The 72,089-nt window shown below is 43.8% G+C and overlaps 1 long non-coding RNA gene across 1 annotated transcript; it reads right to left on the reverse strand.

The window, feature by feature from the left end:
* Positions 1 to 29,864: 29,864 nt before the first annotated feature.
* LOC128324527 (uncharacterized) lies at positions 29,865 to 56,097 on the reverse strand. Its single transcript, XR_008306913.1, has 2 exons — positions 56,003 to 56,097; positions 29,865 to 30,932 (listed from the first exon to the last, which is right to left on the reverse strand). It is a non-coding gene; the product is annotated as an uncharacterized LOC128324527 (long non-coding RNA).
* Between the last annotated feature and the right edge of the window lie 15,992 nt (positions 56,098 to 72,089).

Below are 72,089 nucleotides of genomic sequence, written 5' to 3' on the forward strand. Positions count from 1 at the left end.
CAGGGTTTGAAATTTAGTAATATTAGCAGGTTAAGTAGATTAAAATCAAGTTTGGTAAGATATAGGATATATGTTTTGAATTATTATAGCAAGGGTTAATTGTATAGTTAGTGATTCGTGCTGATTGGTGAACTGGAAGTCAATTTTTGTTTAATTTGATGTAATGAGATGTTCAAGGTATTGTTAAAATCAATAAATATTTAAAGCAAAAAAAAAAAAAAGATTCTGTATTACCGGTTCTATGTGTATGCTGAGAAACCTTAAACTGACTCACACCTATTTGAACTTCACTTAATTTTGCTACACTCGATATTTCTCCATTGAATCTGTGAATTGACTCCACTGGAAAAACATTGTGGTCTGAACTGAAGTGAGGTGATAATAAAATGTTTGGTCTGAGGTGTCGGATTTGTGATGGCCCATTCCATCACATCTGGTCTTGTGCACAGCTTGTCCCTTTAGCTAAGCAAGGTCTGCCCTGGTTGCATATGAATGGGAGACTAGAAGTGTGAGCACTGTAAGATCTTCCCCTCAGGGGATGGAGCCACTCTGGGAAGAGCAGGTTTCAAGTTCCCTCCCTGGATTCTCCAAGATAGGGCTGAGAAAGATTCCTGTCTGCAACCTTGAAGAAGCTGCTGCCAGTCTGTGAAGACAGTACTGAACTAGATAGACCAATGGTCTGACTCAGTATATGGCAGCTTCCTATGTAGATATGCAAGCCGTAACTTGCTGCATGTTCGAGCCAGCCACAGGAGGAGCCACCAGCAGGATTTTGACTTTATTCTGTATAGCCTGCAATAGCTGATACAAGTGAAATTCCTTTATGTTGCATTCTCCACTGTGGGCAGCCTGTCAGCCAACCCAGAAATGGTGAGACCCACCTTTTATCCATCACCTTTTTGGATTAAATCAAAGGATCCAATTCTACCACATCAGCAATTAATGATTCAGGAGGAACAAACAGCTTACAAGAACATTTCACAGTAAAGTCACTCACTGAAGAACCTTCAAAGTGCTGTTCCTGGTTTCTTCAAAGGGGCAGGCATGTGCTGAGGAAATGGAGGGAACATTGCAAGACAAGGGAATCCTGTTCTCTCCCCCACCCCCACCCCCCACATGTCCATGCTATATTATAAGCCTAATATCAGCATGGAGCCTGCTGGTGGGGAGGTTCATACAGATACAGGAGAAAAATCCTCACTAATCTCAAGGCATAATGCAGAGAAGTCCTGAACTGGTTTTGGGAGGGTTAGTGCCATGGCATAGAGTGGGAACCATAAAGTCTCTGGTTCCAATTTCACCTTGGCCATGAACTCATGAACTTGGCCGTGAACTTCATGCCCTTAACTCCTGCCTGTAGGCTTCCAGTGGCATCTGGTGGGCCACTGTGTGAAACAGGATGCTGGACTAGATGGGCCTTGGGCCTGATCCAGCAGGGCTGTTTTTATGTTCTTAACTCAAGAGGTAGTCATAAGTAAGCCCCTGCCCCCCCCCTGCAATGTGGGTATAACAATACTGACCTACTTTCTGCACCTTTGCTGAGATCATGTGTATGAAGCACCTCCACACTCCCTAAAGTTCTACATGCTATGTGTTATTCTGTCTTCTGATATGCTTCCTAGTCAACTGTGCTCAGTCTTTTATCAAGGGGGCAGACCAGTAACTGATTGCTACAGAGCATTCTGAGATAACTCTTTTCCTGCATTTGTTCCCCAGAGGCCACATTTGGCAAGACACTTAATATGCAAGACACTCATTTATTAGTTATGGCATTTTCTTAAATTAGGTCTTTAGCTGAAACTTCCCTCCCTAAGATTTTAAAACCCCACTGTGTTTTGTAGAGCCTAAGCCTATTAAGCACCTTTTATTTAATACTAAATTGCAATATATTCAGAAATGAGTTCAAACATGTTTTTGAAATTAGGTGCGGGGAGGGGGAGCCACTGTAATAATTGGTCACATGTATAAAAATAGCTCAGTAAAAGTTTTTAGTAATATCTTTCCATTTCCTAAGGCCAACTGTATCTGCTGGTATCAGTCAGGAGGAGGAATAAATAGCCATTGCTATGTTAATTGCGAGATTAAAAATCTATCCCAAACCCCATGTTTATTGTGAAGCATCCCATTGATTTAACTGGAATGTAATTGTAACTGTAGAATTGGGTTTGAGATTTGCTGCACAGTGCTGATTTGGTTACAGCAGATGCCTGTACTGAGCAGGAAGTCAGATTAGAAGACCACCAAGGTCCCTTTCAACTTCAACATTCTGTGATGAGAAGAAGCAGTCCAACACTAGGGACCGGGTCTCACGATCCATGAGACCCAGTTTTGGGAAGTGAGCAGGAAGAGCGGGCTAAGCCCACTCTCCCCACTCACGAGCGGGGAGGGAGCCCTGGGCTGCCAGATTGGCCGCCCACATGATGCCTGGCTCTGAGACGGAGACAGAGCCGGTGGGGGCTGGGGAGCTCGGGGGCCATGCAGCCCCTGGAAGCCCCAGTATGCCCTGCGCGAGTGCGCAGGTCATACTGGGGAGACCCCTGAGCCGGGAGGCCGCTTTTAAGCCTCCCGGCCGGGGGTCCACTCATGAGTAGCCGTGGCGTGGAGCCGCGCCACGGCTACTCACGAGCAGATAGCCCAGGTTTGCAGAGTGCTCGCTCCACAAACCCGGGCTAAGGGGTGGGCTACAGGAGCGGGTTAGCCACTCCAGAACCACCGGGCTCGGCTGCGAGCCCCATGGTTCTTACGATCACAAAAATCAGGCTAGGATTTTCCTAGCCCGATTTTTGTGATCGTAAGAATAGCCCTTAGGACTACTTACCCCAGGACTACTAAACACTTACTACAATCCAATTGAAATGGAAATATGTGCAGTACATCACCCCCTCCGGAAAATGGTTGGCATAAACAACTGCATCCTCAATGCACTGAACTGGGTTGATTTTTTAATATATATATGGATGAAGTCACTAGTTATTAATTAATACTTCTGCTTGCTTCTACAATGAATAATTACACTACACTACAATGAATATTTATAAACCGCTTTGAGATTGTTTTTAATGAAAGGCGGTATATAAATTCAACAATAAATAAAAATAAATAAATAAATACCGCTTTTCAATAAAAGTTCCCAAAGCAATTTACATAGACATAAATAATAAAATACTTCAAACAGTGCAGGCAGATCTTGTTATACATGGAACTGCTATTTGCGGTTTTGCATTTCCGTGGGTGTCAGATAGACACCTGACCTCTTTATCCACAGATATGAAAGGGTTAAAACCCACATATCTGTGATTCCTAGAAATGACTGTGGAGGTCATTTGCAGTCACCGCGTGGTCTGCAGGAGCCATTTTGTGGCTCATTTCATCAAAAAATATAAAAATTTGGAAAAAATCCACAACTTTTGGGGACTTTTGGAGACCATTTGGGACTTTTGGGGGGTGTTTGGGGGGCATTTCTGGATGCCAGGAGACCCATGGAGTATGGTTGGGCTCATTTCCCCTTAAAAAAAAACCATTTTAACACATTTATTAAGAGTCGAGAAACCTAACCCCTGCTATCCCATAGTCTCAACACTTCATTATCCATGGTTTCAGTACCCATGGTAATCTACAGGAATGGAACCCCCGTGGAAAATGAGGTCCATATGTATTGGCTTTATACTTGGTGCAGTGCTCAAAGGATGAGTATGTAATGAGATACTTGATCAAAGTATAAAAACAGAAATTTCTTTCACAAAGGATTATTTAGCAGTAATATATCTGGGGATTAGCCCATGAATAGGATATGGCAGTACTCTAGAATAGTGAGCACATTCTTGGTGATGCACCATCACAATATTACCACTAGAATACTGTAAAGGGAACTTGGATACCTACCTTGATTAAATAGGACACTTAGTGGATCCAGGCAATCGGTTTGACCCTACCAAGTGCTGACTTGTGCTGTCAACCAAGTCATGGGAATCAAGTGAAACTAAGTTGTCTGAGGGAATATAGAAAGCAATTGGATCCATAGTCACCACAGTAAATTATAGAATTTTTTTATGTACATTATCTAAGTGGTGGTACTCATTTGCAAAAAGTCAACATTTGTTGATAGAAAGGTTTGTCTGAATACTACTCATGCTTTCTGATGCAGTAAATCTATCCACCCATCCATTCTGAGCATCTTTCACATCATTTAACCAAAGGCCTATATTTAGATCTCCACAGAAGATAACAATCACACCCTAATGAATTCACAAAATATTTTGCGAGAACACTTCAACCACTTCCCATTTAGGACCGAGTATGACATCCTGAAATGGTTGTGTCTGTACACATAAATGGAAAACCCTGTACAGATCAAAAGCATACAGAAGATTCTTTTTGCCTCATTTTATCCTGTTGGATAAGCTCCAGGGTATCAAATATCTCATCCCACAGCTTGCCCTATATGCCCTTGAGAGGCTTCATCTCGACTTTCTTTTAGGAATTTAACATCTTTGCTTTAAATAAACCCTTTCCCAGAGTAGCATACAGTTAAAGAATCTCACAAATCCCTTTATTTCCTTTTGACTGTAGTGTTAAATTAGAATTTGGTTTAAACAAAAAAAAACCAAAAACACCCCACTGAAATACGGCATTTAATGAATCTGACTGCAGTAATGATTCTCAACAGATTATAAAATATTCTCTTCAAACATCCTAGTAAAACATGACCTTATACCAGTTTGCATACTAAGTAACTAAAATCAGTGGGGATATATCCATATGAAACTGATGTAAGAGTTATGACAGTTTTAGGCTCAAACTACCTGTGGTGATAACAAAGCTATTTGTTTAAACCCAATTCTGTCCCAATCATATACAAAGTATGGGGATAATTGTGTCCTGAATAAGGAATGAAGAGATGAGATACAGAACCAGGTTAAGCAAGGACCTTGCAACTTTTAAAACCATTTACAACCCTCAGGATAGGAACTGTGGAACAAATCCTTCTCTCACTTTATACCCCAATTCCATATTAGTTATACCCTGGCTCTGAGCCTGGAAGCAACTGCCATAAGGTAATAACAGATGTGTTGAGGAATGGCTGTCACCACCCCTGGAGGGCCAATTGTTTTGTGTGGGTAAGGCATACATGCCCCAATGGGTCTTAGTCCCATAGCTCTGAGAGGCTGCTCTAGATGAACCTACAGTAGATCAGCCTACAATCAAGGGTGTAGCAAGGTTGAAGTGGGCCTTAGGCAAGAAGTGAAGATGGATTCCTAGGCCCCCTGCCACCTTCTTCTCCCCCACTTTGTGCTGTTGCTGCCAAATAACTATATGGAAATGGTGAAAAATAAAACATTCCCAGCATGCACTTTCTCTTTTTCCTGTGCAAATAATATCACATATTCCCCACAATCTGATCAGGAAACAGCAGCTTACCAATGAGTGAGGGAGGTGGGAGGAGAGAATGAAGAATGGGCTGTTTCCGAGCCAGTGGGCCCAGCTCATGGGCCTAGGAACAGTTGTCCCCTCATTTTGTTCAATTATAGTTTCATCCCTGCCTCCAATTCTTCTCTTTTCTGTTCTCTTCTTACCCACACTTACCTTGCAAGCTGTGATCTAAAAACGGTGACTTCCCTAATTATCAAGTCATATGCCACATGGCTGAGGCAATGTTCATCAGGACCATAGTACACAGTAGGCAAAAAAAGGTCCTCTAGCCCAGGGATTCTCAATGTTGGGTACCCAGATGTTATTGGACTTCAACTCCCATAATCCCCAACCAAAGGCCACTGGGGCTAGGGATTATGCGAGTTGAAGTCCAATAACAGCTGGGAACCCAACATTAAGAATCCTTGCTCTAGCCAATACAGGTTGAGCCGGGGGGGCGGGATTCCTACTCAGCAGGAAGTAACCAGCTAATTTTGTACTGCCACCAAGGGAGGTGGGTAGTTGACGAGCTGCCTAAAAACAGATGCTGGTAAATTGGCCTTTTGGCCTTTTGTAGCCTGCTAGATGCACATACAATTCATGAGGCCCAGAGGCTGTGCATTGGCCTATTAGAATCCTGTGCATAGAGGTTTCATAGGAACATAGGAAGCCACCATATATGGAGTCAGACTATAGGTCTATCTAGCTCAGTATTGTCTACACAGACCGGCAGCAGCTTCTCCAAGGTTGCAGGCAGAGATATCTGCCTCGAAGGTTGCAGGCAGGAAATGCCAGGGAGGGAACTTAGAACCTTCTGCTCTTCCCAGAGTGGCTCCATCTCCTAAGGGGAATATCTTACAGTGCTCCCACATCAAGTCTCCCATTCATATACAACCAGGGTAGACCCTGCTTAGCTTAGGGGAAAAGTCATGCTTGCTACCACAACTGCTCTGTCTTCCTTGTTAGAAGACTTCTTATGTTTCATTCGCTGAGGCACTTCACACGAGCAGTGTGAAGCGTCTCATGGTAGTTTGCAGGGAGAGTGGGCTTAGCCCTCTCTCCCAACAGACCATCAAGCATGTAGCCCTGAGCGGCTGGATTGGCTGCCCACATGACTACCAACTCCGTCACGGAGAAGGTGGGAGCTGCGGGGATCGGGGGTTTCCCAGCTCCTGAAAGTCCCAGGATGCCCCCCACGAGTATGTGGGTCATTCTGGGGGGATCCCTGGAACCGAGAGGCTGCTCTTAGGCTCCCAGCCAGGGGTCTATTTTTGTATCTCTGCACGCCACTGCAACACATGAGCAAATAAATGAGGTTAATGGAGTGCTCGCTCCTCGTTCAAGGGGAGGGGGATTTCGGTGGGCTAGCCACCTTGGAACCACCAGGCTCACCTGTGAACCCGATGGTTCAGATGAGCACCAGAAGGTGGGCTAGGCTCCCTTAGCCCGCTTTCTGGTGATTGTCAGAATAGACTCTTTGTGTTTCATTTTTGAGGATGATGTCACCAGTACCACCCACCTTTTAGATTACTTTGTTACCCAATACTGATGTTACATTACTTTCTAAATAAGTAAAATGTCATTATCCCAAATGAACAGTTCAGGTCAGTGTTTAGACATATTGGCTTACATACCCTACGGACATGTAAAAACAGCTGCAATGAGGCTGTGCTTCAGGTTAGCAGTGCTTGGTGGTAAGGTCTCTGTCAGGATGTATTGACTGTGAGGTGTTGTGTGTACAGCTTTAAATGCGAAGTGCAAGGCACTGTGTTACAGCAGGCGGTTAACTGGCAACATGTGAAGCCTGTTAACAAGTAATAAGGCCCTGAGTAATGGCCTGTGGTGATTGGTCACTACTAGTATAAGAGTAAAGCTCAAACCAGAGCAACTTGTCCACTGTGGTCCACCTGGCTGCTGTAGTATATGTGCCTTATGTTGTGTAGCTGGACTTACTGAGACAATACATCATGTAAGTGTCCTCAACTTCAATACCTGTAGGCCAAATCCCTGACAGGGATCCTGTGTTGTACTTCCTCTTTTCGGTCCTAAATCTCCTGGCCCTCAGTTTCATGCAGTGACACCTGGTTCTAGTGTTGTGAGAGAGGGAGAAGAATTTCTCTCTGTCCACACTCTCCACTCCATGCATAATTTTATACACCTCAATCATTATGTCTCCCCTTAGTTGTCTCTTTTCTAAGGTAAAAAGCCCCAGATGTTGTAGCCTAGCCTCATAAGGAAGTTGCTCCAGGCCCCTGATCATCTTGGTTGCCTTCTTCTGCACCTTTTCCAGTTCTACGATATCCTTCTTTATTAGTCCCAGTACCAATCCCTGGGGGACACCACTTCCTACCTCCATCCATTATGAAAACTGTCCATTTATTTCTACTCTCTGTTTCCTGTCCTTCAACCAGTTACCCATCCACACATGAACCTGTCCCCTTATCCCATGACAGCTAAGTTTATTCAAGAACCTTTGGTGGGGAACTTTATTCAAGGAACCTTTGGGGCAGCTATTGCTGTAGTGGTGGGGAATAGAAGAATTGGCTCTGGCAGAACAGCTGGCCATTACAGGGGAAGAGAAATTAGTAATTTAGTAACTATTTCTACTTCCAACTGTTCTGTCAACTCTCAGGCCTTGGGGAGCAGCACCAACTACCCACAGAGCCTGACCTTGCTCCTTTGTAATGCCAGGTCAGTTCAAAACAAGACCGAAATTGTTCATGATTTGATCATGGATGAGGGAGCTGACCTGGCATGTATAACTGAGACCTGGTTGGGGGAAGCAAGTGGCCCAGTATGGGCTCAGCATCTCCCTCCAGGTTACTCTGTTGTGAAGCAGGTTAGGGGAAGTGGGCGGGGGGGTGGGTGGAGTGGCTGTGGTCCATAAAAATACTATCTCTCTTACCAGGGCCCCTGTGAGACAGTTGACCTATACTGAGTGTGTATTTTTGAGGCTGGGAACTAGGGATAGATTGGGGATTTTGTTGGTGTACCGTTCACCCCGCTGCCCAACTGACTCCCTAACTGAGCTGATGGAGCTGGTCGCGGAGTTGGTGTTGGAGTCCCCCAGGCTTTTGGTGCTGGGGGACTTCAATATCCACTTTGGGTCTGGCTTGTCTGGTGCGGCTCAGGAGTTCATAGCGGCCATGACAACTATGGGCCTATCCCAATTAATTTCTGAACCAACTCATGTTGCTGGCCACACACTGGATTTGGTCTTCAGGGGGGTGTTCTGTGGGTGGGGAATCCGGTGGTTACCCCATTGTCATGGACGGATCACTACCTGGTTAAGGTTGGTATCACGGTCACAATCCACCCCTGCAGGGGTGATGGACCTATTAGGATGGTCCGCCCAAAAAGGCTGCTGGACCCAGCAGGTTTCCAAAAGGCCTTGGAGGGTTTTGATGTTGGTGCGGCCGGTGATTCTGTCGATGCCCTGGTGGGAACATGGAATAGAGAACTCACCAGTGCAGTAGATATTATCGCTCCTAAGCGTCCCTCCAGGCCTGCTTCTAAGATGGCCCCCTGGTACACGGAGGAGTTGCGGGGGATGAAGCGGCTTGGTAGGCGACTGAAACGCAAGTGGAGGAGAACTCGGCTTGAATCTGACAGGATGCAGCATAGAACCCATTTGAAAACCTATGCAATGGCAATGCGCGCAGCAAAAAAGCGTTTTTGGTCGGCACGCATTGCGTCTGTGGGTTCATGTTCGGCAGACTTGTCCCGGGTGGTGAGGAGTATAATCTCTGCTCCTTCTGCCTCAAATCAGCTCCTAGAAACACTCTGCTGTGACGCCTTTAGTGGGTTCTTTGCGAATAAAATCTCCTGTATTCGGGCTGACTTGGACTCCACTATTTCTGCAGGGTCTGTGAGGGAGGTATCCAGCAATCCCTCTTGCAGTGTTAGGTTGGATCAGTTTCAATCTGTGACTCCTGATGACGTGGACAAGCTGCTTGGAGCGGTACGGCCTACCACTTGTTCTCTGGATCCTTGCCCGACCTGGCTGCTTCGATCTAGTGGAGAGATTGTTGGAGATGGCCTAGTTAATATCATAAATGCATGCTGGGGGAGGGTAGGGTGCCTCCTTGTCTGAAGGAGGCAATAGTTAGACCTCTTCTTAAGAAGCCTACCCTGGATCCCTCAGCGATGGATAGTTATAGGCCAATCTCCAATCTCCCCTGCCTGGGCAAGGTAATCGAGAGGGTGGTGGCTAACCAGCTCCAGGCGGTTTTGGAGGAAACTGATTATCTAGACCCATTTCAAACTGGCTTTAGAGCTGGCTATGGGGTTGAGACAGCCTTGGTCGGCCTGATGGATGACCTTTACCGGGGAATCGATAGAGGGAGTGTGACCCTGTTGGTCCTCTTGGATCTCTCGGCGGCGTTCGATACCATCGACCATGGTATCCTTCTGGGTCGCCTGGAGGGGCTGGGAATAGGGGGCACTGCTTTGCAGTGGTTCCGTTTCTATCTCTTGGGTAGATCCCAGATGGTGGAGCTTGGTGACAGTCGCTCCTCAAAGCAGGAGCTATTATATGGAGTCCCTCAGGGCTCCATTCTGTCACCAATACTTTTTAATATCTACATGAAACCGCTGGGTGAGGTCATCAGGAAATTTGGTGCTGGGTGTTATCAGTATGCTGATGACACCCAAATCTATTTCTCCTTTTATCTTCAGGAAATGCCTGCCTACAGGCAGTAATGGGCTGGATGAGGGAGAACAAATTGAAGCTGAATCCAAGCAAGATGGAGGTGCTCATTGTGGGGGCTCAGAATCTGAGGAGTGAGTTAGATCTCCCTGTGCTGGATGGGGTCACACTCCCCCAGAAGGAGCAGGTGCATAGCTTGGGAGTACTCCTGGACCCAGGCCTCACCCTGGTTTCTCAGGTGGAGGCCATGGCCAGGAGTGCTTTCTATCAGCTTCGGCTGATTCGACAGTTGCGTCCTTCCTTGAGGAGGATGACCTCGAAACAGTGGTGCACCAGCTGGTAACCTCCCGGCTTGACTATTGCAATGCACTCTACGCGGGGCTGCCTTTGTACGTAGTTCGGAGATTGGTCTCTGGGGTAACCCGGAGAGACCATATTACACCTATTTTGAAACAATTGCACTGGCTGCCGATATGTTTCCGGGCAAAATACAAAGTGCTGGTGATTACCTTTAAAGCCCTGAACGGCTTAGGCCCGAGTTACCTTAGAGAGCGCCTTCTTCTGCGTGATCCCCACCGCACATTAAGGTCATCTGAGGAGGTCCGCCTCCAGTTACCACCAGCTCGTCTGGTGGCGACTCGGAGGTGGGCCTTCTCTATGGCTGCTCCGGGGCTGTGGAATGCGCTCCCTGCGGAAATCCGTAATTTGAATTCTCTGTTGGCCTTCAGGAGAGCCCTTAAAACGTATTTGTTTGGCCTGGCTTTCCAGGGTTTTTAAATTTTAACCCGATTTGGGGGCTTTTAATTACTGTAAACTGTTTAATCCTATTTTAAAATGTTTTTATATTGTTAATTGCTATATTGTTTTTAATTTGTTTTAGTTTTTATTGTTTTAGTGGCTTGTTTTTAATTGTAAACCGTCCTGAGCCATTTTGGAAGGGCGGTATATAAATCAAATAAATACATAAACCACTGAAAAGTATACAGTGTACTGTGCTTGATTGGCCAGCAAACTCGCCTGACCTGACCCCATAGAGAATCTATGGGGCATTGCCAAGAGAAGGATGAGAGACATGAGACCAAACAATGCAGAATTGCTGAAGGCTGTTAATGAAGCATCCTGGTCTTCCATAATACCTCATCAGTGCCACAGGCTGATAGCATCCATGCCACGCCGCATTGAGGCAGTAATTGCTGCAAAAGGGGCCCAAACCAAGTACTGAATACATATGCATGCTTATACTTTTCAGAGGTCCAATACTGTTCTATTCTTCAATCCTTGTCTTATTGGTTCCATGTAATATTCTAATTTTCTGATATTGTGGATTTGGGGTTTTCATGAGCTGTACGCCATGATCATCACAATTATAACAAATTAAGACTTGACTTATCTCGCTTTGCATATAATGCGTCTGTCTCATATCAGTTTCACCTTTTAATTTGCATTACTGAAATTAATGGACTTTTGCACGATATTCTAATTTTCCAAGTTTCTCCTGTAGATTCAATTTATAAGCAAAGTTTTAAATGACCTTTGAACCTCTCTCACATTATTTATGCAAACGTCTGATTGGTTATTCATATGGAGTGCGGGGAAATGCTTGACTAACAAGCAGAAGGTTGCCATTTCAGATCCCCTCTGGTTTATCGGGCAGCAGTGATATAGGAAGATGCTGAAAGGTATCATCTCATGCTGCGTGGGAGGAGGCAATGGTAAATCCTTCCTGTATTCTACCAAAAGAAAACCACAGGGCTCTGTGGGCGCCAGGAGTCGAAATCGACTTGACAGCACACTTTACATTAAGGACATCTGAAATTCAAATGAGCATTAGGCCAGTTAGGTTTTGCATTCACATTACAAACCACTTGAAGTAAGTGCCCCTCTAAGCCTTATGTGTGAAAATGCCCAGAAAGGTATTATTTAAAGGAAATTGATGCAAATCACCCAACAAACTCGTATGAAAACTGTGTAATACTGCCTTTGAATGGCAAGTGTTTCCTAGGATGCAGCAAAATATAGAAAGAAGCTGGCTCCTATATTTTAGAAGATGTGAGCATCACATGTAAACATGCAACAGAAATTTCCTTTTGTGAATTAGTAATAACACATCTGACAAATCTGTGTACAGCAGAACCATTTCCCAAATTCTGGATCTCACTTATCCATTGAAGATTCAAATATATGTACTGTTTAATTCACAAGAGATGTTTCTCCCTTGTATACAGACATTGGGATGACTACAGCATTTGTAAAAGTGTAATGTATGACCCGACCTTTCTTGTTGACTTGCCTGATCCAACTGAAACCATCAGTGGCTCTATGATTTGAAAATATTTTGCAATTTTAAATTCATTTATCTTCATATGTGTGCAGAAGGCCAGGGCTCATGTCGTATAAGTTGCCAGATGAGTCATTTGCAGAGCATAAATTTTCCATTGTGTAAATTTTCTGCACATAAAACAAATTGAGATAGTCTAACATTTCACAGAGACAAAGAACATATGCAGTGTGAAACGCTATGGAGGAAAACATCAATGCATTCATAAACCTAGATATTGCATATTTGAAGTTTAAAGCTTCTCTTTGAAATTTCCTTGTTCATAGATACAGCCAGATGAATATTTCAAAATAAGTCACTTTCATTTTCATAGGGAAAAATATTGTGCCTCTCTTTCTCTCCCCCCGCTTCTCATTTTGTTTGCATGTTGCTTTTGAGCAAACGTTCATCAAGCAATTTATATTAAATCACTCAGACATAATGCTTTACAAACAGCCTATGAAAATTATAATGAGTGCTCCTAATTAGTCAATCATCAAGCTATAATCACTTCAGGATAAATTAGGCTATGGGAATTAGAGAAATTCAATGAAGTACTGAGGTGGGAAATTTCTCCCCTTTTCTTTTCAACATAGGCTGAGTGTAGAAGTTCAAAATAGATCTCTGCTTTGACCTCAACTACTGATTTCATTTTATAAGCAAGTATGGCTTGCCGAATCCTCAGAAAATGGTACCTTTTGCGTTCCTCCCTGCCGCCCCTGCCCCCGTCGTTGCCCGGAAGTCTCGGAAATATGAGCACGCATGTGTGCAGTGCAGCGCGTGCGCTTGTTGCCGCCGTGCGCGCACTGCATACGTCACATGCGCCATGCACATGGAATGCTGCCGCCCCCGAAACTTCATTCCTAAATGCAGCGCCGGAGGGGGAAGAGCGGCGGGAGGGGTAAGTACTACCCCCTGCCCTTAAAGGTAGACCCCCCTCAGTGCCGGAACACCGGACCAGTCCGGTTCCGAACCGGTTTGGAGGCCTCCAACATGGCCTCCGAACCGGTTCGTCCACATCCCTAGACACTAGGTCTGGATGAATCCTGTGAGTTTGACATGGCCACTGCTTCAACTCAGAGCTTTCCATAGCACTTCATCATTATGCAATGGCCTTTGTGAAGTAATTGCTTTGGTCTAGCAGCACACACTGGAATGGTGAGTTCACAGTTCCTATAAAAAACAACAACCCTTAATCTCTAGTGGGAACAGTTAATATGGAATCCTGGTCAAATCCCCTTCACCATCATCATTGTCATCATTAGGCAGGTGCAAACATCAAGCCAAACCACTGTTTAAAGTTTATTTTACACACCTGGGTTTTATTTAACAGAAATGAAAGAAAAATCTATATAGTCCAGAATCTGGTTTCGAATGTGGCCAACCAGATGCCTCTGGGAAATCCTCAGCAGCTGTTATTCAGTGGCCTACTACCTCTGAACACAGAATCTCTGCATAGTAAGTAGGTTAGTTTATTGTTACAGTCATAGACCAGCACACAATACAAATTATATACATGTAGCTGAGAAACCTAACTTCCATGAATGTGTCCAATTATCTTTTAAAGCCACCTGAGGTAAAATGGAAGGCGTTGCCACATGAAGATCACATGTTCATTTTCCAGACAGTGGAGATAAACACTGCCCCTCAATCTCCTGTTCTCATTACACTGCTTCCCACTAGGAGACACAAGGCACTTGCACACAATCAGAAAGGGCTCGGAAGAATCCTTACCTCATCCTGGACAGATGAGCAGACAATGGGTACATTGGGTACTGCAACCTCCGCCTCCCAGACAAGTGCTAGAGTGGTGAGCTCGAAGCTGGAATGGCCTCCAAGAAATGGGAGAACCTTCCCACAATGCTCTGCGTGGCCAGGCAGCAAGAAACCCCATGATCTCAGCAGCCATGTTCTGATTGGCCAAATGGAGGAAGGCCGTAGGGCAAGCTCCATTCAAGCCATTGCAAGCAAGTGATCATAGGGAGGGCTGTGCAGAGTGGCACATTCATGGAATATAGCCCTTTCCTCTTTTTAAGAACATGACAACTGACTGCTGGGATTGGCAAACTGTGTGGAAAGCGGACCCATGATCCACAAGCCCAGGTACTAGGACTCCTGCTCTGTATTAACCTGACCTCTGGATTTGAAAAGGAATATTCTCCAGCTTGATTTTTAAAAAAAATATTCTGCACCAGCAGCAGAAAAGAATAAAACTGTATCAGTAAATTCTCAACCATGGATATTCTCAAAGACAGCCAGCATTCAAATTTGTAAAATCCTGTTGCTTCAGGGCACAAAGATGATTCTGTGAAAGATTAAATCTGTCTTCTTTTACACATGAATGGAAGCTGATTATTAACAGCAATTACCATCTTAGCACCAGGAATTAGTGTCTCTCAGCAGGAGATGTCTCTGAAAAAGACAGTTTGTTTTAAAATATGGATGAAAGAATTTTTTTAAATTGATCAATTTTATTTTTGATTAATCTGAGCATAGGATTGGCACAAGGTTGCCTGGTTAGCTTAGTGACTGAGAACGACAACAAATATTTATATACCGCTCTTCAACCAATGTTCCCAAAGTGATTTATATAGAAAAATAAATAATATATAAATAAGATGGTCCTCTGTTCCCAAAGGGCTCACAATCTAAAAAGAAACATAAGGCTGGCAGATACCAGCAACATCCACTGGAGGGATGCTGTGCTGGGGTTAGATAGGGCCAATTGCTCCCCCCCTGCTAAATGCAATAGAATCACCTCTTGAAAAGGTGTATTTTTGCTCAGTTAGCAGGGGAGAAGGATAATTGGACATGGGTTCTTTCCCCACTGCTCTGAAGACTGGTGTAGACAAACAGATTCATCTCTGTTATTTCCTTGGGAGTCCCCAGTGTGGTTAGACTCCAGCACCCATCACACTATCATCCACTGCAGCTGGGCATGATGGGATCCACATCTGGGGACCCAAGCTTGAGGACTCAAGCTTGAGGGACTACTGCCTTGCCACACCTCGAGGGATTCCTGCCACACCTCACCTCACGCCTCCCACCAGGCCTCATTTCCAGCCTCGACTTGCCTCCAAACTAGCCTCCAGCCTGACTTTGCCTTACCTCCAGCATCGTCTCATACCTCGCAGCAAACCTCACCTCCAGCCTCCCACCTCACCTCACCTCTCAACTCACATTGCCTCCAGCCTCCCACTCACCTTTAGTCTCCCGCCTCACCTTGCCTTGCCTCCCAACTCACCTTGAGATTCCCTCCTCACCTCACCTCCAGCCTCTTGCCTTGCCTCCAGTCTCCTGCATCTCCTTGCCTTGAGGCTCCCACCTTGCCTCACCTCCAGCCTCACCTCACACCTCCTGCCTTGCCTCACCTCCTGCCTCCCACCTCACCTAGGGCCTGCCTTGCCTCCCACCTCACCTCACCTCAAACCTCCCACCTTGCCTCAAGCCTTACCTCCAGTCTCCCACCTCACCTCGTCTCTAGCCTCCTGCTTTGCTTTGCCTCACCTCTCACTGCTAGCTTAGTCCCACCTTACCTCCCACCTAGCCTTGCCTCCAGCCTCCCACCTCACCTCAACTCCAGCCTTCTGCCTCTAGCCTCCCCTCACCTAGAGCCACCCACCTCACTTCCAGTCTCACCTCCAGCCTCACCTTGAGCCTTGCTTCACTTCGAGCCTTCCCTTGAGACTCCGTCTAGCCTCATCTGGCCACCAGCATCACCTCACCTAACCTTGCCAACAGCTTAGCCTTGCCTCCTGTCTCACTTCACCTCCAGCCTTACCTCCTGCCTCACCACACCTCAATCCTCTCACCTCACATCATCTCCAGCCCCACCGGAGGCTATGCAAGGCTGGAGACAAGGTGGGAGTCCTTAAGCTTGTGTCCTCAAGCTTGGGTCTCCAGCTGTGGATTCCATCTGCTGAGATGGACAATAAGGTGATGGGTGTTGGAGTCCAGCCACAGCTGGGGACCCACAGGGAAATGATAGAATTTAGAGTCATAAGGTGCCAATCTGTTTGTATAAATCTAAGCATGGCCATATTGAATCCATGTTCAATTCTCCTTCTCAACCACTAAACTAACCAGGCAGCCAATCCCATGCTCAGATTAATCAAAAATCATATTAATTAATAATTATTTAAAATTTCTTTCATACCTTAAAACAAACTGCCTTTTTCAGAGAAGGCTTGACTCTATATCCCCTGCTGAGAGACACTAATTCCTGGTTCTAAGATGCTAATTTTTGGTAATTGATTTGCAAAAAGTTGCAGATTAACTTTTCATTTACAAATGAAGCCACAACATGAGAATTATTTGGAGAACATGCTAAGAATAATTGGAAGTTCAGCAGGATGTTCTTGGAATCTCCCACCTTACATATTTGCCAATCACCATGAGAATCATTTGAGAATACTTTGTGACATATTCATACCTAAGTGACAGGGTTAAAAGTAGTGTTACCCGGATGTGAACTACCAGAGCTTGGGGTTCTTGCCCTTGTTCAGGCAAGCATGCAAGCCTGGGTTAGAGGCAGATAACCCAGGTTTAGGTGCTCATGTGTAGATACTTACAGTGTTATTTGAGTCCATAGAATACAGTGTTATTTGGGTCCTTTATTAAAAATCTCATAATACAAGTGGATTTTTATGTAATTAGATTAATTGTTATAATAAAATAAATGAAATACTGTTTCCCAGAACTCATAATATTCTACCCAAATACTGAATGTTTGCCTATATAACTAGGATGAATATTCCAATAATATTCTGTCATGATATCTGCCAGCTAATATAAAAGACGTTAAAAATGCATAGCTTAAAACACACAGAAACCTTCATAACACCAGGGACTTGAACTAGCTATGTTCAATGGTAGTGTAAATCTGAACTCTCATATGGTTTTTTCATGTTTTGTTACTCAGGGCTATTTAAGAAAACCCTTGTTTGTTTGGGTTCTCCTTGATTAGGCTGTCTGTTTATACAAGAAGCATAACAATTTAAATTTTGTATTTTAGAGCATGGCTCTCCAAAGCCTTGCTTAAGAATTTTGCTCTAAAAGTAATTATGCTTTATAATGCACTTGGTTACTTAAGTTCAAATTAGGTCAGCGTTACAGATTAGCCTCTTCTTGCTTTGTTTCACAAATGCGCTGGATATCTTCTATTCAGCTATAAAGTGGAGAAAATTTCAAGTGATAATGAATTTGGAATTTTAATAGAGTGTAATTAATCTTTTGTACTCCCCCCCCCCGCAAACTGTAGTTTCAGGATATCTATGTTCCAGCCTAATTATAAAGCTCACTGTAACACTGTAATTTGTCATGCAAAACAGCTGTTTCTAGATCTTCTGTTAGACCAAAGCTAAGGAATTGAAGTAGGGATAAATCTGATGCCTGAGAAGACTGATATGTTATAAATTATTGCCAAAGCCTTTTTCTCTTCTACAGACATGTGAGAAATGAAGGTGGAGTAGACCCAATCTAAAGACGGGGATCCTTCCGCACTTGGCCTTGACTCCTACACCCACTATCCATAATTCATATCTCCACTTGTACAAAACTACATTGGACTTATTTATTAGCACTACTGATAGGATGAGTGTAGGGTAATGTAGAATCGCAGAATCAAGCCCTGTCCCAACGTACTGTATTTACCTGAAACCAAAACTAGGTTTTTTCCACTGCTAAATACATGTATTTAGCCTGTAGTTTTCAGTGGCTGCACAACTGCCCACGTGCAAAATTGCTGGGGCTGCCTGTCATCATCACCAGTTGATGGCCAACATTGTTGCATTGCATTGTACATTGTGTTGACCAGTATATATAGGTTAAAAAAACAAGAACATGAGACCAAGAAAGGGGCATGGCAAGTTTCCCTGAGGAAGGTGCTCCATGGTTGAAGGCCTTGGATTTCCTTTCCAATTAGTACCCTGATCCAATCTAAAGTAAAGTTGTGCCATTGAGTCGGTGTTGACTCCTGGCGAACACAGAGCCCTGTGGTTTTCTTTGGTAGAATACAGGAGGGGTTTACCATTGCCATCTCCTGCACAGTAGATGATTCCTTTCGGCATCTCCCTATATCGCTGCTGCCCTATATAGGTGTGGAAAACATCAGTGGGGAGTCAAACCAGCAACTTCTTGCTCCCCACTGCACCATTAGGTTGCACTTTTAAAAGATATTTAAGCAGGACTAGTTGCATCAGAATGTGGGTGGTAATTTGCCTGCCATTTGCATGTGCATCTTCATTCAACTTCACATTCCAATGCGTTTTTAGAGGCACCTGTGATTTCATGTCTGTGTTTCCTGATTAAGCAAGTGATACACATGGAGAAACTTTCTTATGTGCATGGAAGCTGGGAGTGTGTTGCATCCATTTTTCATTAGTACAGGAAGAAAAAGCACATGGATGAAATTCTTGCCATGTAGCCAACCATGCTAGTGGAAGGAGGATTGAGGAAGAAGTAAAAACCATGCCTGTAAGGAACAAAAGCCTTTCTACTCTGACCAGCTCACATGAGGGGAATGATCACTGAGTCACCCCTGCTGAGCTGCCTGGGTTGGCTCCTCGTAAAAATTATTCTATATTTCTGGCAGATTACTTCACTGCCACCAAGCACTCCCTCAACAGAGATTGGACAGCCTGGTCTGGAGAGCTAAATCACAGGAATCTCTCTTTACCTTGAATTGGGCAAAAAAAAAAAAAAAAAAATAAAAATCTGTTCCCATGTGTATGCCTGCATATAGAGATAGCTGGCTTAGTTGCCTGCATATAGAGATAGCTGGTCCTTATGGAGATGATTTGCACTAGAGGCTTCTCCTCCCTCCCAAGAAAACAGATACTTAGGTATGCAAAGCAACACACACAAAGGAACATAACTCCTAATGCAAGTTCTTACTAAAAATACTTTCTCCTGCTCTAAACTTCCAAAGCCACAAGCCTTGGCTTCCTTCCCCCTTGAATCTCACCAAAACCCTGGCAAGACCAAGCCACTGCAATCCTGTCCCACAAGATTTTACAGACTCACCCTGAGAGAATTTAGCTAGTCTCCATTGTTCCTCTCTCACCCGGGTCACACCCTTCTTCTTCCCAACAGCCCCCAGGAGCCCTTTTGACCCACCCCACCTGTAAATCGATTGGGTCATGACCTCATTTGTCAATCAAGGTCAACTGGTTTCCCCACAGTTTATTGTTTATTTATTAATTCATTCATTCATTAGATTTATATACCGCCCTTCTAAAATGGCTCAGGGCAGTTCACAGCATGATAAAAATAATGAAAACAAATTAACAATTAAAAACTATTAAAACACAAAAAAACCAATAAAACAGCAAAAAGCCCTGAAAATCAGGGCAACAATTTAAAACAATTAATCATCTAAAACCCTGGAAGGCCAGACTAAATAGGTAGGTTTTAAGGGCTCTCCTGAAGGACGGCAATGATCTCAAATTACAAACTCTATCAGTGCTGGCTGCCCGCCCACTACAATGCCAAAAAGATACATGCAAAGGATCATAGGCCAGAGAGCTTGTCTCACTGATTTCAGTATAATGAAACTGACTGCTGTCCAAGTGTCTTGGTTCCTCTGAGTTGCAGATTGGACTGCAGCTCTCTCTCTCTCTCTTTTTTTACTGCCTCTTTCCTCACTGAATTAGATATTTATTTATTTTATCACATATAACTAACTTTCCTCCTAGCTTAAAACATCATCAGATTTTGCTACAGATGATGTGATTCAGCCAATTTCTGTTTGGTTGACATGAATGCCAATGTGCAAAAAATGATTTTCTTGCATTCATAGCTTCTTGAGAATTACATTCACGTAATGGGGGGGGGGGGGGGAGGGAAACAACCCAAGTTGATTTCCCAGAGTTTCATCACACTTTTCAATTCTATCTCTCAGGCAACAGCACAAAACAAAAACAAAAACAAAAACTGAACAATACCCCTTTCCCCTCTTTTCATGAACAAATGCAAAACTTTAAAAGGAAAGATTATAAGAAAGAATGATAGGGAGAGATATTTCATTGATCACAGCACAAGTTTTTGCTAGTGAGTGACGCCATTAAAGATTACTTTGTCCATTTTTATCATGCCAAAATACTGGAAGCTAGAGAGAGAAAGAGAAAGAGAGATTCGGTGTGGGAATGGGTGGGTGGCAGGGAGAGTCAAGGTGAACATATGAGGCTGTCTTATACTGTGTCAGACCACTGGTCCATCTGGCTCTCCAGGGAGTTATTCACACATGGCTTTATGCCTCAGGGTATCCAAGGAGCAAATGTACTTTGCAGCTGATTCGAGGCAGTTTAATTCGGAGGATTAGATGGACAATTCACATAGTCATGGGCTCCTCCCGCACTCCCTGCGATTTTTCTCCTTTGTGCGTTCCCACTGTTTGCTCCGGTTTTTTTCTTTCTAACCAATCACATACCAGAGGAGGAGGAGGGAGTTTGTCAGTTTGACGGTTGGTGTATGTTTGGAACAGCATAAGAAGCCCACATTTTTCATTCCCATCCATGCATGCTTTGACTCATGATTTTCTTTACCCAAGCATTAAGCCATGCCTGGAAAACTTCCTGCCTCTTGAAAAATGCCCCATCTAGCCCTGCATCCAATGCAAACGAGGGTGAAAGTTGTCTTTTAGGAAACAAGGAGGTGACAGATCATAGATGAAGGCAGATCCACTGCAGAATCCAACAGCGCAAGGACTCGTTGCTCTCATCCCCCGCACCGGCACCCACCCCATCCAACACTGAGGATTGGGTTCTCTTGCTTTGCAGGCTGCAGGCCCTCCCTCAGTCACTGCTAACCCCTAAGGTTCTTTCTGCGCACATGCATAGAAAGCCAGGATGCTAGTGTTTGTTTTCTGAACAACAGTGCCAGGGTGAAGCTCTCTGGTACGAAAAGCTGTAACTTATCTGCTGCTGCTGCTCCTCCTCCTCTTCAGGATCACACTAAATTCAATTGTCCGCTTTGCTTTGCTGGAGGCAATGTCACCCGGTTCCCTCCCCACCTCCTTCACTCCCCCTGCATACGCCAGGAAATGCAGGCCCAGCTCCCCACCCACTGAAGTTAGTCCACTCAGATGGTGCAATTTCACTTGGCAGATTTACAGGGCATAGCCGCCGCCATCCCTGTACCCAGAGGTAATGGCTCGATCCATTAGGAAGCTGCTGCAGGGACGTCGCCTTGGAATCCCTCTCTCCTTCCGGCAAGACCCTGACACCACCTTTGCGCTCCCCCCCCCTTTGCAGTTTGCTGCCATCTGAGCATTCAGATCAGCACCTGCTCCTCTGCTAGGGGGAGCAGCGAGCACGGGATGTCATGTCGAGTGCTGAGGCAAACAGATTCAGAGGCTGTGGGCATGAGAAAACCTGGAGCATGTCGTTACTGCTACTGCAGCAGCTGCTGCTACAGTTGCTGCTGTATGCCCCTTTGCTGTGGCAGCTCCAGCACCGGGCTTTGCTGGTGCTTTCCCCTAAGAGTCCCAGTGCACAGCCCCCTATGCAAGTGAAAAACTGGCTGGGGCAGAGAGGGACCACATGCTGCAGGCAAGAGAAAGATCGCAGTGTGTCTCTATGGGCGGGGATGTGTGTGTGCAATTTTCCACTGGGGAAATCCACCCAGCAAACATTAAAAACAAAAGGAAAGAAACTGTGAGTTTGGAAAGAAGCCTCTCTACACGCCACAGAGAAACTTCGGGGTATAATAGAAGCTTCGTGTTTGTTTGTTTTTAAAAGGTGCTGAAGATAGAGGATTTTTTAAAGCCAGAATGCACAGCCTTAATTTGGGGGGGGGGGGCAGAGTCCTGTCTGTACTGGTCCCTGATAGCCTGCAGGGGCTTCAGGGTAAATACAGCTGATATGTGGACTGGAACATGCCATTTCTTAGTAAATTCAAACTAAATGTGTAAAGCCTCCAGGTCCATCTGGCTCTCCAGCAACTCTCCAGGATTTCGGGAAATCTCTCTAGCATTTCAGATGGGAAATCTCAGGAAATCTTTTTTAAAAAATCTCGGGGCGGGGTGGGTGGGGAATCTCGGGAAATCTTGGGAAATCAGAAGGGAAATCTTGGGAAATCTCTCCAGGATTTAGCTGGGAAATCTCTCCAAGATTTTGGATGGATTTCAAACTCTCCAGGATTTCAGTCTTTCATAGCCCTATCTGGATATGCCATGAGTTGAAGCTGGGAGCTTTGACATGCAAAGCATGTGCTCTGCCACATGTGCTCTGCATGTACACTGCCAAGTACCCAAGGGTGGATTGCACATATGGATACTTTTGCATATTATCAAGAAGACCAGTGGCTGTTGTGTTGTTACCATCAAGAATAAACTGTTTAGAAACCTGGCTGGGGACTCAAGTCATCACAATGTTTAAAAAAATAAATAAAAAGGAGATGGCTTCTAAAAAAGGCCAGTGGAGGCCCTGAGGCCCGCAGGGAACCTGCTAAGAAGGTTGGAGAAAGCTGGACAGAGCCTTCTATAAGGCACTTTAGAGCTTTTGCTTTCCCCTTAACTTGTTTTGTTACAGAGCAATATTTTATGTGGCATATGGCTTAGATGAGTCATTTAGGGAGAGGACTATAGAGATCTCTCTCTCAGAGTTTGCGTAACACCACTTCTACTTCTCACTGGCTAAATCAGGGGCAGTGCTTTCATTAGGCAAGGTGAGGTGGTTGCCTTACGCAGTGGGTTTGTGGGACGTCAGGAGGGCAGCAAGATACCCCCACTCCACTGCCATTGGAGTAACTCTTCAGTACCAATCTGATCCATGGAAGCTTTGAAAGGAGTGCCTCGCCTTGCAATGCTTCAAGAAGTACGAGAAAAGAAGAGAGCAATGTTTCCTCCTCCCTGCCCCCATGCACCACTTCAAAGACTGCAAGGGCCAGTTTTAAAGTGGAGGCTGGCCCCCACCAAGGATATAGGGAAGGCAGCATTTGGCTCCTGGCCTCAGACTCTGCAATACCTTGGGCTACCCCGCGGTTAAAGGGACCCACTAATGATCCTTGCCCAGGGGCCCCAGAGATGCAGAAAGAAAGAAAAATTTAGTACAGGAAAACCTGACTCCATTGTTGCCTCCCTACATGCGGGCATTCTTCTGTACGCAAGTACCCAAGAGGCAGATATGAGATTTGAACAATGCAGACCTGAACTGACCTGAACTGACCTTTGCACTTTATCTACAGTTATGCATAGACAGTAGTGTTGGACTGAGACTGGGAGGACTCAGGTCCAAGTCCCTGTTTAGCCACGAAGCTCATGGGGCAACCTTGTGCTAGTCACTTTTTCTCACTCTAACCTATCTCACAGGGTTTTGAGGATAAACGGGGTGGGGACCATGTGCCCCAGCCTGAGAATGAAATAAACATGAAATAAATATACATAAAAGAACAGGGAGATCTGAGTCATTGCTGGGCATGTCCATTTACAGAAATCACTTGCCACTTCATTTATCATGTGTGGAATGGATCATTGACTTGGTGCTCCTACTCCACCCACTATGCTGGAAGTACTCATCAGGCAGCAACATCAATAGGGCTAAGATAATCATTGTCACACTGGAAAGAACTCCATTTTTCTATTTGAACATTTGCTTCTCTAAATATTTATCCTAGCTGACTTGTAGCACTCAAGCCTCTTAGATCTTTCACCAGACCCAGGTATTCCTGCGCAGAAAAAAAAAATCAATATTACTGATTCAACCAAGTATATTGAGTGCCAAAGCTTAGTCTTTTCATGTAATGCTGTCATCTGCTATCTCTTTATTCATACCCCTGCATACCCTCACTTCACATTCGCAACACTGCATCTCTTTTTCAGTCAACTCCTGTGCTCTAGTCAGTACTAACAGGAGCTGAAGAGACTTGTATGAATAATTCTAGTAAAGGGATTCAGCATCTTTAAAACACTCTTTAGCTTAAATATCTTAATGAGTGAGGCATTTGGTGATACCCATCAATTTGGCATTCTCTTTGTAAGTTTGTCTGTAGCATACGATCTATCCTGAACCTTAAGATATCAGAAGGAATAATTTGCATTTTCAGGACACAACTCCACATTTCAGGTTGTTGTATCACCTTTGACCACACACACACATTTTCTAAGTGTGTGGGGGAATTTAAAAGATACAGGAGAACCCCTTTATCCATGAGGGTTCCATTTCGCGGGGGCTGGATAGCAAAATCATGAATAATGGGGCATTAGGTCTATGGGAATTGGGGGGTTAGGTTCCTTAGCCAGCAAAAAGAGCAAAAATGGGGCAGAAAGTGGGGGAAATTTGGGTGAGAGTTTTCTACCATATTCTGTGGGTCCCCAGCTGTCCAGCAATGCACCCAGATCTGCAATTTTCATTTTGTGTGTGGGAAAATGAGTTTTTTGTTTTTGTTTTTTACAAAAACAAACCAGAAAATGACTCCCTAGCCAGCAAAAAGAAAAAAAGAATGGCAGAAATTGGGGGGGAAGGGGGGTTGCCCCACCATTCGCCAGGTCTCCCCAACTGTCCAGCAATGCCCCTAAATTCTGCAATGTCCATTTTTTAAATTAAAAAAATGGGTTTTTTTAAACCACAAAATTAGCCAATGGCTTCCTTGTTTAAAATGGTGGGCAGAAATGACCTCAGAAGTCATTTCCTCCCACCCCAACCCACAGATACTTGAGACTTAACTCTTTAGTTGCTAATTCTTTGCGCATATGCCAGGGTCAGGTGGCAGTTACTCAACAGTTGATACACAAAACCACGGATGCCGGGTCCGTGATTAACAAGGTTTGCCTGTATTGTAAAGCATTGAAGATTGAGATTTTGGTATGAAAGCTGCTGAGCATATCCAGAACACAGTTCTACATTTCAGGTTGAAATCCGAGCTGAACAGTCCCCCCAGGCCCATTTTTGAGAAGTCAGGAAAAATGTAGAACACACTGGCTGGGTTATCAATTTAAAAAACACCTGAGGTTGCTGCAAGCAATCGTGGCCCTGGGAACACACAACAACAATGTGCCGAAAATCGACTTCTTGTACTAACCCATCAATTTCAGCATATCCTGCCCTACTTGCTGCATGGAACAAGACATCTATACCTTTAATTTGACATTGGGGACAGGTGTCCAATTCCATGCTGCACGTAGGGCAGGACATGCTGAGATTGGTAGGTTTGTACAACATGCCCAATCTTGGCATATTGTTGCCAAGACCGGAAGTAGGCCTCTCTCACTCTCCTGTGTCTGGTCACTCACAGCAATCTCATGTTGCTGAGATATCACCGAAATATCACTGTAGCATCACTTTACAAGATATCACTGTAAATGTGATATAGAAATTGCAATGAAATTTAGTAAATATGTGCAGAACATAATTTTCTATTTGAAATTCAACTACAATTTAATTGCCCCCTTGCACCTGTTTTCAAGGAGGACAGAAGTGGTGCAAAATATGCAAGATCTGCAGCTTGGTGTATCAACCATTATCCTTTACTCATTTAGATGTAAGGCTCTCTAGTGGATGCAGGAAAAAAGTCTTCAAAATATATGTGATTTGGGTATTATGTGAAAACAATAGAAGTTAACACAGCAGATAAAGGAGCCTGGGATTTTGCCATAACCCCATTTTGGCCATTTGAACCAAGGGGAAATACAGTACCCTGAACATTTAATATACTGCAATATAATGTAATATATGTGCCTCAAGCCAATTAATCTGGAATGATTTATTTAAAGTTAATGGTAATCTAATAAAAACAAATAATACCTGAAAATTGTAATTGTTAAAAGAAGTGCCATTTTTTAGTTAATTTCCCTCAAATACTTTAACTTTAACATGCTGTAGCCTTTCTGCATCCTTAACTGAGAATGAAATTGCAATGATTTCCTTGCCTAAGGCTACCCAGTGACTTCATGACTAAAATGAGATTTGAATACAGATCTCTCAGGTCTACACCCAACCTTTTATCTTATGGATTGCATGTGACATGCCTGAGAGGAGTTTAAATCAAGAACTCCTTTCCTCCCCCACTGCCTCCCTCTCCCCCAAATAGCAGGAAATGCTTCAAATAATCTCACATTCACTTTTGCTGGCCTTTGAACATTAAAATGTTAACATGATGATAATCAGCCTTAAATCAATTACTGTGTAATTGCTGAGTCAATGGGAGCATAGTTAAATATTGATAAGAGTCTTAAAGCTCCATCAGGACATATTGACAACTTGAGAGATGAATGCAGCCCTGTGGAAACCTTGACTTGCATTGCTTCGATGGAGAACAGCAAAAGTGAAAGTGAATGTTTACATTCTTATTACCGCTGATAGAGGGGGCAATTCTCTCAGTATGGGATAGGGGTGACTTCCAGGTGATATTTCCATTCTTTTTCAACCTGTGTGTTGGAGATACTGCAGTTCTCCTAACTTTCCTGGGGTGACAAAATGATTCTTAATTCTTGCCATGATACTTGCTGAGAGACTCTGGGCCAGTCACTTCTCTTTCAGCCTAACCTATTTCACAGGGTTGTTGTGAGGAGAAACGTAACTGTGTATATCACTCTGGGCTCCTTGGAGGAAGAGCGGGATATAAATGTAAAGAGAGAGAGAGAGAGAGAGAGAGAGAGAAATATTAGGAAAAAGCAATGCAAGAGTGAAATTTTCATGCCTATATGTTTGTATGTCCTGTATATTGTTAAAGTAGCCCCAAATGCAATCGACACTCTGATGCAGTAACTCCATACTGTTCTATGATTCAAGGAGTTGCTCATTTAGGAATTTCATTGTTAGTTACTCTACATTTCAAAATGGGGCAAAGGCTAAAGTGGCTGGCAGCTTGTTTTGGCTCATTTCCCAAAGCCTGACTTTGCTAATAATATGAAAAGAGGTCAGGGACAATAAAAACCCCTGTTAACTCTGAGGAATAAAAATATAGAGAGACCACTATAAGGCAGAATAACAGCTAGTGCTCCAAACAATAGTCTTTAACACCTACAGTGTAATTACTATCATACTGTTTGAGAACATAACCAAGACATCATTAAACAAAACCTTAGACAGCAATTAGGTTTCTACAAGAAGTCACGCTTACTACCACTTAATAGGTTTTCATTAATTTTCATTTTTTAAAGACAACAACAACAACAACAAAACACACCACCAGCTGATATTTATGTAGGTAAAGATAAATCTTCTGGGGGGAAAATGAAGAAGAAAACATCTTTGAGTTTCATTTTAAATTGATTCTGGGCACTGTACTTGTTATTTCCCTTTGGATGCATAGCATTTTCTTAGCCATCAATGCCCATGTTTACCCTCTCACTGAAATTCAATTCAGAATCTACTGTGAAAATCTTGGTTCAATCAAAACGTATTAGCATTCTTCAGGTTAAGTCGGAATACACCTGTACACTGACCTCTATTTTGAATCAATTTTGCAGCCTTAAATGATTAAGGCTAGAAATAAATGATTGAGTATGCCTTGAGAGAAAATGTATCATGAATAAAAAGTTGATGGATACTTCATTTCTACGTGAGATCTGAACCAGATTTCTCCTATTCAGAAATATTATGAGAGGGTTAGTGGGGTAATAAATTGTGTTTTCATTTTCGATTAACAGAGCCCGTTGCTAATAAGAGTGGGGTTTCAAAGGGCAAGCTTCCTTTTCACGTTCTTTAGCTTTTTCTCCTTCCAGTGTTATTTCTGTGTGCAAATATCTGAAACAGCTAGGCTGGTGAGAGTAAGAGGCAAGCCATTGTAGTGCAGCGGATGGAGTGTTGTTATCAGTGGTGGCCATTGCCAGTGCGGCCAGAGGAGCAAAGGGCAGGGCTTCTGGGTGGAGGGCACACACAAATAGGCCACAGCTGCATCTCCCTTTCTCTTCCTGCTCTACCCCAGCTGTGTGTGTCTCCCACTTTCTCCCCACTTCTGCTATAACTGGAGCTGTGTGGGCTCATCAGCTCACAGATATGTGTGGCTCCAGTTACAGCTGGGATGGGCTGAAAAGAGAAAGAGATGCAGTTGGGACAGGGCAGGAAGAGAGGAGGTGAGAGGGGCAGCTGTGGCCCATTTGCCCCCATCAGCCCTGCCCTCCACCCCACCAGCCACAGCCAGCACTGGTTGTAATTAGACTCAGTAGATCTAGAGTGACATGATAATTATTCCTGCACAACTATGAAGCTCACTGAGTGGCCTTTAGCAAGGCACTACCTCAGTGTAACTCGCCTTAGAACAGGGGTTCTCAAAGTGGGGTCCCTAGATGTTGTTGGACTACAACTCCCATCATCCCAGACACAATGGTCAGGGTTGTTGTAAGGAGAAAATTAGGATACCTTGATGTATACTGCTTCCATGTGCTCTTTGGAGAAAGGGTAAGGGAAACAAAACATTTTGTAAGGTAAACATTTAGTAAATAAAATGTTTCTAAAGGCAAACACGGAGTCAGAAACCACCCTGATCCAGACTCTAGAGAGTCTTCCAGAGATGAGCTCTCAAGGTGTAGATCCCTTGAGGAAGAACCCTTGCCAAGCCAGCTGCCTCATCTAGGGCCTGCAACTGACCAGCTGCCTGATTCGGAACCCGTGGCCAACTAGGACCCTAGAGGGGAATACTCTAAGGGAGACTCCTCCAAGGGAGAGTATTTGGACAGGCAGCTGTCCAGAACCCATGGCCAACCCACTGCTTGATCCAGAACATCTGCCATCTCAAGATGCAGCTCCAAAACCCCAGCTCCAATCCTGGGTATGAGACCACCAGTGTCACCACCAGACCCTCAAGAGCACCAGTGCAGAGCCTGGGCCCAACTACAACAATGCTGACTGAGTGCCCACCTGGCAATTTGCAGGCAGAGTCTGGAAGGGTCTCCTCAGGAGGAGAGGTCACCTCATGAGGAGGAGACAGGACCTGGCTTAGCTGTTGGAGATGAGACTGAGTAAAGTGAAGAGACAGGTGGGGACCTCCCGGTTTGCCTTGTTAGTCTCATTCACTCACTGGTGGTGCAGCAGTCCTTCTAGGATGTGTTCCTGAGCCTCTTTATTGCCTTGTAGTTGGATTTCTGCCTTGCTGCCTTGTCTCACTGGTGTGTACCTTGCTTACTGGCTCACTCCAGGAGACCTTGCTGACTAAATCAAGCCCGACCCCTTCTAGATGAAGCTCAGACACACAATAGTGTGGAAATAACTAATCAATTAACTGGTGTGATGAACCAATTGATGGCATGATTTTACAATGATAAAGAGGACTCTGAATTCTTGGGGCTCCCCATGTGCAAAACTAGGCAACTGGAGTCTCCCAAGGCACTGACTTGAATGATGTAAATGTTTTGGAAGGAGTGCAGCTGCCTACCTTTTTCGGGAGAAGCACAAAGACACCTTATAAGCCTGTTGGCTGGACTGATATCCCTTGTGTTCCAAAGGACCTGAGCGGAAGCTTCTGATCTCCAGCAGCTGCCCAAGGCATAGGACACAGTTATGAAAGAAGGAAACATAGAAGTTACATATTTAAAAAGAAAGTAAGGAAATAGTGTTCCAGTCAGCGCTAGTTTATTTATTGTGCTATTATGGGCCAGTTCAAACACATATTTCAACAAGTATTTAGTGCATATGTTTAGGGACCATTTAGAACAGTCCACACACTCAATCAAGTGACACAGTGGGAGGATGTCCTGACCAGCACTCTTGTGGTGTACACCTCCTTCTTTCTGTGTGCTGGGGCTGGTTTCATTTGAATTAGCCCTATATTGTTCAGCCTTCAATAAGACAGTGAGTCAGCAACATTCTAATTTATCTAAAGCAGCAAAAAAAACCCCAACAACTCCTTGGGCCTCCTCTTGAATCTTCTCTGGATAGAAGAGATAGGGCTCTTCTCCTTCACCTAGAGCAGAATTTTGGAGCTTAGTGATGAGTCCCATTGGCAATTCTTTCCATAATTTTCACACTTTGGGTAGCATTCATTGTCTTGCGCTAGTATCAATGCCGATGAGTCACTGTAAGCATGAGCACAGCTATAAAGGGAGGAAACAAAAAAGTGACATAATACAAATCTGACATATAACAGCTGTTGTACAAAGAAATCCATCTCTGTTCCAAACTAGTCCTTATGCTAGCACAATACAATGCAGTTGTTGCACAGACTCTTACACACTTGCACAAGTTTACATATACACAAATGGAAAACTCTTTGAACAATATGTATTCAAGTGGTTGTTCTTCCACTAGTTGTAGTACAACTTTGCAGAGCAAAAAGCCCTTTCATGAGTGCTGCTGTGAATGCTACTCCTTGAAGTTAGCAATGTTGCATGATATTCATTCATTCAGTTTCTATACCGCCCTTCCTAAAATGGATCAGGGTGGTAACAGATATCATAAACGCATCAGGAATAATTGTATCTTGGTGCCTGTGACAGAGGGTTCATTCCAGTGGCACAATGTCTGCTCTGGCTTAAGATTTCTTTTGTTGTGTCTAAGGAAAAGTGGTCTCCTTTTCTGCTATCAGTGTCTTCTGATTGGCTCCGTCCAGTATCCTCCTTTTCATTGAAGGGTTGATGTATTCTATCTAGCAATCTTTTATGTTTTCTTAATTAGAAGTTTGTTCCTGTGAATGTGGGGGATGGAGTGAGAAAGAAAAGGGGAGTGAAAGGAGAATGAGAAAAATGGAGTTGTTTCCAAATAAAGCTTAGTTAAACAAACATAAGATTGCTTTGTTTCATTCATTCATTCATTTGATTTCTATACCGCCCTTTCAAAAATGGCCCAGGGTGGTTTACAATTATTTACAAGGGAAGCAGCTATAAAACAAGGGAGGATACTCAAAACATCTGAACAGTTATTGTAGATCAGCAGGAGATAAGTGCAAGCAATGTAAGCAAAGTCATTTTTTCCTCTGGAGTGATGGTAGTCTCTCTCATAATCGGTAGCCAATATGAGTTAGCAACAGTGGTGTGGCACTAGGCCCTGTGGAAATATTCTCTCACAGAGGCGTATCTAGGGAAAATAGCACCTAGGGCAAACACTGAAATTGCGCCCCCTGTCCAAGCATCTGACACCCATCTTTCAGATAACTTTACCATAATATCAGCTGAAAAATACAAGTCAGACTCGTTAATCTTTTAATATTTCAAAAACTATTTTAGCAGTGGACTTAGCCAGACCAAAAAATGCTGGAAAACTACAAATTTCAGTATGCTGGGGCTCATGAAATACCCAAATACTATGTGGAGGTGTACTTGGAAAACTAAACAGAAGTGCCTGTCTAATTCTCTACTATGCATTGTAGCATCACCATTACATAAGTTTTAAAAATAAATGGAGAATTTGACTTTCCCCAGATACTCTGAAAAAATAATTAAAGGCTATGCAGAGTAAACTGTGTCACTGCTTGGAATATATTCTAGTCTTTCAGAAAGACAGCTAAAATGAGAGAAAGCAAGCAAGAAACTCCCAGTGGGCCTTAGTACTGATTTTACACTGATTCAAAGATAAGCTCACCATTAATAGCCATATTAGAAAGACATCACATTTAACTCACTTATCACAAGAAGCAAAGTAAGAGCAAATGAATACAATCCTAGCTCATAAGCTTCAGTTCAGTATTCACAAGCCATGATTTTCTGTACATAGTGCCAATCTGAATATGTGTACAGTGTCTTATATTATATTAATTTTTAATTTTTTTTTTACCTGTAGCCCCTTTGGGGGGCTTCCTAAAGGCTGTGGGGTTTTTTTTTTCAAAGGTTCCCCCTCCCCCCACTGGTCTCTAGGGCCTCACAGGGACCATTTGAGCATGTGCGGTGGCCATTTTAAAAAATAATCTTTTTTTTAAAAAAAATGGCCACTGAAAACAAAATGGCCAGTGCGCATGCTCAAATAGCCTCTGCAAGGCCTGGCATGACCTAGGGACTCACAGAGGCCATTTGAGCATGCATGGCGGCCATTTTGTTTTCAGCAGCCATTTTTAAAATTTTTTTCATTTTACAAAATGGCGGCCCCTTCAAGTGCCCTGCCTGCCCCACCCTAGATACACCCCTGTTCTCTCACTGTATGGACTGGGGTACTATGAAAGGAGCTCCCTGAGTGGTATTTATGAACTTACATAGCAGCCTTATCCTGAGTTGCCCACTGGTCCATATGCCCCATATTGCCTTCTCTGACTGGCAGCAACTTTCCTGGGTCTCAGACATTCCTAGCACGACTAGCTGATTCTTTTATTTGAGGATATTTGAGATTGAAGCTGGGATTTTCTGCATACAAATAATGTACTTCACCACTAAGCTAAGGCGGTAGAGCACACAGTGGCTGCATTTGTACATAATGTAGAACCGCGCCCCTCCCCCCACTCTCCCATCTGAATTAGGCTGTACTAAAGAGCTCCCTCTCTGCAGTCAGCGCGGCTGTAGAGAGGAGGGGGAACTAGGCATGCAGGCTTCCTTCTGGACAGCCCACACAACCAATCAGGCAGCAGTTGAGGGAGGAGCCTCCTCCCACAACTCTGGTTCCAGGGGACACAGCCTGCAGTTCTGCATTCGGATGCACTGCAGGCTGTGTGGAACCTTGGGTGGCAGCAATGAAACTCACTGCAACCCAAGGGTTCAGATTGGAGTTCCAAATCTGAATCCTTGGTTTTGTCTCCATGCCAAACTCTGTTTGCCCACATTGACACGCAACATCCACAGAACCGCTGGCCCATTCAGCTGTGGTTATATATTAACTGCAAATGCATCTAGATCCTCCTCATTCATTAGTGATGGCATTCTAAAATCCTTTGCACTGGCTCACTTGCACATTTATCACTTATTAAACTGCAGCATCAAGTGACAACTTGCATGTGTGAATGAGCCATTATAAATCGAATGCCACAGTAAGAATAGTGAATTGGCTCTTCACTTCAGAGCCAATGCTTGTTGGAGCCAATTTACATATTTTGCAGCCAGCCCTCAAGCACTGAGTAATCAAATATTGTACATGCATGTTTGAACCAGCCCTTAGCCAGACAATTAACCAACTAATAAGAACATGCACTGTTGATTGATCCAGCCCTTGTTGTTTGAACCAGCCCTTAGCCAGACAATTAACCGATGAATAAGAACATGCACTGTTGCTTGATCAACAACACTGGAGTATTACTTAAAGTACAAATTTTTCACTGAAAGAAGGAATTATATATGCAATTTCTGATTATTTCTGCCAGGGAAAAAGTCCCCTAAGGCCAAAAGACAAAAGTGCCCTTTTTTTGTTTCAAATAAAAGGAGAGATCATCTCATCATTAAACATGTACATGATCTAAAGCTTTTAGCAAAAGGATGTGTCCAGTACTACCACTCTCAACTCAGTAGCTAGCAACAAAGACATGATGTCCTAGCTCTGCCCAAAGCTGTGCTTTTGGAATGTCTTTCACCTCAGACTTCTCAGCACACAGTGTAATTAATGCACACAGTAATTTATCTTCTATCTCTGTGGGAGTTGCTACCCTCTTGCCGAGAATGGAAAGATCACCTTCTTAATAGACTTGCTGAGCACAACCTGAGGAAATCAAAGTCCCTGTGCTCTCTTGAACATACAGATCTACATATGGTGATATTTGGGAGCAGCTGTTTCCTTCCATTCTGTCTTGTTACTCTCCTGAATTCACCAAGAGCCACCTAAACTGAGACAGAAGCTCCATGTTCCTCATTTCTGCCTTTACACACAACTGATTAGCACCATTCATTTTATTAAATGTTGAGTGGAATTAACTTTAATTTCTAATCATTTGGTCTAACAAGAATTGGCTTGGGTTCCCATCCCTTTTTTTCTCCACACCTCTCTGCATTTCTCTTTACATGCTAGGAAATGAAAGGGAGCCTCCTTGAAAGCCACAATGATATTTGGGATGAATTGCAGGTTCATAGGATGTTCCCAAGGTGAGAGCAATGTGAAGGCTGATCTCACAGGTTGCAAAAACACAGGAGGAGCACATCTCTCTGGTGAACATCTTTTATCTGGATGCTCTGTTCCCAATTAAAGCATTACCTATACCTCTAGACTTCAGTGGAAACACTCTGGGAGGAAAAAAGAAAGCAGAAGAAAAAAGAGAAGAAAAATAGCCTCAGTGGAGCTGGTGAATACCTGAAAAGAAGAGTACAGGTGGATGTTTCCAAAAGCAGAAAATGTACAGCTACATTTATAAACACATACAGATGAATGCATTTAATTGTGATTTGTGAGTATACATCATAATGTGCATGCATATTACTACTGTTTTTATATTTAAGTGCCTATTATTAAGTGCCCTACTTTGGCACCAATGCACACAGAAGATATATCAGAATATAACTCAGCTGAGTCCCCTTTCCTCCAAGGCTATCTGTCACTCAGTCCACACACTAGCCATTAAGAACAAACAATGACTGACATCCTAACTAACAAAGCATAAGTGCAATGGGAGAAACAACAGCAGAAGCACCAGTGTGGTGCCAGCAGCACTTCTGAAGAGTTCCAGAATAATGCAGCATCAGTGTGTGTGTGTGTAGGCGGGGGGCAGATTTCAAAAACTTCTCCTTCACCTGGAAGCCTTCTGTGTCACCCATAAATACTTCCCTGAGGGCTGTGCAACTTTTAGGGATATATTTTCTGGTGGCACAGAGTGCTTCCTGGGAAAAGGGAAATTTGCCTCCACTGCTCAGCCAATGGTGGAGCTGAGTTAGTTGAACTTTTCAGAAGCACCAGTGCGTCTCCTGTTTCATTCTGATCAATTAAATAGTGCTATTTTGTTAGGCAGAATGTGAGCAAGAATTTAATAATAGGTATGATGATGTTGGCACTACATTCAGTGCTATTGAAGTTCTTCTTAATCCAAATTGTTTCCATTTCTGTGTATTGCTTATGGTTTGTTCCACCTTCCCTTCTGCTCACCTACTTCTACTCTTACTTCTCCCCGCTCTCCTGCTGTTCTTTTTCTTTTATGTTTGTGGGCTTAGGTCACGAGAAGGTGATTGAATATCCAAGTAGGATTGATTTGTTTTGCTATAGATTTGTTTTGTATTCTAATATTAACTTCAAGTTTTATAAACTTAAAAAAACTACACACATGATGTCCATATGCATCTCTCATGTACTAATCCCTCTATCTCCCTTGGATATACTAATATCCAAGTAGGATAGATACTGCTGACTCCTCCACATGACCCTAGCCTAAAAGTTGCTTCTGCAGTATCTGGAGAAAGGAACATTGGTCTTACCGAGAAAGGGTTCTTTTTCCTTGCAATAGGAGATCCTCAGACAGGGTGATGCACTGCTCATGCCCGAGACAGAACTGGAGTCACGTGAGTTGATGGTAGGCGTGGTTACCTCCTCACTCCAGTTCCAGCGATGATGAGCGAGGGTTAGATACGTGACTGGAGAGAGCTCTGTACTAAATGGAATGACAAGACTCAAGAACATAGAACAAGGTGGTCAGTAAGGTAAGCGAGAGAAGATAGTAAAACTGGTGCCCTGAAAGCAGTCACCTCCAAACACCCCTGAGGAACACCAACCCACATGTATGGCAAAGATTATTAGACAGGTAGTCTACAACCAAGATAACATCCGGGCGGGGCTGAGGATCTCCTATTGCAAGGAAAAAGAACCCTTCATGGTAAGACCAATGTTCCTTTTTCCCTTGCATAGGAGATCCTCAGACAGGGACTTGCCCAAGCTAAGAGAAGTACCCCGGGATGGGCAGGATGAGATCAGACTACCTGTTGTAGAACTGTGCGACCAAAGGCTGCTTGCTCCTGAGAGAAATCAGGGAACTTATAGTGTCTGATAAAGGCGGTGGCAGAGGACCACGTAGCAGCTCTACATATTTCTGTAAGTGGTACATGTGCAGAGAAAGCTGATGAGGCCGCTGCGCTCCTCATAGAATGGGCTGTAAGCCCCCCAGGAGGGGGAAGGTTTAAGGCCACATAGGCTAGACGGATGCAGGATTTGATCCAGCCTGCTAAGGTAGTTTTAGACACCCTATTACCCAGGGTAGGGTGATGAAAGGATACAAAAAGGGCATCTGAGCGACGGATATCTTTTGTGTGGCGAAGATAAGTACACAAAGCTCTGCGCACATCTAACTTATGCCACAGTTTCTCTCTATGGTGAACAGGGGAGGGGCAAAAGGAAGGGAGTACAATGGTCTGGGCCCTGTGAAAGGTTGAATTAATCTTTGGAAGGAAGGTAGGGTCCAGTCGTAGTACTGCGGAATCAGGATGGATAGTACAAAGCTCTTTGCGAGCTGAAAGAGCGGCTAACTCAGAAACCCTGCGTGCCGATGTAATGGCTATCAGGAAGCATAGTTTAAAAGACAAGACACGCAGTGGAATGGTGCTTAACGGTTCGAAAGGTGCCTTGGTTAGGGCGTTGAGCACCCGATTCAGGTTCCACGATGGAAAGCGCCTGACCGGAGGAGGGGCCAAATTTGCGGGTCCTCGCAGGAACCTGGAGAGATGAGGATGTAATGAAGACTGGCCCGCTACGATCGAGGAGAGTTGAAGAACTGAGGCAAGGGCCGATGCCTGACACTTGAGGGTACTGGGACGAAGGCCCATATCTAGCCCGGTCTATAGGAAGTCCAACACCTCCGCTATGCCGGACGTCATGGGATCTTTACTGTGAGAGTGGGCCTATTTCACGAAGGCGGACCAGGTAGATTGGTATATGCGAATAGTGGAAGGGCGACGAGATGCCAGAATAGTGTTTTGCACGCTGGTAGAATAACCCCTATTTGCTAGGATTCTGCGCTCAGCCTCCAGGCAGCTAATTGCAACACGAGGGGTCCTTGATGTAGAAGATCTGGTCAGATGGGAAGGCGCCACAGGGGAGCTGTCGCCAAGTTGACTAGATCTGGGAACCATGGCCGTCGGGGCCAAAAGGGGGTTACCAGGATGATCTCTGCCCTTTCCAGGTGTATCTTTTGAATGATCTTCATCAGTATGGGAACTGGAGGGAAGGCATACAGAAGCTCCCTTGGCCACTGGGAGTGGAGAGCGTCCGTGGCCTCTGCTCGGGGGTCTTTGAACCTTGAGAAGAATCAAGGGAGTTGAGTGTTGCTTCTTGAGGCAAAGAGGTCCACTCGGGGCATGCCCAGGACTCTTGTGATCTGAAGGAATACTTCCTTGTGTAAGGTCCATTCGCCCGGGTCTATCGCTTCCCTGCTCAGCCAATTTGCTATTTGATTGCTGTCCCCCTTGAGGTGTTCTGCTAGAAGGGATCGAAGATTGTGTTCTGCCCAATGGAAAAGTAGGTCGGCTTCCTGCATCAGACTCGCCGACCTGGTGCCTCCTTGGCGATTGACGTGCGCCTTGACTGTGACGTTGTCCGTCCGAAGAAGGATGTAGCGACCTTGCAGGTCCTGCTGAAAGTGAAGGAGGGCCAGGCAGGCTGCCCGGAGCTCTAGCCAATTTATGGGTGCGGAGGCCTCTGCTGCTGACCAGACGCCTTGAGCTATCTGGCCGTGACAATGAGCTCCCCAGCCCTTGAGGCTGGCGTCCGTTGTAAGTATGATCCTTCGGGGTTCTGTCAGTTGTAGGCCCAGATGTAGAGCCGGCGAGAGCCACCATCGGATTGAGTTCCTTACCGTCTGGGTTATATGGATCTGAAGGCTCTGAGCCGCCATGATCTGATCTTGCCAAGGCAGGAGTAGCCACTGTAGAGGCCGGGAATGCCACCTCGCCCACGGGGTGCAATCCAAGCAGGCAATCATTGAACCTAACGCTTGGGCCAGCTTCATGACATCCTCCTGCTGTTTGGAGAGGAGGGGGTGGAGCTGTTTGGTGATCTTCTCCCTGCGTTCCGGGGAAAGTGAGATCGTGTTCCTTTTGGTGTCGAATAGGACCCCCAGGTGAACCAACTGTTGGGATGGAACCAGGTGGCTCTTTGCTTCGTTCACTACAAAGCCGTGGTCCCTCAGGGCATTGAGAGTGAGGTTCACGTTCCTGATAGCTAGGTGTCTGGAGGGCGCTCTCAGAAGAATGTCGTCCAGATACGGGTGGAGCCCCACCCCCTGGAGGCGTAGAAAGGCCACCAGGGAAGCCATCAGTTTTGTGAATACTCGTGGAGCTGACGCCAGCCTGAACGGGAGGGCTCGGTATTGAAAGTGTTGGCCGTCATAAGCAAAGCGGAGAAACCTTCGATACTCGGGATGGATAGGGATGTGAAGGTATGCTTCCGCTAAGTCGATCGAGGCAAGAAAGTCCCCCTTTTGCACCACTTCTTTTATGGTGCGCAGAGACTCCATACGGAACTTCCTCTTCCTGACAAACTGGTTTGGTAGGACTGAGAGAAGTTACTGGCTTGCTGACGAAAGGGACGAAAGGAACTATGGCCCCCTCTTGAGGAGGGTCTGAAGTCCCGCCTAGCCGAGGGCATAACTTTCTTCTTGTCTTTAGTATCAATGAGAATGGGGTCCAGAGCGGGCCCAAATAGGGAGGCCCCTACAAAGGGGGCAGACGTCAGCGCCGACTTGGACTTAGAATCTGCGCTCTAGGGTTTGAGCCATAACGTTCTGCGGGCCGCTACACCTGCCACTAGAGCTCTCGAGGAGTGCTGGATGATGTCCAGGCTGGAGTCAGCAGTTAGCGCTGCAGCTTTGGCCATCTTGTTGATCCCCTGACGTAGCTTGGGAAGTTCAGGAGGAACGAGTCTAACCAACTCCTTTGCTCACAGAACCGAAGCCCTAGTGAAGATGGAATTGGTCGTGGCCATCTTGATGGTAGCGGTGGAGGCTTCATGTGCTTTCTTCAGGAGTACATCACAGCGCCTGTCTTCCTGGTCCTTCAACTGTTCCTGGTGTTCAGAGTGAACCAGGGCCCCAGAAACCATCTGCACCACCGGAGGATCCACTCTGGGCGTCGCCAGGAGTTTGGAGACCTCCGCGGGCAGGTTGTAGTGTTTTTTCAGGATACTGCCTACAGGCCTGGATGAGGTGGGTTTCTGCCACTCTGCACTCATAACGCGATGAAAGAGTGGGGGAAAGGGGACTACAGGAGTAGTAGGTTCAGGGAGCAAGCCGTTTGAGTCAGGGAGCAAGCCATCTCGTTGCCGACGGGCCGTGTGCGGGAAGAAGCCGCCCCCGGAGTGGAATCACTGTCCAGGTGCTGCGGCAGCTGTCCGGACTCCGATAGGGAGGCCAGCATAAGGTCTTCAGCATGTGCCGATTCCATCTTATAATTGAAAGAAAAAGAAGCAATTTGCAGGCCAATTAGAATTGGAAAATAAAAAGCCAAATTTGGAGGGAATTTTCTTTGAAATCCGAAATGAGGTCTGCTTTCCTCCCAACCTTGCACACCAAAGAGAGCTACGGAGGAAGAAAATAGAGGCAGGAATAAGATGAATGAGATCAAAAGGAGGTAGACTAACCAGAGCTCTCTCCCAGAGATCCTATCTCGAGCGAGACAGAACTGGAACTGGAGTGAGGAGGTAACCACACCTACCATCAACTCACATGACTCCAGTTCTGTCTCGGGCATGAGCAGTGCATCACCCTGTCTGAGGATCTCCTATGCAAGGGAAAATGAGATGTTTATACTGAGCTCTTCTTGCAAGTGCAGCTGTATTGGGCCACACCTTTTGTTTGAACCCAGTCTTTGGATTCCAAAGGACCCGCAAAGTGACCAACATTAAGCCATAAAATACAATTGAACTATTCAAACCAACAAATTGACTTGTGTAAGTTGACCCATAAAAAAACAGAGAGAGAAAACAGAGATATCCAGCAACATATTGACAGATAGCCTACCCACTCAAAGACCATCGGGAATATAGTTGTTTGTTTGTTTTTTAATTGTTTGCAAGCCTCCTAAAAGCCAGGAGAGTAGTTTGGTGGAACTTCATAAGCAGCTATCTCCACACACAATGGGTGAATACTGAAAATGTCCTGCTTCTTGTGATCCTCTTTTGAGCTTCAAAGACCAGGGCACTCAGGATCCCATCTTATAACCTAAGCATCCATATGGGAAATTAATACGAGAGCAGAGCAGAACATCTAAGTGCTCTGAGTCCAAACCATTTAAGTCCAAACCTGCACTTTGAATTGTGACTGGAAGCCAATTCAGTGTCAGTGAAGGTCACATGATTGGTATAAAATAGGAATGTGCATGAACTGGCTTGGCAGCTCACCAGGTTACACAAATGGCCAGTGTGCATGCACAACAACCCCCCCCCCCAAAAAATGGCATAGAGGGCAAAAATGACAAAAAAAGGGCCAAACCAGCCCAAAGAGATTCAGGGGGAGGCTGGCAGGAGAAGGGGGAGAAACCGGAGACCCCCAGCAGCCGCTGCAGCCCTCAGTGGCAGTAAGTCATTACTTTTTGTAATTAATTTTACAACTCCCTGCCACCCTCGAACCAGACGCGAAATGGCCTGCCCAGTTTGGTTCCACTTTGAACCAGGCCCAGCTCAAGCTTGAGCCGGTTCAGTTTTGCACACCGCTAGGCCATTGTTTACCAATATTGCAAGGTTAGGCCCGGTCCATTTTCCAAGAGTTATATTCCACTTGATGTTGTTGCACATTTGCTGATGATGCCATGCACCTTCACCTTATCATGTGAACACTTTGAAATTGTCATTCTAAACATAAGTCATGGATGAGAGCCACTTCAAAATTCAACCACCATCTCAAAAAATCTAGGGAACAAGAGAGGATTTTAAATCTGGATAGATTTTCCCATTCCACCAGAATGAATGTACATCCCTACTGTATGGCAATGCACTGCAGATGAAGATAATCCCTCTCTTCTGGTAGAGACAGCCATGTTTGAGAGATTATAAACAGCCACTCCCATAGAGCTGTGTTATCTGAACCTATCCCCATCTTATTATATGAACTGGATCTGAATGGAAGACCTATGATTCAATCCATGCTCATCCTGACTCTAGCCCTATTTACACATTGAGCCCTTCCACATGATCAAGTGGGGGTGGGCTGGAGGGGAGGCAGGAACTTACCTGCTTCCCCCTACATGATCGGAGCTCAGGAGCTGGGAGTCCTCCAGTATCCCACAATGCATGAAGCTAGCAGTGTGGTGCATTGGGGAAACTCCATGCTGCCTGGTTGCTCCTCCCACCTGGCTCTAACATGAAGATGGCTGCTAGCAGCCTGGGAGCAGTTGCTGAAAGCGCAGAACTATACATGACTAGTGAGTGAGGTCAGAGGCACGTGCTTGTCCTCCTACCTCACTTTAAACCCTGGTAGCCAATCAGGGTTACCCAGGGGAGAAGCATCAGGATTTGGAGTGATCCCAGGGACACAACCAGCCCTACCTGGGCTATCCCTGTCCTACTGGTTGTGATAATGGGCTCCGTAGGTTTGATATGTGTACAATCTTTGTGCGCACACAGGTTTGTACACATGTTATTCACACATTAAGTTCAATGCATATAAGTAGAACATTTCCTACACGCATATGTGTATTCGTATGTTACCCGCCATGTATGTTAATGTCACCATATAGTTAAATATTTAATAAGATTAGTTCCCCCACCCCTCCACAATAGAGAGAACCATTGCTTTAAAAGCCCAGGGGAGCCAGCATGGTGTAGTTGCTAGAGTGCTGGACTAGGACCGGGGAGACCCGAGTTCAAATCCCCATTCAGCCATGAGACTTCCTGGGTGACTCTGGGCCAGTCACTCTCTCTCAGCCTAACCTACTTCACAGGGTTGTTGTGAGGAGAAACTTAAGTCTGTAGTACACCGCTCTGGGCTCCTTGGAGGAAGAGCGGGATATAAATGCAAAATAAATAAATAAATAAATAAATAAATAAATAAATAAATAAATAAATAAATAAAAATAAATAGATAACTATAATTCTTAGAGGCCACTCTGTTCTCTAGACAGTAGTCCAGGGAGGTGGTGCTCAACTCCACAGTAAAAATTGGACCAGCTAGCATCATACTTTTTTTTTTTTCCTATGGGGAAAAGTGGGATTTCCCCCACTTTAAAAAATCATACATCTAAATATGTCTGGCCTCTTCAGCCTAACAGGACATCACTCCCTATATATCCATGCCCAGTATATATTAGTCTAATTCTCTATCACTCCCTATATATTTATTATTATGTATTTAAAATATTTATACCCCGCCCCTCCAGTGCAATATTGCTGTGTAATATATCCATGTCTTGATAAGTGTACTAAGTAAATGAATTAAGTGAATGAATTAAGCAGATATCATAGTGGTGTACTAATCGCCAGGGTTTGTTTTATTTTATTTTATTTTATTTTTGCATTTATATATTACTTTTCAGGTGAACCTCCCAAAGTGGTTTACAATTTTTTTTAATAAAGGACAATACATCAGACCACACATTTACATTGCATTTTAACATGGGCCTTAGTCTCACTTCCTCTCTTTCCCCCTCAGAGCAAGATGGTCCCTGGCTGCTCTGTGGTGGCAGTTGCAGGAGGGGGGCTTATTCTTATTGGCTATAGCTTCCCAGAGAATGTCCCCTTAGTGACAAACGCTGGCTAACACGCTCCCATGTTGTGTGTGGAATGGCCCTGTAACCATTGCCACAAAGATAAACAGATATGAAATTAGGATATTTTATTCAAGGATGCGACCTTGTGCAACCCTGTCACAATTAATTGTGATTTACCTGCCATGTGAGAGGATTTGGTCGCAGGTTTCTTTGGAGTTGCTTGGGCAGCCAGAAAGATAACAAGCTGCTGCACTTATCCAATTTTGAACAGCCGCCTAACAGGATGGAAGACAGGAGGGTTAGTCTAATATGCCTGGCGGAGCTTCCTTTTATGTGAAACCAAGTGGTTTGTGCTCCAGATTTAGGCAGAACAGAAGCACTTCCTTTGGCCTCACAGTCCTTTTTTGATCTTGCTAGCCATCTCAGAAAGCAGCCCCATGTTAATACGGGAAACTGGCATCATCTGGCGCATGTATGCAGAGTACACTTGTCTGTGTTTATGATTACAGGAGTCAAGCTGCTTTCAAATCAGTTTCTTAAAAAAAACCCGCTTGGAAATGTGTATCTTTTGATGGGCTGCCAGCAGCGTATAGATATATAACCACTACGGCTATGGTGCATCATAAAATTTTATTTCCTGTAGATTTGCCCTGCCACAGAACATTTACTCGCTGTCAAAGAAAGTAAAAAACATGCTAACAGCCTGAGGTTCCCTTTACAAGCATTGAAATTTCTGAAACCACCCCACAGCTAGTACTTTTTCATAATCCTCCTTGCAACACTTGATGTGTGCGATTTGTGAGGTGGGGAAAAGAGAGGGGGGGAAGCCGCTTATCTTTAAAATACAATATTTTGGAATGGATCTCCAGGGTGCAAAGCCATTGGGAGAGATGATTTAATTTGGGCTATCTTTGTGACATTTAAGCATGAAGCTGTCAGATAGAATTGTATGCCTCACTTTAAAAATAATAATAAATGGGAATGAATCTTCTTCTAAAGGAGCACTTACGTGGTTTATTAGATCTAGGTATTGTTACATTCTAGACTTTCCTAGTTGGCATGAATATATAGCAACCTCACTGTCAATGTTAAATTTCATTTCATGTGTCTTTAAAAAAATTATTTATGCTTCCCCCACACACACAAAAAAGAAAAAAATGGAAAAAATAAACCACTCTTGAGGTGGATGGAATAAAGAGCAAATTCCATCATTTAAAATTAGACATTCCAGTACAATACAATCAGGCAGGTCAGAAAAAAAATACAATCTCATTCATTCATCTAATAATCAACATATTACTAGAATGCTAAATTAAATATTTCCTATGCACTATGCCATGATGATATATACAAAACAGAATGAGCACCACGCAGCTTTCATTCCCATAAATACAAGATCACAATAGAACAGAGGTGTCAATTTGTTTCTTAGTATTATCTTCATCTGTCCCCACCACTTACAAATGCTTAAAAGAGATAACTTTCTTCTGGGATATGGACATGCATTGTCCGGCTTGCGTGAAAACCAATTAGTTCAAATGAAAGAACCCATAAGTAATTAATTTTGTTTTGCGATAACATTATAGTAATAAATACAACTGTGCACCATGGTGATTATGACAGATCTGTTGAACGCAACTTTCCTTGTGTTGGGAATTAGTGATACTCCATCCGACACAGCTGTAGGGAGTCCCCCAACAGTCGGAACAGTGGGTAGCTCCCTGCAGCCATGACAACCTACACTGGAGATCTAACAGCTCTGTTGGAGCCTTACTGCTTCTGCCCCCTTTCCCTGTGGCTGGGAGGGGACAAGAGACAGGCTGTGTTGCTCCCTCCAGAGCAAAGATGAAGCATGCATACTCAGGGAGTTGCCTTGGGGTTTTCCTTTCCTTTCCTTTCACTTTTAACCTAGGTCCTGTGAGTGGCATTGGTGCTTCTGGGAAACGGATTTCCCCCCTGAGTGACTGCACTATGTTTCTAGTGTTGCGGGGGTGGGGTGGGCGTAGGGTGGGATGCTTACCAGTTCTAGAAGCACTGTGACACTCACAGGATCAAGAAGGGGAAAGAAAGAAGGAAAATCTCTTTTAAGTCCCAGGTTGAAGAAGGCAGCTCCCTATGGAGGGAACAATGTCTATCCCTTTCCCCCACCCAGAGGAGCAGGAGGAAGTGGAGGCAAAGGGGGAGAGTCTGACAGAGTTGTCATATCTCCACCCCAGCCCATGAGTTGGAAAGGGCTGGCTGTAAGGCCTCTCCCAACAGTGCCACAGTTGGGTAGAGTTGGAATCCAACATTTTTGATGGTGCAAAGACTTAGTAACTTAGTCCTTTAGAGCAGTGTTTCTCAACCACTGGTCCATGGACCAGTGCCAGTCCTCAAGGCATTGGGTATCGGTCCGTAAGGCTTCATTAATAAAAATCACACACACACACCCCAAAAACATTTTGGGCCAGTGGGGGCCACTGGGAGCTCTCTGGAGCTCATTTCCAGGCAGCCGCCATTGCTGGATAACATTCATTTTGCTTCCTTGAAATGAACATTATCCAGCAGCGAGGACTGCCTGGAAATGAGCTCCTGAGAGCTGCCTGAAATTGTTTTTTGGGGGTGCCAGGCGGTGGGGTTGGGGGTGAGGTGGTGACCCCCTTACTGGGGGGAGGCCGGCAGGGGAGGTGGAAGCTTCAGAGACCACCTATGGCCATGGCAGCACACCCTGGAGGCAGCAAAATTACCCTGGGGCTGGTGGTGAGTTATAGACTTTTTAAAAAAAAATCAAACTCTGAACCGGCTCAAATTCAAGCTGAATGGGGTGGGTGGGTTCAGGGGTACACAAAACAGAACATGCCGTGTCCGGTTCAAGACCAGTCAAGATTTGAACCGAACCTGGCAAGTTGGTTTTGTCCACGTTCCTATATTCAGCTTAGTTTTCCCTTTTGTTCTTCATGGGTCCTTTATTCCTTCAGGCTTGCTTTAGTTTTTTGCTCAGGCAACAAGGAGAAAAAGCTTCATATCATAGGACAGCTGTCCATGGACTATCAGAAATCAGAGATCATAGATTGGAAACCTCTGCCATAAGAACAGCCCTGCTGTATCAGGCCCAAGGTCCAGCATCCTGTTTCACACAGTGGCTCACCAGATGCCTCTGAGAAGCCCACAGGCAAGAGGTGAGGGCGTGCCCTCTCTCCCCTGGGGAGTAGTCCCCTGCAACTGGTATTTAGAAGCATCTCGCCTCTGAGGCTGGAGGTGGCCTATTTTGTGCAGAATACTGGGCAAAAAACTAAACCACTGTAAACATTTTCCCATCCTGCCAGAAATAATATTTTTTGAAATTTCAGCAGCCTCTTTAGTAATTAAAGTATACAACCTTCTTGCATATAAAAGCTGAAGTGTTATTACTGAAATTCTTCGTTAGTTGGCTCCTTTGCAACTGCACTAAAATGTCTACTAGAAAAGGAGGATTTGTCAGTTCCATTTGGTATATACATAATATAAAAATTCTCATGCAATATTATTTTTGCGTGGTACTGTTATAGGCATTGCTTTTGGATGTACTTTGTATGTTTCCCTAGCTGAAGCCTAGTGAGCACTGAAGTGGCTTCTACACACTGGGAACACCCCACCTACTTTGGTGATGGCTGAAGAAAAGCCAATTTGAATGTTGCCAGAGAAGATGAAACAAGCCTGAGTTTTGCAGCTAGTTAGGAAGAGGGAAATGAGGTTAGTGCCATATGTGGAGGGTTTCCAAGGACACACTTTTGTGAACTGATGTTGCTTTGAAGATTAACACTGTCTCTCTGGGTGCCTGCTTGCTTCCCCATGCTCCGTGTGTGTGTGTGTCTGTATTAGAGCTGAGCCAAAGGTTCTCTCATGGGGGGCATTTTTGGGATGGGGTAGCAAACTCTTTGAAAGGCTTGAGGGCTTATCATAGGCAGAGGCTGTGATGGAGCCCTCAACCTAAAAACAAAAAAACCCAACAAGCCCTTTTTTCACTAGGCCGTGGTGGGGGAGTTCTTACTGGCAGTCACAAGTTTTATCTAGAATGCCCTAAAGAAGACTGCTGGGAGAAGCTCTAGAGGTGGCAGAATTTTTACTGCCTCCCAGTTCTCACCCCTGGCCTCCAAAAATCTGACCTGAGGCCTCCTACGGAATTGCCATACCCATAAAGCTGACTCAGAGAGATGAGTGTTTCCATTTTGCTGGCATTAGGATCATTATACAAGCCCCTATGGGCTGCAGCTCATCAGCTCCTATGAGCATTAGGAGGAAACATCAATATAGTGGAATTAGACAGAGAAGCCTGCTTCTCAATATTTAGTAAGTTTTGTAGGGCTGAGAAATTTCAACTTAAAATTAGATGAGGGCAAGAGATGGAAATAAAATAGTGTGAAATTCCGGGGAGAACCCACACAGCTCACTCTGAAGGTATTTGTGCAAGTCAGCTATCATAGTTGTGTTGCTTTTCTCCTTGGCATAGGTATTATTTAAGATAAGTTTACTGCAGGGTGCTAAACTTGCAATCTACCAAGCTGAAGACAACCTATTGTACTGAGGCCTGCCAGGTGCCAGCCGCCATGTTTTGGTGAAGCCCAAGCATGGAGTAAAACTAGAACATTATATTGAGCCCATCAGACTATCACAAATGGCTGAATTTGGCTTTCTAAGTCACAAGTTGTGCAGCCTGGTTTAAAAATGAATAATGTCTCATCAGATCAATAATCTCCTGGACCTTCTGGTGGCCAAGAGAATTAACGGTTCATTAGAGAAGTCACTTAAAATTGTGTCATCTGAACACATTTCAGGTGAAAAGTAAAATTGAAAGTACATGGTTCAACAAGCTTTTCCTTAGTGGACTTCACAGTGAGGGTTTAGGATGAACCTGCCACAGGCTTCTGTAAGAAGGCTTATATGGCAGAAACCTTCACAGTACATGAGTGCAACCTTGGCAGTATATGCGACCAAGTCCTTTTTACTAGTTGATATCTTATGCTCTTGCAGTGTACCATTTAACTTCGGTTCATTGCTCCCACTATTATGGGAGAAATAACATGTTTTTAATCCTTGGAAAAACTACATTTGAGTTAACTCTGATTTCAGTTTCTGGAGAATTTGGAAGTCATAATATTTCTACTCCTATTGTCATTGCGTGTCTTTTACAAATCCTAATTACTTACAGAATAAACACATCCAGTTCCCCACAGAGTTTTTCAGTACAATAGACATTTATGACAAGTAAATTGCCAGGAAAACATTTGCAATGCATATAATTTTCATGTTAAATCATGCTTCTAAAATAGATTATTTTTTTTTAAAAAAAAGAATTTTACAGTTTTTATCGCAAAAGACTTGGGGAGTGTGTTTCCCTTTTGAGAAATAAAGGAACAGGATAATTGCAGGGCTGCCATGAATCATTTGGCAGAAAGCTGCTTGCAGGCTTTGAGTTCCTCCCTATGGTGAGTTTTACTTTTTATCGTAAACCTTGAAGCAACTATTAGTTGGTAATAAAGTGTTCGTTTGTTGGGTGGGGGAGGGCCCTTATCTTGTCACCCAGCCAGTTGGAAACTGAGATCCTATTGTTATATGATGATGGACCTGGTGGGGATGTTGAAGCAGGAGGTTAATTTCAAAATGATACACTTGTACTTTTTGAATGAGAAATGAAGCCAGTGTGGAAGCTGAATTGGAAAGGATTTTTCTGACTAGAAAGGGATATAGAGAATGGAAGCCATCAGGCTCAGCTGTTGACTTGGAATGGAATGGAAGCCACTAAATTTCATAGGTCGAAGCGCAGCCGAAAGTACAGTAGCTAACTGTGGTCCCAATGGAGGAGCTATTCAGAGTATGAAAGTTGGTTCAGATATTACATAGGCACAGGAGTGCCTGAGTATTATGGGTGGAGAGGTAAAACAGCATTCTGTGGCTTTTCAAAGTTTCCCCTTTGTACTCTTCTTGCTAGAAGGGGCATTTTTAGCTGATCCTGCTGAACAGAATCAGCAGCTCAACAAGTAAGTGTGTGTGTGTGTGTGTGTGTGTGTGTGTGTGTGTGTTTTAATTGAATCCATGGAAAAATGGCAAAGTTATGAGGAGTAGAAGTTGAAAAGCAGACATGAAACCTCAAGACCACAGTTGAGTTTTCCCCACTCTCATCTTTATAATGGAACTTTTTGCATCCAAATAGGGAAGCACAGATTCAATTTCTTCAAAAAAAAGGTCTCTGTAGACAGCCTATCTTCCATATGAGGGCCTTTTATGGATTTGTCAAAGAAAATATGTTTTGAATTACTACAAATTAAGAAAAAAGATGGTCCGATTATGTCAGTCTCGCACATATCCAGTGTAGTCAGAATGTTCATGAGGAGAAAAGGGCAGGAGGAAGGGAGTGAGTAAGCAAAGAAGGCAGAGGGGAGTTAACTGCTTCTGCCCTTGTTGCCCTGGAATCAGCTGTGAAGGGTCTCTGATGGGTTGGCTGGTGAAATCTTTCACCTCTCCCATAGAACGAGAAATGTCTTGAAAGGGTAACCATTACAGCTGAATGGTTTAACGTGTGTCTCTGAGCTACATAGGAGAACAGCCCTACTCTTGTCCCCTCTCTTGCCACCCCACTTGCCACTGGCCCCACTCCTGCTGCTGACCCCTCTTGCTGGTGAGCAGAGTGGTGACAGGAGTGAGGGCGGGACAAGTAAGTGTGTGTGAGAGAAAGGAAATGGCAGGAGGAGGAGCAACATCAGCAGCAACAGTAAGGTGTTGTGGAGGGGGGCATTTGCAGGCGGCTGTGCTACAAAAATAAAGTGTAGAAAATTTCCATGGCAGGAAAAAAACTGATAAGGGGGGTCAATGTTCATTTATTGGACACAGGCCCCCTCTGAACTTGTTACACCCCTGCAGAGCCCTCCAATTTAAAAAGCAAGTTTATTCAATTAAAGAAAAAATCTTTGGTTTATAGGATAATTATGGGTGTGGCAGCTCCAAAAGAGCTCCCCCAAAATGAGGGAATTTGATGGCCCATGATCTTCATGCCATGAGGGCATGAGATCTGATGTTCAGTCTAAGGTATTTTACTGGCCTACAAAATCATAACCATGGGAAGACAATTAGGCTAGATCCTCCATGCTACTAATGCACAACCTACTTGTGTCGGCTGATGGCAACAGCGAAAGCTGGGGAAGAATAATTCTTTTGAGATGCGACAGCTGCAGTGTGAACACTAGCAACAGAGAGAGGTCATTTGCAAGAGTGTAAGAGGGCCAACCCTAGGAAAAATAGTGCCTTGGCAAGGATTGTCTTTGCTCCCCACTCTCCCACCTCTGGTTATTGTATCACATGGTTAGTTTATCAGCTTGGCACCCATTTCAGATAGGCATTCTGGGCAACTTCCTGGCTCACCCACCCCATGATACATATGTCATATCGTATTGTATTGTATCGTATTGTATCATATCATACTGGCCCTGCAATATAACTTATTATATAAGTCCTAAAATCCACACAGTGAGTGGGTCCCCAGTTCTAAAATTAATATTTATGCTGCACCAGGAGAGTTATAGGAGAATACTAAGGATCTGGGTAGGGGAAAGACCAGAACTTTAAGCTGGCTTTGACAGTTTAAGTAAGCACTAAGAAGAGAGGGTTATTACAGGTCCTAGCTCTATAAGTCCCTTCCTCAGGTCCCTTGAAGATAATTAGAGCCACATGAGATGGTACTTCAAGGGCTTGCTTGAACCCTCTGACTGGTACCACACACATTTTTTTCTTGTACAAAAAGAAGCAGCGGTAAGCTTTGGAGAAATCAGAGCACATCTCTCTGCCCCATCAGCCCTGCATACTGCTGATCTCTAATCAAGTGCTTTAAATTGCCTGAACCAGCCCTCTCTCGTGACTAGTGCTGATATGAATGGTTCCCATTCTGGCAGCAAAAATAGGGAGAAGAATTTTACATTTTTAGGAACACACAAACTTCTTAATGTTTTGTGGGACTCTGGTCACCACTGATTAATGGTAGCAACAGGTGTCATTTCCCCCATTTTTTTTTAAAAAAATATATTTTACAATGTACCTGTGTGCCTTTTTAAAAATTTATTTTCAATTTATGCTGTGCCTTTGTAAGTGGTATCAGAAACAGCACTGGAAGCAGTAGACTTCTTCCTGGCAGTTGGGGCTCTGTCCAGCTGCCATTTCCCCCCTAAAGTCTGCTTGGAGCATCATAATGTAGCATCATTTCAGGGGCAATCTGGGAACAAAAATGATGGAGCCTAGTGCTTCCTGTACTGATTCTGCCACCACCTGCAAAGGTTTAGCATAAACTGTGAAGGAGAGAGAGAGAGAGAGAGAGAGAGAGAGAGAGAGAGAGAGAGAGAGAGAGAACACCTGTTGTTGCTGCCACCACCAACCACAGAATGCTTACTTTCAACAATTTCTCACCCATTCTTGAAATTTCTCCTGTTTCATTTCTTCCCCCTTCAACACCCAGGGTATTTTATTTTGGGCAAAATTTATTCTAGACAGGGGTGTAGCTAGGGGAGAGGGGGCCCATGTTCACCCCTCTCCCCACATGCTCCTTGGAGTGAGGGACATAATGAAGAAAATAGGGAGGGGTGGAGCTGGAGGGCCCTCAGGAGTGGAGGGCTTCAGGTTCTTTGAACCCATCTGCTCAATTATAGCTATGCCCTTGCTTCTAGGAGAAATTTTGGATCAGTTCTAGTACTGTATGTATGTACATGTATGTATGTATGAACATACATACAGTATGTATGTATGTACATTTTACCAATCAGAACAAATATCAGCTGGGAAATTTTCAGTAGGAAAATGACATGGGGAAGAATTAATCCCCTTCTTATTGTGTTATGTTCCCATTCTGGATGGGGGTGGGCCTTGTCTGCAATTGAATCCTAATCACAGGATTCCAGCATGCTCTTAAAGTAACATCTAATTTGGCTTTTATTTGTCCAGAAAGGTTGGAAGTTGTTGTGCATGTCCCCCTCTCTGCTTCTTAATATACAGGTGAAACTCGGAAAATTAGAATATCGTGCAAAAGTCCATTAATTTCAGTAATGCAAATTAAAAGGTGAAACTGATATATGAGACAGACGCATTACATGCAAAGCGAGATAAGTCAAGCCTTAATTTGTTATAATTTTGATGATCATGGCATACAGCTCATGAAAACCCCAAATCCACAATCCCAGAAAATTAGAATATTACATGGAACCAAGAAGACAAGGATTGTAGAATAGAACAATATCGGACCTCCGAAAAGTATACAGTGTACTGTGCTTGATTGGCCAGCAAACTCGCCTGACCTGACCCCATAGAGAATCTATGGGGCATTGCCAAGAGAAGGATGAGAGACATGATACCAAACAATGCAGAAGAGCTGAAGGCCGCTAATGAAGCATCCTGGTCTTCCATAATACCTCATCAGTGCCACAGGCTGATAGCATCCATGCCATGCCGCATTGAGGCAGTAATTGCTGCAAAAGGGGCCCAAACCAAGTACTGAATACATATGCATGCTTATACTTTTCAGAGGTCCGATACTGTTCTATTCTTCAATCCTTGTCTTCTTGGTTCCATGTAATATTCTAATTTTCTGGGATTGTGGATTTGGGGTTTTCATGAGCTGTACGCCATGATCATCACAATTATAACAAATTAAGGCTTGACTTATCTTGCTTTGCATGTAATGCGTCTGTCTCATATATCAGTTTCACCTTTTAATTTGCATTACTGAAATTAATGGACTTTTGCACGATATTCTAATTTTCCGAGTTTCACCTGTAGTATTCAAGTCTAGTCTAAGGAGGTGGAAGAGCAGATTGGCCTAAAAGTCCTATACAGCTTCTGTGTAGCTCTTTACATGAAGATATTGTCAAACTTTACTATGTCCTGCACAGATAGTGAGGAAAACTGAGCAGTTTTCTGTAATGCCTAGTCATAAGAAGTGTAATATATATGTCCTGTCTCTTTAAGAATAGGTTGTTTTTGGTTGGGTGACTACAAAGTGACTGGTTGACATAGCAGGTGTGACTGTATCATGTAAACTTGATACCGGAGCCAAGACAAATGCCGTACCTGAAAATATAGATTCCTCTTTACCATCAAGTGTGCAGAGAGTACCAGTGGATGTGATCCTGGTGGCCTTTGGGAGAGCCAGGATCAAGTCTAGGGGTGCAATTACAGCACGTTGCAAGACTGGTTTTCATGATACTACTTTAATGTTTTATATCACAGGAGATAATGAACCACCTTTATTAGGCAGACAAACCTGCATTGCACTTGATCTTATAAGGAAAGTGTATGAAATGACTCCTATAATGGCCACTAAGGATGACCTGTTGAAGTCATACTCAGACAGTTTTGAGGGGGTTGTTTAGTTCCCAGGATCTTTTCACATTTGTGTAAATCCTCAAGCACCGCCAGTGATTCATGGGTCAGAAGATTTCATATACTATACTGTCCAAACTTAAAGATACTTTATATCATCTGGATAAGATGGGTGTTATTTCTAAGGTTACAAAGCCAACAGCATGGATCAGTAGCCTTGCCATAACTAAAAAGAAAAAAGGATGGCTCACTTCGCCTTTGTCTTGCTCCTAGAGATCTGAACAAGGCTATTAGAAGGCAACATTTTTCTGTCCCATAGAAGATGTGCAGAGGAATTTGGTAGGAAAGAGTTTACAATTTTAGATGAAAAAGATGGTTATTGGCAGGTCCAGCTTGATAAAGAGTCTTCTGAACTGTGTACATTCTATACTCCATGGGGTTGTTACCATTTTAATAGGCTACCATATGGAATTAAATCAGCAAGTGAAGTTTTCCAGCAGAAGAATTTAAAAATGGCCACCTTTCCGTATTGTTGTACATTACTGAAGGCTCCCTTATGAGTGCACTGAAAAAGATGTTTCTCTCCTTGCTGCATTTAGTGGTCTGTCCATAAACTTAACAAAATCTAGAGTCAATCATGCTTCTGACAAGCCAATGGAAGCTATTTATTGGGGCTGGGATTCCTTTGTGAACATCTTAATCAATACATTTTAATCACAACACTTCACACACCAATTATGACACCTGTGGTTACCATCACTTTTCTCCCAGCTTTATATAGCCAGAGAATTATGTCAGCTGCTTTCAGCCTTCAGTCCAACCTTAAGGCTCTCCTGAGTGTGAGATCAGAAGCTGGTCGGAGGTGAAGGACTGAAAGAATGGTTTTGCACAGTTGCAGTTATTAATCACAGGTTGCAATAAAGAACCATGTCCTATTGCAAATCACACTTATAATTTGGAGGGCTCACTTGGAAAAAAATTGACAGTAGGGAACAACTTGCAGTTGCTCCACTGAAATATATATAGAAAAATCTAAGGAGAAGAAATGTAGGAGCCTCTTCTAAAAATGTAACTAGTGCAATGCATGTCATGACTGAAAGGCAGTGTATGTGTATGGTGTGTGAGGAAGATTTGCGTATTCTGAGATGGGCTGTGGGTGAACTGTATCCGATCATAGAGTATACATGTGAACATATATACTCTATGATCAGATGGACATTGTTCCCTGCCCTTCACAGTGCCTGTCAGTAAAGGCCAAATTCTCCAGTTTCAGAGCAGATGGACACATTTTATTTTGCCCTTCACCTCAATTACTAACCTCAATTACATTTTCCATAAAATGCTGGGTACCAATCAGAGGCGTAACTAGGGAAAATAGTGCCTAGGGCAAGCACTGAAATTGCTCCCCTGTCCAAACAGGAATGATTGGACTTGTAGTCAACAATATCTGGAAATCCTTGTTAAAAGGAACACTGTACCATCTAGACATGGTTGTTGATCAAAACCTGAAAACATGAGCCATCTCTGTAAAAGACTTAGAACAACAGTCAGGAGTTATGCGAGGATTCCAAGTGTCATTTTCTCTGTCTCATCTCATTCTTTTAAAAAAACATGACTTTGTCCTAGAGGATCACCTGCCCAAATAGCCACTAGCAAAATAGGGGAAGAAGAAGGTTGTGGTGGTGGTGGTGGTGATGTCTATAAACCAGTGAATGATTCCTGCCAGCCTTTGTCTTATGATGACTGTTGGCTCATGATGGGGTATATGTGCATTCACCACACCAGTACTTACTTTGACACCAAGAGGGAGGAGGATACATTAGTTTGCCACACTAGACAGAGGCATTTGCAACAGGAGCCGACAGCCAAGTTCTGCCAGGGCCAAAACCAGCCCCTGCCAGACTAAGAAATCATTGTAATTTGCCCCTTCCTGTCACAATCAGTGTGCTGTTCTTTTATTATTGACTCTAACTCTCAAATATCCCAGTCATGGATGGAAAATTCAGGGTCAATTTACAAGAGACACATTTTCTACATGGAAGTTTCTTCTGTGCAGGTGTTGTGCAGAAACCCATGTGTAGTGACCGCCAGGGGCATAGCAAGGTTGGAATGGGCCAAGATGAGATTTTAAAATGGGCCCCCAGCCCCTCAAAGTCCAGGGCCTCCACACACCCCAGGCCCCCAAGGATTTAAGTCTGCTATTTCAAAATAAGTATGCTGCCTGGAAATACATTTCACTGAATACACACACACATGCACACTTCACAGTATATTGAGTACTAATACATAGAGTACTATATATTTGTGCTACTTTTAATGCCTAGAACACACTAGCAACGCTAATTATTAAAATGGGCCCCTCGCTGCAGATTAGCAAAGGAGACTTTCAACCATGCAGGGTGAGCCTATGTTTGTTTTCTCAGAATTCTGAACAAATTCAGTCAAGTTTGATTCCAGGAGGTTTTTCACAGGAGGCTTTTAAAGCCCTTAAACACACATCTCCTCTGGAATAGAGGTGCTGCATTCACATGTTGGCCAGATTTACCCTGAAGTCCCTGCAAGTTATTGGGGAGCAGTTCACACACAAGAAAAATAAAATAAAATAAAAGCACAAGACATGCTTCACAGTTCTCACTCAGACCTTCTGGGTTGCAAAACAACTTGAACATAAGTGCATTTATAAATGAATGAAAGAATGAATGAATAAATAAATATTTGTTCCAGAAGTTTTTGTAATTTTCTGACACAAAACAAGCCACTTATAGGCCTTAGATAGTTTTTGTTTTTAAAGCCAGCACATTTTTCAGTCTGTTTTAAATTAAATATTCAGAGACTTCTCAGTCTTGCCCCACCACCCATATCAAAGCCCTATGGCAAGCAGATCCCTATATACGGGGGTAACCACAAAAAGGAATTCACAGCCTACCTTGCAAAAGCTGTGCTGGATGGTCTGGTCTGCTGCAGGGAGCTCTGACAGCCTCCTTCCTGGCTTGCTGGGGCCTGCCGAGTTCAGGCTTCAGGGAGGCCTACTCGGAGGCCTCTCTGGAAGCCCCGCCCACCCACCGATCAGCTGAGAGGCGGGGAGAGAAGAGCTCTGCAGTTTGCAGGCTGCTCCGATCCTAGGCCTCGCGGATCCTAGGCTGGAGCTCGAGGCAAGTGGCTGAGAGGCCCTGGGGCTGGGCAGGTGGGCAATGGGGTGGGGGTGGCAGGAACTGGTGTGGCACCCCCACCTCAGTGGTGCCTAGGGCACGTGCCCTGCCTGCCCTCCCCGTTCCACCTATGTTACCAATCAAGCTCAGATAGAGAGGTATAGGAGAAATAATGAGCTCAGAGGGGTACCCTCTGTTTACCCTTCTGTGTATCAGAGGGGTACCCTTTGATCATTTGTCTCAGAGGAAATTTCCAAGGAGGATGCTACTAGCTTATCAAAAAGGGCCGCCCTTTCCATGGTTCTACTCTCAATTACTCACCAGGGTGTACAAATCACACACCCACCAGGACAGCAACAATTGAGGATGGCAGGGAGGTAGGCCTTCAGGATCTTTGTCTAATTCAGAAACTCCCAGACAACAAATGTAATCCTTCTGGATTTCAAAGAGTGGGCAAGAAACCTGAAAAACAATAAGATCACAAACACACACAAGCACGCGCGCGCACACACACGGGGATTAAAGATCCTGCAGGCTTGTGAAACGGGCTCCCCCTTCCTTGATGCAACTCTTAGACATCCACAAATTAAAAATTCACTGGGGGGGGGGGGCATGGGAGGGTGGACCTTGGGGTTTTCAAAGCCTTAGTTGAACTTGGAAACTTCTAAATGGTGAATTTAAGTTAAATAAGAAACACAGTTAATTTTATACCATTCTTTTAAAAAGCAGTAATAATCCAGTATGCCCTGTCCCAAGATGAAAACCATTATGTGGGGGGAAGTATTTCCAAGCAGTAGCTGACATTCTGTGCAATGTTAGAAATAAGAGGAGCTGTGTTGGTGCAAGTCTCTGCATCCTGGACCCTGTGTCTTGCCCAGCAAGGAAACACACACAAAGGAGGAGGAAATGGCACTGCTCTCCCCTCCCTCCTAAAGGACCTTTTGACTTCAGGAATATGTCCTTGAGGGCTGCAGAGCGCTTCTAAGGCACTTTGTAACTTGTACAAAAATGGATGTGTTCACCTTTGTACAGTTTGTTCCAAGTGAATTGGATACATCCCTTTGAATGTTGAGAATACAGCCACATTCACACGTAACACAGAACTGCAGCTGAATAGGCCAGTGGTGCTGCGTACGTTATGTGCGAATGCAGGGAACTGAGGATTCAGAATTGGAACTCCAATCTGAACCCTTTGGTTGTAGTGAGTTTTGCTGCTGCAGCCCGAGCTTCCATGTTCCAAATTCAGAATTGCAGTCTGCTGGCCCTGGAACCAGAGTTGAGGGAGGAAGCTCCTTTTTCAACTTCAGCATGATTGTCTGTGTGGGCCATCCTTCAGTAAAGAACGAAGCCCACACAGCCAGATCCCCCACATCTCTGCAGCTTCACTGAATGCAGAGATACTGCTCTCCTGAACGTCCAAATTCGGATGGGAGAGTGGGGCTAGGGGGCGCAGAAGCGCATGTCAATTGGAACCAAAATTCTGCATTACATGTGAATGCAGCCTACTTGTGCTAGACAGTGCCAGATTTTGCTACACACAAATTATATAAATATTTAGGTATGTATAAAAGTATAGTGATTGTATACTGTACTTAGTATATAGGATTTGCCTTCCATCTCTTTGGATCATCATAAAATGGGATGTTACTCTTCAGAAAGATGGTAGGAAAGAATCTTTTAAAATAATTCACAAAAGCTATAGTAAGTAACTGTCAGCTTATTCCCAAATTAATGTGCCATGTCTGTGCCTGATATTTGAAAGAGCAGAAACAAAATTGCATTTTGATGTAGGGAAAGCCATATCATTGTGACTAGATAATTATTAGCATGTCTGAGGTTGTTGGGGTTTTTTTTTCATTTAGTGTTATCAATAATTTTTATTGGCTTTTCTATTAATATATATTACACATGTCTGCGATCTTGTTAAAACCAAAGGTTGTGTAAAATTATGGCTGCTTTTCCAACTTGTCCCATTTAACACTTTAAAGGCTTTTAACATTTCTTAAATAGATGCAGGTATTGCTTGTTGCATGAGTCAGTGTCGTAAATGGAAGCCAAGAGCTAACTTTAATTCCTCCAGATAATCTTTATTTTAATGAGGGGATCATGAACCAAAAAGGGGATCCAATACTACCCTCCATATGCTCGAACTGCATATGAATGCACATAAAACATCATCGATCTGGCTGCCTGTCTGCTGTTATGGATGCCACAAAGGAGGGCACTGTGATCCTAATCTTTGTGTTCTTTGGAGGGGATGAGGGTGATGGTGGTAAAGGGAAGCTCCAAGTCCCAACAAACATTCTGCCCCCACTGCAGAACTTAATCTTGAAAATGTTACTCTCATGGACATGAAGGAGGTGATTTTCACAGTCCTTATGTCCCCATTCTTGGTTGAGTTTGCAAACCCCTGCTAACTTGGCAAAGGGGCACCTTTTAATGTGGTGATTCTCTTTATTTAGCAGGGGGAGAGTAATTGGCCCTGTCCACCCCCAGCACAGTACCTCCAGTAATTGTTGCTGGTGTCTCCTCTTGTGTTTCTTTTTAGATTGTAAGCCCTTTGGGGACAGGGATCCATCTTATTTATTTATTATTTCTCTGTGTAAACCACCCTGAGCCATTTTGGGAAGAGTGGCATAGAAATCAAATAAATAAATAAACGTCTGAAACGGGAGTGTTCATACTCAGGTTTGACTGCTGTGGAAAGGTTCGGGATTCATCTTGGACAAGAAAGCATTTTATTCAAGCTAGAGGGCACTAGCCTTCACCTCTGGAACCCATTTATTATTATTATTATTATTTTTACATTTATATCCCGCTCTTCCTCCAAGGAGCCCAGAGCGGTGTACTACATACTTGAGTTTCTCTTTCACAACAACCCTGTGAAGTAGGTTAGGCTGAGAGAGAAGTGACTGGCCCAGAGTCACCCAGCTAGTTTTATGGCTGAATGGGGATTTGAACTCGGGTCTCTCTGGTCCTAGTCCAGCACTCTAACCACTACACCACGCTGGCTCCACTGCTAATTTACACTGCTAATGCCCAGTCCTGGAATATATGAATTAATAGGAAGTGAAAAAAGGAGTGATTCAGAGAATCTGCAGCTGGAGACTGCAGTTTCATTGAATCTGTATATATACCATGGGTAAACCAGTGCAATGTTTCCTCTTCCTGTGGAACTCTGGGGATTGTAGTTCTGGAAATGGAACTGGGAATCTGTAGTTGTTCTCAGTTTTCTAGCTAATCTAGAGTTGCCAGGATTCTTTTTGGAAATCTCTGACAGTTAGGCTGCTGGTGAACAGCAAATATAAATTTGTAGCCAGGGAATTAGGTCCAGTGAAACTCATGGCCAGTAAATGAGTTTTTCTCTATATACAAGCAGCCCTGACCCACCCTCAGCAACTAATGTGCTTGCAACCACATGGAGAAACTTAAGTCTGAATCGGGTTATATACCACAGGTAGATAAAGTAACCATTTGCTAGATCACAGCAGACTTCTTTCCATGGGAATCACTGCTAGCTGTATTCATGGACCACCAGTCACAGACTGTAGAATTATTAGTGAAATTTTGCCTAGAGCAAAGTTAGGAGAGAATTTGGAAAACCACCTGAGGAATTTCAAGAGCAGCTGTAAAATAACGTAGATAAGCTGACAAAGATTTCTCAGAAGGGTTCTGCATAAAGCTGGGTGGATTTTCCCTCATTCTTTTATTTGATTGTTTCATGGAGTTGTTCTCTTTGCACTTCACTCATCCTGATGCAAACATATATGACTGTGTCAGGATCCTGGTACAGCATTTTACTTACCGATGCACGCAGGCACTCCTGCACATCAGAAGGTCACACAAGAATAATCTTAATATGACAATATGTAGAATCACCTCAAGACTGCTTTTGTGCAGAGTATGTATTGTGCACATTAGTGTGTCTGTGTGTGTGTGTGTGTGTGTGTGTGTGTGTGTGTGTGTGAGACACGATTGAACTGAAGGAACTGAAAGCTGCAAGAAACTGTGCATGTGTTGCCCACTGTTCAAGATTCAGAAATTTAAAAATGTAACAAATGGAGAATTTCCCATTCCAGTCCATCACTCTCCCCTGCAGCCAATGCTCATGCTTACAGTGGTGTTCATCTGACAAGGTGAACACTGCTTCCATGATGGCTTCTCTGATCAGGAGGTATGGGTGCCCACACCTCCTAATCAAAGAAGCACCCAGCATCATAGAAACAGTGTTAGCCTTTTTAGGTGAACACCATTGTAATAGTCAGTGGTGGCTGCAGGGGTGAGTAACAGACTGAAACGGGACTTCTGGCCCTCTTTGAGTTGCTGTACATGGGTACAGTGTCTCTCTTTACTAATGTCTGAATGAGGCTATAGACCATGTAATTCCTTTCTTGTTCTGATATCATCCGATTCTGTATTCAGCAGAGGCGTAACTATAACACGGCAAGGGGAGACAGTTGTCTGGGGGCCCACTGCCTTGGAGGCCCCCTAGAAGCAAGTCACATGACTGACTCCCCCAGCCACGCACCTGCCCAGGTTTCCTTCAGTTGTATTCATCCTCCGAAATTGATGTGAGTGTTAAGACCCGGAGCTACCAGAACAGCATGTCCTTCTCTAGTACCATTAAATTACTTGCATCATCCACAATTTACAAAACCTTTAATAATAATAATAATAATAATAATAATAATAATAATAATAATAATATTATTTCTATACCACCCTTCCAAAAATGGCTCAGAGTGGTTTACACAGAGAAATAACAAAAATCAGATGGAACCCTGTCCCCAAAGGGCTCACATTCTAAAAGGGAACATAAGATAGACACCAGCAACAGTCACTGGAAGTACTGTGTTGGGAGTGGATAGGGCCAGTTACTCTCCCACTGCTAAATAAAATCACCACGGTAAAAGGTGCCTCTTGCCCAGTTAGCAGGGCAAGTTACCACTATTCAGCCTTAAGATTTCTTTACTTCATGAGCTGAGCTTCAGTGAGGGGTAAAATCTTGTCTCTGGGCCCACTCCAACCTTGCTACGCCCCGGTATTCAGGATAAGAATGCTAAGAGCTCAGAATAGCTCCTGAGAACATAAGCTACACTTTATGGCAAGCTCACGTGTGCTGAGATAATGCATTAAGGACAGAGGAGATAGTTGTAGGGAAGAACTAGTAAGAGGGAGGGATTCAAGGCCTTCCTCACCCCAATTCACCTCTGAAAATGCTTCCCCAGGCATTTCTCCCCAGCAGCCAGGAGGAGCATTTGAAGGGGAGAACCAGTGGTAGGGAAGGGTTAAGTACTTAATTAGTCTTTTCCCACTCAGTGTGTCTCCTCATACCTTATTGACCTTATGAAGAAAACACAGGATTGGGAAGCCAGTGTTTTTCCATCTTGTGTTTTCCCAAGAGCACATAGTCTATTCCATATCTCAATAATGTATACAAACCTTCAGAAATGAATATGAATGATACTTTGCGTGGTGTAGGTGCTTAAGGGCAAACTTTAGTTGAAATCAGCAGAAAGCTGTTTGTGATACCTTTAATTCCAGCCAGCCCGTCACCCGAGAAAAAAGAATGTTCTCTTCCTTGGATGCAGCTAATGGGAGGGAAAGATAACTTAATCACAGCTCTTAAAGGAGGAAGCAGTTTATGATCGGCTGTATTCCTGCTGGCTCTCTCTCTGGCCCTGTGTTTTCCTCTTGTGTATAGGTTTTTATGTTCAACTTAGTGTCCAGCTGTGAGACATGTAGAGCTGATAATATTTTTTAAGACTTTAAAATGAAGGCTTTAGGTTTCTGAAATGATGGATTTGAATCTGAATGAGATACATTCCAAAAGGCTTTCATCAACAATAATCCTCTCATAGCAAAGTGATGAGGAAAATGGGAGAGCTAGAAAGTAGCAGATCTAGGGAAAATTAGTACATCATTTGCAGTGCTGGAGATAATGATGCCAAGAGAAAGTACAGCAAATATCATACCATTTGACAAAACATTATCTCCATAATAAAGTTTTTCTTTATTTTGAACTGAACACTCTGGTTTGTGTGTGTGTGTAATGCTCTTTTAAATTACAATTTTAATTAAATTAAAATTAAAATAGTTAACACTTTTAACATGTTTTGAATTTTTAGATTGTTTTAATGATTTAATTTATTTTAATGGTATTTTTTAAATTGTAAACTGCCCAGAGATGTGAGTTTTTGGTGGTATAGAAATTTATTTAATTAATTAAGAGAACTTGCATTTTGGGTGGTATTGAAATGTATTAAATAAATAAATAAATAAATAAAATAAGTTGTTCAGAATCACATAGAAATTCTCAGCCATACAAATAAGTCTACGTAAGTTATTAGCCCTCAAAAAGTTGTGCAAGAACACCTTGCTCAAAAATACCTTGTCAAATATTTAAAAAATAAACCTATGGATGGACCAATTTATTTAAATTTCAATACACAGTGTCTTATCATCCTAAAGTACATGTGTGCCAAATTTCAGAGCTCTCTGCCTGGCCATTTCTGATTTCAGTTTCCTCCACCCTTCCACCTTTTCCCCATAGACATCTATGGGGGATTTTTCCAATTTTCATTGGATTTGCGATCAGAAATCTGAAAACCATACCACATCCAATATTTGCAAGGGTCCCAAAATCAAATTCCTATATTTATCGGATCTGACCGGATCTGATATTTTCCATCAAGTTCAGGCCTAATAGCCTTCATGTGATAGTGGTGGAGATACTCTTAGCATGCACCCAGGTGGGAGAGGAGCCATGGATGGCAGTTTTCTGAGGCCCCCCTGAAACCTGCAGCTGGTATTGTGTTAGCTAGTCTCCCACTAAGAGGAGAGCTTGGGTTCCAGACTAGTGTTGTGCTAGTGCAACAGAGTGCACTTGCACAATCTATGACACAGCTCCCGGATAAACCTCTTCCTCAGCCCATATATGTTACTGGGAATGGTGCAAAGCTATCTGCTCTCCTTGTGCACAAGCACAACACTTATACAAGCTACTAAGAGCAGAAGGTGTTGCATGAACTTTGATCATCCACTCAGCACATGACCTTATGTGTGTGCAGCTTTATTGGTTGCACTAGTGCTATGTTAGTCTGGATGTCAGCCACTGAAACCTTTTGGTCAAGAGTAATCCCACAAACACGTTGGTAATTAAGTGACATGAAAATCCGGCTACCATGTGATATAACAGCATATGAATTTTAGCAGCAAGTATATTATAGGGAGCGATCTCATTCAGAAAAGGGAGGACAGAAGTAAGGCGTTTGTAAATGACCTTACACATTCTAAACAATATAAAGCAGTCTTAAACTAGGAAGCTTCGGTTAGGACTGCTGGCAAACCATTTTTTTAATATACAGGTTACTTGTTAATCATTCAGGATGGTCAGTTTATGTTTCATCAACTGGCAGGGAATAATCTCTTGCTCCCTAGGCAAGCTGCTTCCCCACTGCGCCACTGCAGTGCCATCAAAGTTTGTACCCTCAGATTTAGCTAATTTCAGCTAGAAACTTTCATTCTGGACTCTTTCAGAGAGCATTTATTCTAACACAAACTAGGGGTGTGCACAAAACCCGAAAACCCGATTTGGTTCTAGTAGAACCGGGCTCGAACCAAATCAGGTCTGGTACTGTGCACACTAGAGCCAGGCCCGGTTCAGCTCTAGTCTAAACCAGTTCAGGCCCAGCTTGTGGGGGAAACAACACAAAAAAAGTTTTTAAACAACAAAAAAGGTGTTGTAGGGCTTCGGGGGTGCTGCTGCGGCCATGGGGGTGTCTCCTGATGTTCCCCTCCTTCTGCTGGCCTCCCCCAGTTATCTTTGGGTTCCCAGACACACAGATGGCCAGTGGGCATGCAGCAGCCTCCAAAATGGTCACCACCACTACAGAGAGGCCTCTAACAGGCCGAAAATGGCCCAAAATGGGCTGAAAACAACCAGGGGGAGGCCAGAAGGGGGAGGGGTAACATCAGGAGGCACACCCCCCACAGTCATAGCAGCACCCCCTGAAGTCCTGCAATGGTGGTAAGTCCACCTTTTAAAAAAACAAAACCCAAATCATCCCCAGACTGGGCCTGGTCCAGCTCCCTCGAATTGGACCAGTTCAAGTGTGAGCCAGCTCGACTTCAAGCTGGCTCACACATCCATAACTTAAACACAGGGGTTTTTTTACAAGAAATTTTCCTCGTGATCCCGTCAACATCAAGGGACATTCTGTGTTTATTTAATACTATCTGCTGACCATTTGCAGACAGTCCATGAAATAAGAACTGAAAACCTGCCCCTTTTCAATATTACTTTACAGCAGTATTTAAAAGGTATGGGTTTTCAGTTCTTCTTTCATGGATTGTCAGCAAATGGCACTAAAAAAGTGTAACATCTTTTGACATTGTTTGGATCACATGCAAAATCTTATATAAATTTGTGTTTATGTTAGAATAAACTGCTATCTGGAAAGGCCCAGAGCGAAAGTTTCTAGCTGAAATTAGCTAAAATGGAGGGTACAACATTTGATGGTGCCCAACTTGTCTTCTGGGAATCCATCTTGGAGGAGTGTCTGGTTGCCTTCACTTATGCTTTACCTGTATGTATGAAAAACAAAGCAAAATATTACAAAGAAACTTGTAGACTCCATCGCTTTCTCATCCAAAGGGAACAACATATTATAATGCTGTTGGAATTACAATTGTGTAGGAAACACACAGCACTTCCATTCTGGAAGCGGGGGCATGAATGGACATAATTTTTTTTTTGTTCAGTTTGAATGCTAAACCAGCAAGGGGGGGGGAGGATATTATACTAGGATACCATTTATGAAATGCTGCATCTTTAAAAGCCATCTAGAAAAAAACCATCTTCTCAGCCAAAGGCATTTTCTTGGGTTTATAATATGTGTGCAAGGAGCCTCACACTGTGTCAGGTGTCATTGCTTCTGAGCCTCATCTTGGCATGATGGAAGGGGAAAAATGTAACATCTGCATGAAGAATTTAATGGCTGCAACAAGCCTGGCACTGACAGAAAACACTGCGGTTGTAAGATATGCAAAGAGCAACATTCCCACTGAGACAAACAGAGCACAACCCGTTTTAGCTGGCCAGAGGGAAGCTCTGCAGTAGCATCTTTGAGAATGTCACAGCTTAGGCTCTGGTTCATACTAAGCAACAATAAGAAGTCTGGGGGCATTTAATAATACAGTGTTCAGGCAGAATAGTAAGGCATTGTTTAGGGTTCTTAGGAGCAAAATGTCGTTCTGTGTTGGATTGCCATCAGCAGTGAGGGCCCCCATTGGAGTTCATTGGATCCTTCTTGATAAATGCCACCACAATAGAGAAAGTAGCTAGATCTTGTTATGTCAAGACTTGGGATTGATAATACACGTATCCTCTTTTGCAAATGAATGCCAACTGACACATGGAGCCAAGAGATCATTACCTCTATTACAGCCTTTTGCCACCAAATCCTTCTCTAGGACATATATAGATATAAATATGTCCATCTTTGAGCACAACTCACTGGGTGTTATATTTTGCACAGTGTTGCTTTAAAGAACACAACCATGAAAACAATCACCTAAGGCCGGTCTTCTATTAATTATCAGCCAGCAATACCGGGTTGATTCACTACACATCACTGGATTTCTCTACACTTTCTCAGAGGCTGGTCTAAAGGCACGAGGCAACAAGGAGCCTTGCCAAAACTTTGCAAGTCCAGGTCTGCTCAGTGCCTGGATAGGAAGCCAGCTGGAAACTTCATGTATGGTGCCTTGAGCTTCATGGGAAAAGGGCGAAATGTAAAATAAATGAGTGAGAGCCTAGTTATTGTTGGAGCTAGGAGGACCCTGGCAGCATCAGCTCAGTATTATGGTCTTTGACCAATAACACAACATCTAAAACAATATAAAACTGTAAACATAGCCCCATTAATAACATAACTATACACTGGATCTAACCATTAGCGAGCAGAGTTTGACGAGCTTGTATTGCAGAACAACAGAATTTGCAACTGTGTGTGAGAGATAGATGGATTTGCATCTATTAGCAAATATTTGATGTAGAATTCATCTGATCGACCTAGCAGATTGTGAAAAAGAGGGTCAATTAGCCTTTGCCTAAGATCTATAGAAGACACACCGCAGGAGCATATGTGCAACTGACTCAATCTCATCAGAGTTACAGGGGCAATATCTCTGCTCAGTTGGAATTCTACTGTATCTACCAGCCCTACCAAGGGAGGGCATTCATATGGGAATGAATCTATTTTTAGGGAAAGTAAAGAGAATAGCTAATCTGCTGGGAGAGTTCCACTGAACAGATAGAATAATCTACAGTAGATGTCCTCGGCAGGTCTTTATGAAACTCAGGATCCCAGATCCTTCGTTTAACAAGTTCTTTGGCCCCAACCAAACCCACAGGGAGGATTGCCTCAGGTGAAAGACCATAGGTATGGAGTTTCCTGGCACAGTTCTCCCACCAGCTCAAGCAGCGCCTATCCAGTGATAACAAGGGGTAATATGTTGTTTTCTTGCCCAGAGGGCAATACATTGATTCTTGCCCAGTTTATTAGCTGTGCCCCATATAACATTTGAGCCATTGATTTTGCCTTGAATAAGTTAATGACAGTCGGAATGAATATCCCTCCTGTCACCTGTGGAAGCTGGGAATTGCTGACACACTTCTCTATGCCTGATTTGGGAGATCTTCATCCCAGATTCCTAAAATACGGCCCCCAAATACTTAAAACATTTAACCTGCTCTATATCGTGATTGTCAATCCTCTAGTTCCCCCCCTCCTATTGGAGAAGGCCAAGATTTTGTTTTTCTGATAATTAATATCCAGTTGCTTTTCCTTGCAATAGAGTGCTAAGGCTTTAAGAGCTCTTCTCATCCCCACTTGTGTCTGGGACAAAAAGATTGCATCATCTACATATAAAAGTACAGGAAGCTGTCAATCTTCCAACTTCGGCGGGGGCAGGGGTATAGGTAAGCCCTGGATGCACTTGATTAAAGAATCTACATATATATTGAACAACAAAGAGGCCAAAATGCACCCCTACTTGACACCTTTAGATGTCCCAATAGGCTTGGATAATTGGCCCTTCCAGTTGCATCTCACTCTAAGGTGTGTATTGTCATACAATTTGATCAGCAGCAGCAAGCACCTTGTATCAATTGAGGTGCTATGGAGCCTGGACCATAGACACACTGTAGAGATTGAATCAAACGCTATTTTAAAATCTACGAATGCAGCAAATAAGGTAGATTTCGGGGATATTGTATATTTCTCAACTAGATGTTGTACTACCAGACAATGGTTAATCTTAACCTGCCTGTTCATCTTCCAGGAATTGCTCCTGCTCCAATCAGTCCATGAGTTTCTGATTTTATAGCCTAGCATACATCTTGCTAATAATATTAAGTAGGCTTATGGGTCTGCAATTAGAGGGAGCATTTCTATTACCCTTTAAAAAGATAGGTACCACAATGGCCATACCCCAGTCTTCTGGTATACGAGCTGAGTTATTTATATAGGTAAATAAGGCTGCCAACACAATGTGCCCACACTCGGTATTAGCCTTGAACATCTCAGCTAGGGTAAAATCATTTCCAGGGGCTTTGCCACTCTTAAGTTGATCAATAAGTTGTTTGACCTCTGCAATCAATATTGGGGGCCAATTCTGAATACTTTCGAGTGAAAGCTCTGACTCAGGGGTAGGATGATTGGCGCTTCCAAAAAGTGCATTAAAATGTGCCTCCCATATTGTAGCTGGGATTGCAACAAGTCAGGGACATCAAGTCCTGACCAGAACAACCCAAAATAATTCTCCAGAATAAAGAAGAATTCTTAAGTCTGGCTGCTTCTATCAGCTGTTGCCAGGATTACTCCAAAGCTAGTTTCTTCTTCTTGCCCAGCAGTGATTTATACTGTCTTTTTGTATCCTTTATAATCTAGTTAGACTCAGATGAGGGATCCCTCCTATGTTGAATAAAAATGTCAGTAAACTCCCTCTTTGCAGCACAACATTCATAGTCAAACCATCCTTTGGATCTGAATCTGTTCTGCAGTGATTTAGATGCACTTCTCATAATGAATAACTGCAACTGTTCAATAAGGGTTTCATAGCAATCCAAGATAGAATCTGAAGGAGGGTCTGCTTCAGCATTCACCATTGCTAAATGCAGTGAGGAACCCTCCTCTGAGTTCATCCAACTGCTCGCCAGTTCATTAATTTGTCCACACCATCTAATTCTAAGGGGCCCTGCTTTCTCTAAAGCATCACATTGATGATTGTAAGTGGCCTTGAAATTGATCGCCAGGGGCTTACACATGCAAATCAATCATAGGTGGTCACTTTCCGGTCTGACCGCCACTTCAAAGTGTGTAAGGAAGTGGGTCAAATTTCAGGAAATCAGCAGATAATCAATCGAAGATAATTTATGTCTGGACCACAACGTAAACTGGCCTGGAGAAGCATCTGGTACTGTACCATTCAGGATAAATGGGTCCAGTGCGTTGTCCAGATGGGCCAAACATAAGCCAGCCACATTACTTATCACATCCCTGGATGTCCTAGGAAAGAGGGGAGAGCTATGCTAATCCTCTGGCGGGCATTTGTGGTAGGCTGAAAACAAGGCAGTATTATTGGCACCCATTCTGGCATTAAAATCTCCCCCTATAATGATGATATACAGAGGGATAGAAACATAGGAAACTGCCATATACTGAGTCAGACCTTTGGTCTATCTAGCTCAGTATTGTCAAAACAGACTGGCAGCGACTTCTCCAAGGTTGCAGGCAAGAATCTCTCTCAGCCCCATCTTGGAGAAGCCAGAGAGGGAACTTGGAACCTTCTGCTCTTCCCAGAGTGGCTCCATCCCCTAAGGGAATATCTTATAGTGCTCACACTTCTAGTCTCCCTTTCATTTGCAACCAGGGTGAACCCTGCTTCGCTAAGGGGACAAGTCATACTTGCTACCACAAGACCAGCTCTCCTCTCTTGTCTGCACATGACTCAAGGTACTATTCCACTCGCTTCCCAAGATGTTTAACCTGAGCACGTCGTGGGGGTAAATATAAATTAATACACAACATTGTAAAGCTATCAAATTCCAACAGTGTTATAAACTTTAAAAAGGTTAAACCAGAACTTTTTGAACCCCACCCTGTGGCATTCAATGAAAGCAAGGACAGATTGTGATTCAGAGCTAATTGTCAATTCTCGGCAGTAATTGGCAACTCCCCTACTAAGACCTCGATGGGATAGCCACATCTGTTGAATTCACATGCAGGTCAGTTGGAAGCATTAAAAGCACTGGATGCTGGTTCAGCCCAAACAAGGGGTTAGAGGCTTGGGCAAGGGTGGATCAGCTCTCATCTGCAATGTCTCATAGTGACCACTTGCAGGGGCAGGTTAGGGTCATGGTTAAAAGTGCTGGACTCCTCCCCTCGTTCTTCCAGTGTTCGTCTCCATTTTGTGTCTCCAGAGATGGCTGTTTGTTTTGGTCTCTCTCTTCAGCCATGAGCTACAGCTGAAATTAAGCTGCAGGCTTTTTCACATTTGTGTGTAACCTTTTCTTTAAATAAATCCTTGTAATTCTTTAATACTAAAGAACTGCCTCAATACCTCTTGCTTTGCTGCTTTCTCACCAAACTGGTTTTTCTTTGCTATTTGGGGACTGAACTGCCATTCTTGTCATACAGTTGTCATTCTTGTCATAATGTCATACAGTTATGACATTTGTTCCACCACATGAAAGCAGTCAAATAATCCAGACCACAGAATGCTACAAACAGAGAATAGGAACTCTGGGAGAGAACTGTTCTTGTCAGAAATCATATGCTATCATGGATTGATTAATGCATGCATATTCATCATTTGATTTGATATCTCAAGAGATAACATATATTTGTGAGTGAGACACCACAGTTCAAACATAATGAACCAAACTTTCCTGTCACCTCAGTGGTCTCAAACATGATGCTTTTCTTTTAAAGAACGAATTGCTGACATACCGCATAATATTGTGTGCGCCTTTTAACAAAATGGGCATGTAGTTACTGTTGGGATTTCCTACCCTCCTCCGTGAGACAGGGTTGTTTATTTTATTTATTTTATTTTATTAGAAACATTTAATATACCACCCACTCCGAAGGCTCTGGGTGGTGTACAAAAACTTACAGAGCAAGACAGCATTAAAATTACATTCTAAATTAAAAACTAAAGTAACTAACAAAAAGGAAAAAACCAAATAGGTAAACTACAGGGTAAAAGCCTGGTGAAAAAAGAAAAGTCTTCAATAGAGATTTAAAATTTTTTAAGAGGAGCTAATTTTCATTTAGCTCCTTTTAAGGAAGGAGCTAAACGAATCTGAAGGGGAAGGGAGGTCCAGAGAAGTGGGGCAGCAACCAAAAAGGCCCTTTCACAGGTCCTAGTGCCCTGAACCTCTTGGAAATCAGGAACTGACAAAAGGGCCATTTGAGAAGATCTGACCAGATGGGATGTAACTAGATAGGAGAGGCAGGTCTGTAGGTAGACAGGCACCAAACCCCCAAGGCTTTGAAGGTCAAAACCAAGACCTTAAATTGAACTCGGTAGTGAATAGGCAACCAGTGCAATAACTGCAGGAGAGGTGTTACCCTGTCATATTTTCTGGCGCCCATGAGTAGGCGAGCCGCTGCATTCTGGACCCGTTGTAGTTTTTGATCATCCTCAGAGGTAATCCTAGATAGAGAGCGTTATAATAATCTAAGCGGGAGATAACAAGGGCATGAGTTACTGTCATTAATGCCTGCCAATCAAGGTAAGGGCGTAATTGGCGAATCAGATGAAGCTGGGCAAGAGCACTTCTGGCCGCAGCCTCCACCTGCTGTTCAAGCAGGAGGTGCGAGTCCAAAAGGACCCCCAAATCACGAACAAGCTCCTTTGGGGGCAGCACCACCCCATCTAAAACAAGGTTCACATCCAGCTGTTGGCTGGTACGAGGGCTGAGTAAAAGTAGTTCAGTCTTAGTGGGATTCAGTCTGAGCTTATTTTGATTCATCCAGACCTTAACAGCTTCCAGTCATTGAGTTACCCAGTCAAAGGCAGTGTGCCAAGAGAAGCAGGGGACTCCAGACACCAGGACAACCCCAATAATTACCCTTCAGAAGTCAGGAAGGACTCAGAGAGGTGGGCAACAGCTGCTGGGGGATGGGCGGGTACAGCCCAAGACACAACAGAATGGAAAAGATGAAATAGCGATGATATCAGCTCCACAGCTGCAAACAGGTGTAGAAATGCCCTAATGAAGGGGGGTGGAGTTGGAGAACAAATCCCCTTTGGAGGCCAGGGATTGGCTGGCCAATCCACTTGCCTGGCCACGGATGAAGGCACATGCTGGAAGGGGGGAAGTGTCCTAAATGTAGGGCTTTATTTAAGGCAGGGGCTGCCAAAGATGAGAGGATCAGTAGGGAAGGGGTTTGTTGGTCTGGTGGACTCCCAGAAAGGAGCTCAGGCTTTTTGCTCCCGCTGATAGGTGAAGGAGTGGACTGAATATACTTCCCTCCTCCCACAACTCTGAGTTAATGCCCGTGCCTATAATTTAGTGTGAGAGGGTGGAAAGTTTATTTAGAGAATTTCTCCTCCCTAAACACAGACAGTTACACTGGAACACAGAAAGCTGCCTTATACCGAGTCAGACCATTGGTCCATTTAGTTCAGTATAGTCTACACTGATTGGTAGAAGCTCTCCAAGGTTTCAGGCAGGATTCTTTCCAGCCCTACCTGGAGATGCCAAGGATTGAACCTGGGACCTTCTGCATGCAAAGCTGGTGCTTTACCACTGATCTATAGCTTCATCCTATAAAGGGAATATCTTACAAT

Source organism: Hemicordylus capensis, chromosome 4 (genome assembly GCF_027244095.1).
Source record: "Hemicordylus capensis ecotype Gifberg chromosome 4, rHemCap1.1.pri, whole genome shotgun sequence".
Classification (NCBI taxonomy): domain Eukaryota; kingdom Metazoa; phylum Chordata; class Lepidosauria; order Squamata; family Cordylidae; genus Hemicordylus; species Hemicordylus capensis.